Below are 70,748 nucleotides of genomic sequence, written 5' to 3'. Positions count from 1 at the left end.
ATTTCTCAGTGATGGCCCATTTCAAGGCCAAAAACTCCAGCTTGTGGGTGGGATAGCGAGTTTCACTATCAGACAATCCTCGGCTGGCAAAGGCTACAGGTTTACATTTGCCTTCCACTTCCTGGTACAGGACTGCTCCCAGACCCTCCAAACTGGCATCAGTATGCAGGATAAATGGTTTGCTTGGGTCAGCAAAAACTAGGACTGGAGCATGAGTTAGGCAAGTAATGATTTCTTGAAAAGCCCTTTCACATCTCTCATCCCACCGTGGCCCAAATGGTGCAAAGGGGCCATTGTGTCTCTGCACAGGAGGCTTTGGGGACCTCCCCTTATTCTTGGACTTAGATTTGTTCTTGCTGGACTGATGTCCCCTGGTAAGATCATTCAGAGGCTTTACAATCGTAGCATAGTTTTTCACAAATCTGCGGTAGTAGCCACTAAATCCAAGGAAGGTCTTGAGTTCTCTGTAGTTACTTGGACGTGGCCATGTAGTGAGTGCTTCTATTTTATCAGGATCAGTACTCACACCTTCTTGGGACACAATGTGACCCACATACTTCACTGAGGTTCTGCAGAACTGGCATTTGTCAATTGAAAGCTTCAGACCATAATCCTCCAACCTATCAAGCACTTTAAGAAGTCTTTCTTCATGCTCCTCTAAGGTTCTTCCAAACACAATCAGGTCATCCAAATAAACTAACACTTGCAGTAAATTCATGTCTCCCACAACTTTCTCCATGAGACGTTGAAAGGTGGCAGGTGCTCCAGAAATCCCTTGGGGCATGCGTTCGAACTGATAAAACCCTAATGGGCAGATGAAGGCTGTCTTCTCCTTATCTTCTTCTCCCAGAGGGATCTGGTAGTATCCACTTCGAAGATCCAACACAGAGAACCACTGGCTTCCCAGCAAACAGTCTAAGGCGTCTTGCACTCGAGGCATAGTGTACTGGTCGACCACCGTACGGCTGTTTAAGGTGCGGTAGTCAATACACATCCGGATTTTCCCATTCTTTTTGCGGACTACCACAATGGGTGAGGCGTATGGGCTGCGGGACTCTGTAATGATGCCATTCGCAGCCAGCTCCTGAAGATGATGTCGCACATCTTCCATCTCAGAGAGAGCAATCTTCCTAGATCTCTCCCTGAAAGGTCGAGAGTCATGTAGTCTGATATTGTGCTCTACTCCTTTTGTACATCCCACATCCCACTCATGCAGTGAGAACACCTTGGATCTTTCACAAAGTTTCTTCCTCAGGCGATCTTTCCAGTCCTCGGACACTGGTGAATCTCCAAAGTCAAACTTTGCTGGGTCTATTGCCGGAACTGGAGTTTCATACTGGGGTTTTACAATCGACTCAGGCTCAAAGAGGTCTGCTATCTTTTGTCCTTGCTTCACAAAAATATCACGACTCGTTTCATTAGCAATCAGTATAGTCACCCTTTCCTGGGCTTCAGCAGGTAGGGTTATGACTCCACTGGGGACCAGCACTCCTTCAGGGAGCTCTCCTCCCATCGGCTGCTCTATCATTGCTAACGTCCCTTTACTGCCTTTCAGACAGGTACTCATGACAAGCACTTCTTGCTCCGTCCTTGCAGGCACTACTAAGGGGGTTGTGCCCGCGTACTTCAGTGCCCCAAGCGGTAGCTCAGATGTGTCCCTTTTAGCGCTCTCAATTTTCCTATAGGCTTCAGCACAAAGCGTATGGATCATCAGGGTATTCAGGTACTGGTCCCCAGCCCGCCTTCTGCAGTAATCCGCGAGTACCTTGAAGAGACTGGAGTTGGTCCCTATCAGCACAGACACATCAGAAGTCCCTTTAGGGTCAGGGCATATTAAGGCAGCTGTGTCTACCTCTTCTCTTACCCCAGCAACCTCCTCTGGGAATTCCAGGTGCACTATGACATACCCTTGATAGGGGTATTCATCCATGCTGAGGCCACATAGGCCAAGGCCAGTCAGTGGCTGTATAGGCAGGTGCCTAAGCATCTGTTGGTAGAATGACTGAAATATAATAGTCACTTGAGATCCAGTGTCAAGCACTGCTTTACACTCCACCCCTTCGATCCTCACCATGACCTCTGCTCGAGGCCCTATCAGTCCTGCAGGGATCCCAGCTGGAAAGTCTTTTCTGGGGGAATCTTCAAATCCTGCAGACCTGGGGGGTCCCCGTCCCCAGACCCTCTGGCAGCTACCGGATCTCTCCCAACTGATCCTCAGCTTTCCATACACTAAGGAGGGGTTTTCTTCATTACGGCACTTGGCAGCACTGTGTCCATCCTGACCACATCGGTAGCAGAAGAATTGACCTTTCCCCCTTCGCCTGGGGGGGATGGTGGCTCTAAGTGCGGGCTTCTCAATCGCCACAGGTTGGGGCTTCTTATTCCTAGAAGTCTTAACTCGGTCAACGGTACTTTGCAGCTCAGCTATCCGTTCCGTCAGGACCTGCATTTGTTGGGCAAGTTCCTCTCTGGTGCTCACCATCAGTACACTGGCCATTTGCAGTGGTGTTGTGCTGGCTGGCTCCGATGTTTGGGCTTCCCAAAACTCACTGGCAGCCTGCCTTTCTTCCTCCTCTCGGACCTCTTTTATCAGCTGGGAGTAACTTGGGGGATGTTCCCGTCGTTCTCTTAGCCGGAGATGAAGTAGAATCGGGTTCTGATACTGAGTTCCTCTTACAATTTGAGCCAGTCTGGTCTGATCCATCTGCTCAGCAGTCACTGCTCCCCTCATGACAGCTCTCTGAAGCAGTCTCTCCAGTCTCTGTATGTAGGCTGAAGCCTTCTCGCCCTTTTGTTGTCGGGAATTAAGGAACTTACAGTAGCTGTCTTCAGGGCCCTCTACGCTCCCAAAGTTGTGTTCAAGGGCCTCTAGGCAGTCCTTCACACTGACCCCAGGGTCAATGAGCTTCAGGGTGCGAATCACATCTAATGCTGGGCCGCCAAGGCTCTCTATAAGGCATCTTCGCTTTTCTGCATCTGGTACGGCCCACTCTTGCAGCATTTCAGTGGTATGCTCTAACCGGGGTTCAAACTCCTCCTCCCCAGCAAATAATCTTAACTTACGACAAGAGTCTGACTCAGCATGGGGCAGCACAACCTTTTCCAATATTTGCCCCAGAGCTTTTGTCCAATCATCAGCCGAGGCTGCAGCCTCCGAGCTAGAAGCTGCTGAGCCAGGGCCCAACAAACCTGACATATTAGCCATTATACAAACAGTAATTTCCTCAAAATATAAGCACAAACAAAAAAAAATATAAATTGTTTCCCAATGTAGTGGATCACTCAACAGGTGCTTGCGAGGGGTACTGACCCAGGCGATCCCGGACGAGCCCCCAAAAATGTAACCCTTCTGCCCGTCAGAGTTGGCAGCAACAAGGGCCGGGTTCAATATCTAGGGGTTCCATTCCAATAACACAATGCAAACCGGCTCGAGCCCCCACCCAGTGACCTGGGACAAATATATACCACCCCCGCTGGGCGCCTCCAAGAGGCAATACTTCCCCTCTCGCAAGCACATAGTCTGAGTGTAGCAAAAGTCTTTTAATAACAGAGAGAAACAATGTGGCATTATGTTGGGGAAACACCACCAACCGGATTCATAACACAACCCATGAGCAAAAACAAACCCACCCCAGGCAAATTGGGGCATGCCCTTTTCCCTTTGGTTCTTGAGTCCAGCAACCCCAAAAGTCCAATGCCTCAAAAGTCTCTGTCCCTGGTCAGGGCAGCCCCAGAGTTCGAAAGTTTATCGGCGGAGCTTTACCTCCCAACCTGGGTGGAAATGGGACGGGGGTAAGAGGCACCTTACGTGATCTGAAGCTGACCGCCCCATAGCTCCATAGCGGCGCTCCGCTCCGCTCCGCCAGCCGCCCCACAAAACTCCTTCGCGCAGCTGCACTCCGCTCCACCAGCCGCCCCACGAACTCCTTCGCTCAGCTGCGCTCCGCTCCGCCAGCCGCCCCACGAACTCCTTCACTCAGCTCCATGGCCCACAAGCAGCTCCTGCCATCCACACACTGCTCCGTGTTGAACTGCTTCACCAGCCGTCCCACAAACTGCTCCACAATATATCTTCAGGCTCCCCCACTACTTAACACAACACTCAGTGATTTCAGCTCTTAGGTGAATTCAGCTTATAGTAGGGGAGCCCCAGTGCTGGTGCACTGTCAGCCCAAAGTGAGCTCAGCAGCCTATAACTAGACTTCTAATGAAATCAAAATTAGCTCTGATATTCCACAGTGGAGAGAGGAGGAAGTGCAATCAGCATGTAAGGCCCTCACCAAGGGGCCCATGCCACCAAGTATTAATACTTGTCCTCAGCCTCTCTCCATTCACACAGTTTTGGAACCCATGACCCTTGCCTAGCGAGTGCTACTTAGATGATGGTGAATCCCTCCATCGTAACAAAAGGCCACGTACAGTTCCAAGCACAGTTCCCATAATCAGGGTAATAACAATTTATTCTTCCTGCCCCAATACAGAGACACTGGGGATCCCACAGCAGCCAAAGTGACCATTTGGGCAGCTATGGTCTCATTCTAGGCGTGGTGGGTGTGCCTATGCAAATGAGATCTGCCCCTGAAGTTCTTTTCCACAACTTGCCACACCTCACCACCAGATGTCAGGGTGGAGCTCATCCTGACACTGCTTACATGTATAAAAACAAACATCTTCTGTATTTTCCACAGTATGCATCCGATGAAGTGAGCTGTAGCTCACGAAAGCTTATGCTCAAATAAATTGGTTAGTCTCTAAGGTGCCACAAGTCCTCCTTTTCTTTTTGCGAATACAGGCTAACATGGCTGTTACTCTGAAACCAATCATTGTACTGTAATTTAAATAATAAATCCTAACATATTGTAACTTGATGATCTAACAAATTAGGTCCCACCACCTTAATTGGTTTACACCCAGCAAAATTACTTATACATCACCCCAAAAAAATCAAAGAACCAGACAGAGACCATACAGATAAACAATAGAGAAAGGGGACCATAAAGACCAAACAATAAATAAATCACCATGATTACAGGCATGCAAATCATTTAAGAAATGCCTATACATTTATTGTAAAGATTCTTGATTATTCATGCAGTTAGCCAGGAATACCCTTAGTATTTGGGTACTTTTGCCAGATTTTCCCATTACTTGGGGTATGCTCATTTATTGTTGTTACTTGTCTGGGTATTCCCCCCCCCGCCCCCGATAATTATAGTAATGCACTGCTTGTGTATAAAGCTGTTGTAAAGCACCCCCTTTCCCAGGGGCATTTTCCCTTCTTCACTACCCATCTCTCTAACCTGTTGGTTTTCTCCAGTCTTAAGCGAGAAGCCATAAGGTCTTTTTCACCCATCACTAATGATCCCCACCAACAGCTCTTTCACCACTAACAGTATTGCTGTAAAACCTTTATTTTTAAGGCACAACTCTTAACTCCTTATTGCACAGTTCTACAGGTATTCTAAGCATGATTCTTAACAGAAGGTTACCAAATATTCTACGAGAGAGAGGGAGAGAGAGAGACCTTGTAAAGGAGCTTGGTCTGAAAAAGGAAAAGAAAGCTTGCTCGGGGCTGTGACTCGGTTTCCCTTCGCCACAGCAACTACTCAATAAGCAGCATGTGATTAGGGTCACGTGCTGCCTGCATTTCTCCACCAATTTGTTACCAGATTTGCCTGTTACTTTGGGGTATGCTCATTTATTATGGTTACTCTTCGGGGGAGGGGTAGTTCTGTAATTCTATCAATGTACTGCTTGTGTGACTTGTGTTTTAATATGGAGCTCTACTCCTCTCTTCTGCAAGTCCCCTCCCAATGGATCTATCCTGCAGGACCTAGGTTCCCCAGGGCTGGATGGGTTCCTCCAGCCCCAGAATAAGATGAACACACACACACACTAACAGAGCAAGTTTGAGTGGACTGGGTCAATCAGCACTCTCAAGCTGATACCCTCAAATGTCCGTGTACTCAAGGGGCTGGGTCAAGCAGCACTCTGAAGCTGGTACCCTCATCTGCCCCTGGTCTCAGTAGGTTGGGCCAAGCAGCACTTTCAGCTGCCACCCTTCTGTGCCCCAGGTTCAACACGTCCCTATCCCCACTTTCACGTCACACTTGTATGGGTAGTAATCCACTTGATGAGCAAACCCCACAGTATTTTTGGGTGTTACAGGGATCTTTAGCTTAGGTAAAAGAAGCGTTGCTGGAGAGTAAATGGGGAAGCTACAAACACAGGAGTAAAGATGAGAGAGAGAGAGGCAACCAGCTTAACCATAAACATTATTTATTGAATAATAATGATTAACCAACATAACAGTTAAATTATTAAAGGCTAATATCTGAGGTAGAAAAGGAAACAGAGAGAGAGAGGGAGGGATCTCACCCACTCCAGGAAGTTTGAACTTGGCAGGGTTCCCAGGTGATGGTGGTAGCTCAGGGTCTTGAATCAGACAGGATGAAATCCCAGTGGAACTGAGGCAGAGTTTAGTTCTGTGCATCAGAACACTTTTACTGGAATGTAAGTAGGAGATTTTATAGGGAAAATACAATAATTCAAGGGAGAACACTAGGTTTGTTTATGGGTAAAGGGATGACTCAAGGGTTTTCTTTAGGCTAGACAATAGGAGCTGACCACTCCTAGGTATGCCTGATGATCCTTAAGGGAGTTCACAGTGCGATTGGGCTGCTTCAGTATTTTGGATATCCATCAAGAATTGGTCTGATAACTGCTGAGCTGGGTGTGTGCAGGTGTAGGTTCATTAACATCTGGAGCAGAGATCTCCCAGGATGCATTGCTTGCCTGCTTTTCTGGTCCCAGAGTTCAGTGCGGATCTCTGTTCTCCATTCTGTATGCTAATGAGATGTCTCCATGTTCCATCTTTCATGCAGATGAGGCTAGGGGAGTGGCCTCTTTTCTCCATTCCGTATTCTAATGGACATGGCTCTGTTCCATCTTTCATGCAGATGAGGCTAGGGGAGTTGCCTTAATCTTGTCACCCTTGTTATGAGGGGTCTAGGTGTGTCTCATACTGCCATTCACTGCTCTATGCAAGTTTTTTCTCTGTCCTTTCATGAGTCAGATAGGCTGGATACTGTGCCCTGGTTCCCCAAAAAGACAAAGCTGACTAGTATCATCTGTGACTGCAGAGGTGTTAACAGGGCATTGAGCATGAAATGATCTTTAACAATATGTTCTGACTACTTACATTAAAGAAATCCATTCCACCTTTAGTACAGAGACCTCTGATTGACCAATAAGAATCTAGTGTTACAGGTCCTCATAGTGCAATTATATTTGCTTCTCCATTGTCAATGCAGCTTTTATTTTGGTGAGTTTTGCACACAGATGCAGGAATGTGGACTCACACATCCAAAAGTTCTGCAGCCACTGCTCCTCAGCCCAAGCCTTCATTGTTGCAGAAGATTTTTGCCCTTGGGAAGGATGTAAGATAACACAATATAATACACTTACTGAATATTTGTGAATCAACTTCTACACACAAGCAATGACTTGTGAACATGGGACACTAAGGGCTGGATTCACAGACAAGATAAATGTGGCAAAAGGCAATCCTCATTGCTGGATCAAATGCAAAGGAATTGTTGAAAACAGGAGAGGAAAATCAGTCATACTGGAAGTCACATGACACAACAAAATAAACTTGTGCTATAAAAAGAAAAAAAGGTAGAATTAAAAACTCCAAATTACAAATCAAAGTGCAAAAACCATAGCAAGTGCTATAATAGAAAGACAGATGGAATTGCTAAAACCAATAACTAATTACTTAAATTTTTTTGATGAGCATGAGCTATTAAAATAAAAAATAAACAGCACAATGACATGCATTGATCAATGATAATACAGATAGATGACAAAATATTCAGAGTAATAAGAGTAATAGAAATAACATTTTTAAAGGAGCAAAACTATAATTAAAATGGATTACAAGGAAGAGAGTGCACTTCAGGGAATCACAGCAGCCGATATGACAGATTTGTGAACTGTTATGAGACTTCACGTAGACACATAGTGATGAGACTTTTAAATACTCATAATGTGTGATGCAGCAGGTTTTTGTATTTTTTGGTGGCATCCAGAAAAGTCCAAGGGAGTTTTGCTGTGCGAGGGGGTTTGGGGTCAGTACCGGGTTTACAATGGTGTCAATGGTGCCATGGCACCAGGCTAGGGTTACCAGACAGCAAGTGTGAAAAATCGGGGCAGGGGGTGGAGGGTAATAGGAGCCTATATAAGAAAAAGACCCCCAAAATTGGGATTGTCCCTATAAAATAGGGACATCTGGTCACCCTACACCAGGCCCACCCTAGGAAGGGGTCCATTACAGACCCCTCTAACCCAGCAGTGTCCAATAGAAATTTGATGCGAGCCACACTGCTAGCCACACTTGTGGTTTTGAATTTTTCTTATTAGACACATTATAAAAAAGCCACATGCATTAGCCACAATTCAATAGCCTATTAGCCACACATGGCTAGTAGCGAAGGTATTGGACACCGCTGCTTTAACCCATCCACACAGCCAGGTCTGGCCCCTTGCCTGGGGCAGTCCAGCACACAGGCCTTGCTGTGTGAGCAGCTCTCAGCCAACAGGTTCCACTCACCTGTAGGGGGCTCATCGCTCAGCAGTTGGGGTCCACCATGCGGGCTGGGCAGGGCTGCTGGCCACGGGGCCAATGGGTGTGGCTGGGCCAGGTGGGATCTTGGGAGTCTCCTCCCAGGGATCTGCCCTGCTCCCGCTCTAAGCTGTCTCTGCTGCCTGAGACCTGTGGGGCCCGACCTGCCTCCAGTGCAGAGTCCGGGCCAGTCTTAGCCAGTCACAGGGGACAGTGCAGGGGGCTCAGCTGGGTCCTGCCAGGCATGTGGGTCCTGAGGGAGCCTGGCCTGGGCAGGATCTGCTCCTGCTCTAGCCTTGGTAATTGCACCACTCCCAAGGGAACAGAGTTTTCCTGCCCCAGGACCAGCCCTGGCTGCGCTGCCGGCTCAGCCTGGCAGACACAGTCACCTCCCATCAGGGCTGGCTATTGTGGACGGGGGTCAGGGCGTGGGAGAGTTGGTCTCGAAGGGGTTGCGGGGGGGTATTAGGCAGTGAGGGTGTGGAGAGATCTGTGTGTGTTGGGGGGCTGTGCAGTGGGGGAGATCTGTGTGTGTCGGGACGCTGGGAAGTGTGTGTGGGGGGGGTCTGTGTGGGGCACAGTGCAGTTATGACGGTGAGGCTGTGGGGGGCACTGGGCAGTGAGTGGATCTGCGGGGGGGGCTCTGGGCAGGGAGGTGCCGGGCACTGTGCAGTTGTGGGAGGGCTGTGGGGGGCACTGGGCAGTGAGAGGATCGGGGGGGGGGCTCTGGGTGGGGAGGTGCCGGGCACTGTGCAGTTGTGGGAGGGCTGTGGGGGGCACTGGGCAGTGAGTGGATCGGGGGGGGGGCTCTGGGCAGGGAGGCGCAGGGCACTGTGCAGTTGTGGGAGGGCTGTGGGGGGCACTGGGCAGTGAGTGGAATGGGGGGGGGGCTCTGGGCGGGGAGGTGCCGGGCACTGTGCAGTTGTGGGAGGGCTGTGGGGGGCACTGGGCAGTGAGAGGATCGGGGGGGGGGCTCTGGGCAGGGAGGCGCAGGGCACTGTGCAGTTGTGGGAGGGCTGTGGGGGGCACTGGGCAGTGAGAGGATCTGTGGGGGGGGGCTCTGGGCAGGGAGGCGCAGGGCACTGTGCAGTTGTGGGAGGGCTGTGGGGGGCACTGGGCAGTGAGTGGATCGGGGGGGGGCTCTCGGCAGGGAGGCGCAGGGCACTGTGCAGTTGTGGGAGGGCTGTGGGGGGCACTGGGCAGTGAGAGGATCGGGGGGGCTCTGGGCAGGGAGGCGCAGGGCACTGTGCAGTTGTGGGAGGGCTGTGGGGGGCACTGGGCAGTGAGTGGATCGGGGGGGGGCTCTGGGCGGAGAGGTGCCGGGCACTGTGCAGTTGCGGGAGGGCTGTGGGGGGCACTGGGCAGTGAGAGGATCGGGGGGGGGGGCTCTGGGCGGGGAGGTGCCGGGCACTGTGCAGTTGCGGGAGGGCTGTGGGGGGCACTGGGCAGTGAGAGGATCGGGGGGGGGCTCTGGGCGGGGAGGCGCCGGGCACTGTGCAGTTGCGGGAGGGCTGTGGGGGGCACTGGGCAGTGAGTGGATCGGGGGGGGGGCTCTGGGCGGGGAGGCGCAGGGCACTGTGCAATTGTGGGAGGGCTGTGGGGGGCACTGGGCAGTGAGTGGATCGGGGGGAGGGGGCTCTGGGCGGGGAGGTGCAGGGCACTGTGCAGTTGTGGGAGGGCTGTGGGGGGCACTGGGCAGTGAGAGGATCGGGGGGGGCTCTGGGCGGGGAGACGCCGGGCACTGTGCAGTTGTGGGAGGGCTGTGGGGGGCACTGGGCAGTGAGAGGATCGGGGGGGGGGCTCTGGGCGGGGAGGTGCCGGGCACTGTGCAGTTGTGGGAGGGCTGTGGGGGGCACTGGGCAGTGAGTGGATCGGGGGGGGGGGGCTCTGGGCGGGGAGGCGCAGGGCACTGTGCAGTTGTGGGAGGGCTGTGGGGGGCACTGGGCAGTGAGAGGATCTGTGGGGGGGCTCTGGGCGGGGAGGCGCAGGGCACTGTGCAGTTGTGGGAGGGCTGTGGGGGGCACTGGGCAGTGAGAGGATCGGGGGGGGGCTCTGGGCGGGGAGGCGCCGGGCACTGTGCAGTTGCGGGAGGGCTGTGGGGGGCACTGGGCAGTGAGTGGATCGGGGGGGGGGCTCTGGGCGGGGAGGCGCAGGGCACTGTGCAGTTGTGGGAGGGCTGTGGGGGGCACTGGGCAGTGAGTGGATCGGGGGGGGGCTCTGGGCGGGGAGGTGCAGGGCACTGTGCAGTTGTGGGAGGGCTGTGGGGGGCACTGGGCAGTGAGAGGATCGGGGGGGGCTCTGGGCGGGGAGGCGCCGGGCACTGTGCAGTTGTGGGACGGCTGTGGGGGGCACTGGGCAGTGAGAGGATCGGGGGGGGGGGCTCTGGGCGGGGAGGTGCCGGGCACTGTGCAGTTGTGGGAGGGCTGTGGGGGGCACTGGGCAGTTAGAGGATCGGGGGGGGGCTCTGGGCGGGGAGGTGCCGGGCACTGTGCAGTTGTGGGAGGGCTGTGGGGGGCACTGGGCAGTGAGAGGATCGGGGGGGGCTCTGGGCGGGGAGGCGCCGGGCACTGTGCAGTTGTGGGAGGGCTGTGGGGGGCACTGGGCAGTGAGAGGATCGGGGGGGGGGGCTCTGGGCGGGGAAGCGCCGGGCACTGTGCAGTTGTGGGAGGGCTGTGGGGGGCACTGGGCAGTGAGAGGATCTGGGGGGGGCTCTGGGCGGGGAGGTGCCGGGCACTGTGCAGTTGTGGGAGGTCTGTGGGGGGCACTGGGCAGTGAGAGGATCGGGGGGGGGGCTCTGGGCGGGGAGGCGCCGGGTACTGTGCAGTTGTGGGAGGGCTGTGGGGGGCACTGGGCAGTGAGAGGATCGGGGGGGCTCTGGGCGGGGAGGCGCCGGGTACTGTGCAGTTGTGGGAGGGCTGTGGGGGGCACTGGGCAGTGAGAGGATCGGGGGGGGGGCTCTGGGCAGGGAGGCGCCGGGCACTGTGCAGTTGTGGGAGGGCTGTGGGGGGCACTGGGCAGTGAGAGGATCGGGGGGGGGGCTCTGGGCAGGGAGGTGCCGGGCACTGTGCAGTTGCGGGAGGGCTGTGGGGGGCACTGGGCAGTGAGAGGATTGGGGGGGGGGCTCTGGGCAGGGAGGTGCCGGGCACTGTGCAGTTGTGGGAGGGCTGTGGGGGGCACTGGGCAGTGAGTGGATCGGGGGGGGGGCTCTGGGCGGGGAGGTGCCGGGCACTGTGCAGTTGTGGGAGGGCTGTGGGGGGCACTGGGCAGTGAGTGGATCGGGGGGGGCTCTGGGCGGGGAGGTGCAGGGCACTGTGCAGTTGTGGGAGGGCTGTGGGGGGCACTGGGCAGTGAGAGGATCGGGGGGGGGGGGCTCTGGGCGGGGAGGTGCCGGGCACTGTGCAGTTGTGGGAGGGCTGTGGGGGGCACTGGGCAGTTAGAGGATCGGGGGGGGGGCTCTGGGCGGGGAGGTGCCGGGCACTGTGCAGTTGTGGGAGGGCTGTGGGGGGCACTGGGCAGTGAGAGGATCGGGGGGGGCTCTGGGCGGGGAGGCGCCGGGCACTGTGCAGTTGTGGGAGGGCTGTGGGGGGCACTGGGCAGTGAGAGGATCGGGGGGGGGGGCTCTGGGCGGGGAGGTGCCGGGCACTGTGCAGTTGTGGGAGGGCTGTGGGGGGCACTGGGCAGTGAGAGGATCGGGGGGGGGGGCTCTGGGCGGGGAAGCGCCGGGCACTGTGCAGTTGTGGGAGGGCTGTGGGGGGCACTGGGCAGTGAGAGGATCTGGGGGGGGCTCTGGGCGGGGAGGTGCCGGGCACTGTGCAGTTGTGGGAGGTCTGTGGGGGGCACTGGGCAGTGAGAGGATCGGGGGGGGGCTCTGGGCGGGGAGGTGCCGGGTACTGTGCAGTTGTGGGAGGGCTGTGGGGGGCACTGGGCAGTGAGAGGATCGGGGGGGGGGGGCTCTGGGCAGGGAGGCGCCGGGCACTGTGCAGTTGTGGGAGGGCTGTGGGGGGCACTGGGCAGTGAGAGGATCGGGGGGGGGCTCTGGGCGGGGAGGTGCCGGGCACTGTGCAGTTGTGGGAGGGCTGTGGGGGGCACTGGGCAGTGAGTGGATCTGGGGGGGGGCTCTGGGCGGGGAGGTGCCGGGCACTGTGCAGTTGTGGGAGGGCTGTGGGGGGCACTGGGCAGTGAGAGGATCGGGGGGGGCTCTGGGCGGGGAGGCGCCGGGCACTGTGCAGTTGTGGGAGGGCTGTGGGGGGCACTGGGCAGTGAGAGGATCGGGGGGGGGGGGCTCTGGGCGGGGAGGTGCCGGGCACTGTGCAGTTGTGGGAGGGCTGTGGGGGGCACTGGGCAGTGAGAGGATCGGGGGGGGGGGGCTCTGGGCGGGGAAGCGCCGGGCACTGTGCAGTTGTGGGAGGGCTGTGGGGGGCACTGGGCAGTGAGAGGATCGGGGGGGGGGGCTCTGGGCGGGGAGGCGCCGGGTACTGTGCAGTTGTGGGAGGGCTGTGGGGGGCACTGGGCAGTGAGAGGATCGGGGGGGCTCTGGGCGGGGAGGCGCCGGGTACTGTGCAGTTGTGGGAGGGCTGTGGGGGGCACTGGGCAGTGAGAGGATCGGGGGGGGGCTCTGGGCAGGGAGGCGCCGGGCACTGTGCAGTTGTGGGAGGGCTGTGGGGGGCACTGGGCAGTGAGAGGATCGGGGGGGGGGCTCTGGGCGGGGAGGTGCCGGGCACTGTGCAGTTGTGGGAGGGCTGTGGGGGGCACTGGGCAGTGAGAGGATCGGGGGGGGGGCTCTGGGCGGGGAGGTGCCGGGCACTGTGCAGTTGTGGGAGGGCTGTGGGGGGCACTGGGCAGTGAGTGGATCTGGGGGGGGGGCTCTGGGCAGGGAGGTGCCGGGCACTGTGCAGTTGCGGGAGGGCTGTGGGGGGCACTGGGCAGTGAGAGGATTGGGGGGGGGCTCTGGGCAGGGAGGTGCCGGGCACTGTGCAGTTGTGGGAGGGCTGTGGGGGGCACTGGGCAGTGAGTGGATCGGGGGGGGGGCTCTGGGCGGGGAGGTGCCGGGCACTGTGCAGTTGTGGGAGGGCTGTGGGGGGCACTGGGCAGTGAGTGGATCGGGGGGGGCTCTGGGCGGGGAGGTGCAGGGCACTGTGCAGTTGTGGGAGGGCTGTGGGGGGCACTGGGCAGTGAGAGGATCGGGGGGGGGGGGGGCTCTGGGCGGGGAGGTGCCGGGCACTGTGCAGTTGTGGGAGGGCTGTGGGGGGCACTGGGCAGTTAGAGGATCGGGGGGGGGCTCTGGGCGGGGAGGTGCCGGGCACTGTGCAGTTGTGGGAGGGCTGTGGGGGGCACTGGGCAGTGAGAGGATCGGGGGGGGGCTCTGGGCGGGGAGGCGCCGGGCACTGTGCAGTTGTGGGAGGGCTGTGGGGGGCACTGGGCAGTGAGAGGATCGGGGGGGGGGGCTCTGGGCGGGGAGGTGCCGGGCACTGTGCAGTTGTGGGAGGGCTGTGGGGGGCACTGGGCAGTGAGAGGATCGGGGGGGGGGGCTCTGGGCGGGGAAGCGCCGGGCACTGTGCAGTTGTGGGAGGGCTGTGGGGGGCACTGGGCAGTGAGAGGATCTGGGGGGGGCTCTGGGCGGGGAGGTGCCGGGCACTGTGCAGTTGTGGGAGGTCTGTGGGGGGCACTGGGCAGTGAGAGGATCGGGGGGGGGCTCTGGGCGGGGAGGTGCCGGGTACTGTGCAGTTGTGGGAGGGCTGTGGGGGGCACTGGGCAGTGAGAGGATCGGGGGGGGGGGCTCTGGGCAGGGAGGCGCCGGGCACTGTGCAGTTGTGGGAGGGCTGTGGGGGGCACTGGGCAGTGAGAGGATCGGGGGGGGGCTCTGGGCGGGGAGGTGCCGGGCACTGTGCAGTTGTGGGAGGGCTGTGGGGGGCACTGGGCAGTGAGTGGATCTGGGGGGGGGCTCTGGGCAGGGAGGTGCCGGGCACTGTGCAGTTGCGGGAGTGCTGTGGGGGGCACTGGGCAGTGAGAGGATCGGGGGGGGGGGGCTCTGGGCAGGGAGGTGCCGGGCACTGTGCAGTTGTGGGAGGGCTGTGGGGGGTACTGGGCAGTGAGTGGATCGGGGCGGGGGCTCTGGGCGGGGAGGCGCAGGGCACTGTGCAGTTGTGGGAGGGCTGTGGGGGGCACTGGGCAGTGAGAGGATCGGGGGGGGGCTCTGGGCGGGGAGGTGCCGGGCACTGTGCAGTTGTGGGAGGGCTGTGGGGGGCACTGGGCAGTGAGAGGATCGGGGGGGGGGCTCTGGGCGGGGAGGTGCCGGGCACTGTGCAGTTGTGGGAGGGCTGTGGGGGGCACTGGGCAGTGAGTGGATCTGTGGGGGGGGGGCTCTGGGCGGGGAGGCGCAGGGCACTGTGCAGTTGTGGGAGGGCTGTGGGGGGCACTGGGCAGTGAGTGGATCGGGGGGGGCTCTGGGCGGGGAGGCGCAGGGCACTGTGCAGTTGTGGGAGGGCTGTGGGGGGCACTGGGCAGTGAGAGGATCGGGGTGGGGGCTCTGGGCAGGGAGGCGCCGGGCACTGTGCAGTTGCGGGAGGGCTGTGGGGGGCACTGGGCAGTGAGAGGATCGGGGGGGGGGGGCTCTGGGCGGGGAGGTGCCGGGCACTGTGCAGTTGTGGGAGGGCTGTGGGGGGCACTGGGCAGTGAGAGGATCGGGGGGGGGCTCTGGGCGGGGAGGTGCCGGGCACTGTGCAGTTGTGGGAGGGCTGTGGGGGGCACTGGGCAGTGAGTGGATCTGTGGGGGGGGCTCTGGGCGGGGAGGCGCCGGGCACTGTGCAGTTGTGGGAGGGCTGGGGGGGGGCACTGGGCAGTGAGAGGATCGGGGGGGGCGGCTCTGGGCGGGGAGGTGCAGGGCACTGTGCAGTTGTGGGAGGGCTGTGGGGGGCACTGGGCAGTGAGTGGATCGGGGGGGGGGCTCGGGGTGGGGAGGCGCAGGGCACTGTGCAGTTGTGGGAGGGCTGTGGGGGGCACTGGGCAGTGAGTGGATCTGTGGGGGGGGGGCTCTGGGCGGGGAGGCGCAGGGCACTGTGCAGTTGCGGGAGGGCTGTGGGGGGCACTGGGCAGTGAGAGGATCGGGGGGGAGGGCTCTGGGCGGGGAGGTGCCGGGCACTGTGCAATTGTGGGAGGGCTGGGGGGGGGCACTGGGCAGTGAGAGGATCGCGGGGGGGGGCTCTGGGCAGGGAGGCGCAGGGCACTGTGCAGTTGCGGGAGGGCTGGGGGGGGCACTGGGCAGTGAGAGGATCGGGGGGGGGCTCTGGGAGGGGAGGCGCAGGGCACTGTGCAGTTGCGGGAGGGCTGTGGGGGGCACTGGGCAGTGAGAGGATCGGGGTGGCTCTGGGCGGGGAGGCGCAGGGCACTGTGCAGTTGCGGGAGGGCTGTGGGGGGCACTGGGCAGTGAGAGGATCGGGGGGGGCTCTGGGCAGGGAGGCGCAGGGCACTGTGCAGTTGCGGGAGGGCTGTGGGGAGCACTGGGCAGTGAGAGGATCGGGGGGGGGGGCTCTGGGCAGGGAGGTGCCGGGCACTGTGCAGTTGCGGGAGGGCTGTGGGGGGCACTGGGCAGTGAGAGGATCGCGGGGGGGGGGCTCTGGGCAGGGAGGCGCAGGGCACTGTGCAGTTGCGGGAGGGCTGTGGGGGGCACTGGGCAGTGAGAGGATCGGGGGGGGGCTCTGGGAGGGGAGGCGCAGGGCACTGTGCAGTTGCGGGAGGGCTGTGGGGGGCACTGGGCAGTGAGAGGATCGGGGGGGCTCTGGGCGGGGAGGCGCAGGGCACTGTGCAGTTGCGGGAGGGCTGTGGGGGGCACTGGGCAGTGAGAGGATCGGGGGGGGCTCTGGGCAGGGAGGCGCAGGGCACTGTGCAGTTGCGGGAGGGCTGTGGGGAGCACTGGGCAGTGAGAGGATCGGGGGGGGGGGGCTCTGGGCAGGGAGGTGCCGGGCACTGTGCAGTTGCGGGAGGGCTGTGGGGGGCACTGGGCAGTGAGAGGATCTGGGGGGGCTCTGGGCGGGGAGGTGCCGGGCACTGTGCAGTTGTGGGAGGTCTGTGGGGGGCACTGGGCAGTGAGAGGATCGGGGGGGGGGCTCTGGGCGGGGAGGTGCCGGGTACTGTGCAGTTGTGGGAGGGCTGTGGGGGGCACTGGGCAGTGAGAGGATCGGGGGGGGGGCTCTGGGCAGGGAGGCGCCGGGCAGTGTGCAGTTGTGGGAGGGCTGTGGGGGGCACTGGGCAGTGAGAAGATCGGGGGGGGGGCTCTGGGCGGGGATGTGCCGGGCACTGTGCAGTTGTGGGAGGGCTGTGGGGGGCACTGGGCAGTGAGAGTATCGGGGGGGGGCTCTGGGCGGGGAGGTGCCGGGCACTGTGCAGTTGTGGGAGGGCTGTGGGGGGCACTGGGCAGTGAGTGGATCTGGGGGGGGGCTCTGGGCAGGGAGGTGCCGGGCACTGTGCAGTTGCGGGAGGGCTGTGGGGGGCACTGGGCAGTGAGAGGATCGGGGGGGGGGGGCTCTGGGCAGGGAGGTGCCGGGCACTGTGCAGTTGTGGGAGGGCTGTGGGGGGCACTGGGCAGTGAGAGGATCGGGGGGGGGCTCTGGGCGGGGAGGTGCCGGGCACTGTGCAGTTGTGGGAGGGCTGTGGGGGGCACTGGGCAGTGAGTGGCTCTGGGGGGGGGGGGGGCTCTGGGCGGGGAGGCGCAGGGCACTGTGCAGTTGTGGGAGGGCTGTGGGGGGCACTGGGCAGTGAGTGGATCGGGGGGGCTCTGGGCGGGGAGGCGCAGGGCACTGTGCAGTTGTGGGAGGGCTGTGGGGGCACTGGGCAGTGAGAGGATCGGGGGGGGGGCTCTGGGCAGGGAGGCGCCGGGCACTGTGCAGTTGCGGGAGGGCTGTGGGGGGCACTGGGCAGTGAGAGGATCGGGGGGGGGCTGTGGGCGGGGAGGTGCCGGGCACTGTGCAGTTGTGGGAGGGCTGTGGGGGGCACTGGGCAGTGAGGGGATCGGGGGGGGGCTCTGGGCGGGGAGGTGCCGGGGACTGTGCAGTTGTGGGAGGGCTGTGGGGGGCACTGGGCAGTGAGTGGATCTGTGGGGGGGGGCTCTGGGCGGGGAGGCGCCGGGCACTGTGCAGTTGTGGGAGGGTTGGGGGGGGGGCACTGGGCAGTGAGAGGATCGGGGGGGGGCGGCTCTGGGCGGGGAGGTGCAGGGCACTGTGCAGTTGTGGGAGGGCTGTGGGGGGCACTGGGCAGTGAGTGGATCGGGGGGGGGCTCTGGGCGGGGAGGCGCAGGGCACTGTGCAGTTGTGGGAGGGCTGTGGGGGGCACTGGGCAGTGAGTGGATCTGTGGGGGGGGGCTCTGGGCGGGGAGGCGCAGGGCACTGTGCAGTTGCGGGAGGGCTGTGGGGGGCACTGGGCAGTGAGAGGATCGGGGGGGGGGCTCTGGGCAGGGAGGTGCCGGGCACTGTGCAGTTGTGGGAGGGCTGTGGGGGGCACTGGGCAGTGAGTGGATCGGGGGGGGCTCTGGGCGGGGAGGCGCAGGGCACTGTGCAGTTGTGGGAGGGCTGTGGGGGGCACTGGGCAGTGAGAGGATCGGGGGGGGGGGGCTCTGGGCAGGGAGGCGCCGGGCACTGTGCAGTTGCGGGAGGGCTGTGGGGGGCACTGGGCAGTGAGAGGATCAGGGGGGGGGCTGTGGGCGGGGAGGTGCCGGGCACTGTGCAGTTGTGGGAGGGCTGTGGGGGGCACTGGGCAGTGAGGGGATCGGGGGGGGGCTCTGGGCGGGGAGGTGCCGGGGACTGTGCAGTTGTGGGAGGGCTGTGGGGGGCACTGGGCAGTGAGTGGATCTGTGGGGGGGGCTCTGGGCGGGGAGGCGCCGGGCACTGTGCAGTTGTGGGAGGGTTGGGGGGGGGGCACTGGGCAGTGAGAGGATCGGGGGGGGGGCGGCTCTGGGCGGGGAGGTGCAGGGCACTGTGCAGTTGTGGGAGGGCTGTGGGGGGCACTGGGCAGTGAGTGGATCGGGGGGGGCTCTGGGCGGGGAGGCGCAGGGCACTGTGCAGTTGTGGGAGGGCTGTGGGGGGCACTGGGCAGTGAGAGGATCTGTGGGGGGCTCTGGGCGGGGAGGCGCAGGGCACTGTGCAGTTGCGGGAGGGCTGTGGGGGGCACTGGGCAGTGAGAGGATCGGGGGGGGGGCTCTGGGCGGGGAGGTGCCGGGCACTGTGCAGTTGCGGGAGGGCTGTGGGGGGCACTGGACAGTGATTGGATCGGGGGGGGGGCTCTGGGCGGGGAGGCGCCGGGCACTGTGCAGTTGTGGGAGGGCTGTGGGGGGCACTGGGCAGTGAGAGGATCTGTGGGGGGCTCTGGGCGGGGAGGCGCAGGGCACTGTGCAGTTGCGGGAGGGCTGTGGGGGGCACTGGGCAGTGAGAGGATCGGGGGGGGGGCTCTGGGCGGGGAGGTGCCGGGCACTGTGCAGTTGCGGGAGGGCTGTGGGGGGCACTGGACAGTGATTGGATCGGGGGGGGGGGCTCTGGGCGGGGAGGTGCAGGGCACTGTGCAGTTGCGGGAGGGCTGTGGGGGGCACTGGGCAGTGAGAGGATCGGGGGGGGTCCGGGTGGGTGAGGTATGCTGGACATAGTGGTCTGGGGAAGGGCACTGCGCATAGGGGTTTGTGGGGGTCTCGGGGCGGTGGGGCACTGTGCGTAGGGCTGAAAGGGGTGCTGCCAGGGGGGTGCATGGCGCGGCGTGGGCCCGCCCCGAGGGGAAGAAGCGCACCTGACCCTTTTGCACCCAACAGCTAACGCCCCCCACGCCCGCGGGCACAAACCCGCGACCTGAGCGGGCCCCGGCCAGGATCCAGTTCTCCCTGCGGCCCCTTCACCCGAGACACCTGCAAAGCCAACCGGGCGCGGGGTCTGTGTCGCAGGGAAACGCGTCCCCAGCAGGAAGTGCCTTGCGTTCACTGCCGCGCGAAGGCTGCTGCCTGCAGGCCGCTCTCGCCCTTGTGTCCCTCGCAAAAGCCTGCAGCTGCCGGGGCTCCAGCGCCCTGGCCGTGCAAGGGAGGGGTTGATACCGAGGAAGCAACATACCCGCTGTTTCCCAACACGACAGTCTAGTTCAGAGACCCCCCCGCCCCACCCTGCCCAGGACACCCTGACCGAGAAGATAGACCTTCCCTTCCCAAAAGAGCTGGGGGCCCCCCCACATTTCAGGGGGCCACAGCCTAGAGCAAAGGTAAGCGGGTTTTTGCCATCACCTTCCCGGTGGAATGAGGCGTCTTGGGTAAACCTGTCTGCAGAGCGGGGGAGGTTTATGCGAACCTCTGGGACTGAATTCTCTGCAGTCGCTGGTTACACTGCCCCATGGTTAGGGTGTTAATTTAGAATGTGGGAGAGGGATGTTCAGTTCTGTGCTCTGCCTCAGGCTGGGTGAGATGTTGGGGGGAAAACCACTTTGGCCCAGAGCCACGAAGGTTCTTTAGGTTCTTGTTTTCCACTGATTTCAATGGATGCTGAAATGTCTTTGTGGACCTGGGCTGGAGGGTACAGTTTTTCAAAGGTGCCTAAGTCCTATTTTTAAAAATGTTGCAGGGCCCCCACTCTGCTCTTGGAAAGAAGTTCCTAAATCCAGAGTGTAGGGAGGCACTTCCCAGTGCTTGGGATTCTCAGCTGCAAACCCTTTCTTGGCCTTCGGTGCCTATGCCATTTTAGCAAGGAAGAGGAAGCATTAAGCCCAGCATTTAGCCCAGTGGTCAGAGCGCTCACCTGGGATATAGAGGAGCCCTCATTCAAGTCCCTTCTCTATCTAATGTATCCTTATTGGAAGCATTACAATTAAAGGAATAAATAAATATAGCGTTTATGCCTTTTCCTCATTTTTAGAGAAAAATATGGTTTCTGTACATTTAGTGCAATTCTAAATCAAGTCTAGGTGTTCAGAGTCTTAATGACAGAAGAATAAAGTGCTAACCTGCATTCTTAGAGAAAATGAATTTTAATGCAATGAGTCCATTTCTAAATAGTCATTTAATAATTTACAAAATCTTAGGGCAGGTCTACACTTAAAACACTGCATTGGCACAGCTGCAGCACTTTAATGTAAAGACTTGCTCTACACTGATGGGAGAGAGCTCTCCTATCCACATAGTTAATCCACTTTTGGGAGAGGCAGTAGCTATGTCAATGAGAGACACTCTCAACTCTCATCAGCTGTGCACGTTAGCCCTGATGTTTCTGAATTTTCTTTCTGTCTTTCTTTCTGTCTTTCTCTGAAATTCTTGAAGATTATCCCTCTCAGATGTTGCCTTATTTTCTCACTAATAATACTCAAAATATAAAAATCTCAGATTATGGAGGGTTTTCTACCCTTTTAATCTGCAGCAATTTCCCCTTTGTTTTGGAGAGAAAGTGTTGCCCTGAGTTACTATCCCAGATGTGGGAAGAGGGGCTGAAGAAGGGGAATAAGCTCCCTGCTAATCAACTTTCCCCCTCATGTCTTAATTCCCCCTCCCTTTATGTACATTAAAATTGACTGATTTCCCCAAATGTAGTAAACATCACAGCTGGAAGCTTCCCCCTATTCAGTCTCTGATGCTCAGGGGACCTAAATATCACCTGAAGTTTCAGGAGAAGGACCATGGTCCACAGCTCCGTTCCTCAGGCACATAAGAATGGTCAGACCAAAGGTCCATCTAGCCCAGTATCCTGTCTTCCAACAGTGGCCAATGCCACTGAACAAAACAGTGAACAGAAGAGGCAATCATCAAGTGATCCAGTCCCTGTCGCCCATTCCCAGCTTCTGGCAAACAGAGGCGAGGGACAGCATCCCTGCCCATCTTAGAATATCAGGGTTGGAAGCGACCTCAGGAGGTCATCTAGTCCAACCCCCTGCTCAAAGCAGGACCAATCCCCAATTTTTGCCCCAGATCCCTCAATGGCCCCCTCAAGGATTGAACTCACAACCCTGGGTTTAGCAGGCCAATGCTCAAACCACTGAGCTATCCTTCCTCCACCAATAGCGATTGATGGACCTATCCTCCATGAATTTATCTAGTTCTTTTTTGAACCCTGTTATAGTCTTGGCCTTCACAACATCCTCTGGCAAGGAGTTCCACAGGTTGACTCTGTGTTGTGTGAAAAATACTGCCTTTTGTTTGTTTTAAACCTGCTGCCTATTAATTTCATTTGGTGATCCCTACTTTTTATGTTATGAGAGGGAGTAAATAACACTTCCTTATTTACTTTCGCCACCCCAGTCATGATTTTATAGACCTCTATCATATCCCCTCTTAGTTGTCTCTTTTCCAAGATGAAAAATCCCAGTCTTATTAATCTCTCCTCATATGGTAGCCAGTCCATACCCCTAATCATTTTTGTTTCCTATTGCTGAACATTTTAAAATTCCAATATATCGTTTTTGAGATGGGGCGACCACATCTGCATGCAGTATTCAAGATGTGGGCGTACCATGGATTTATATTTATATATCTCTCATTATCTGTCACTTTCTTACTAATTCCCAACATTCTGTTCACTTTTTTGACTCTTACTGCATATTGAATGGATGTTTTCAGAGAACTATTCACAATGACTCCAAGATCTCTTTCTTCAGCGGTAACAGCTAATTTAGACCCCATCATTGTGTATGTATAGTTGGGATCATGTTTTCCAATTTGGATTACCTTGCATTTATCAACAATGATATAACAGTGGAGCCATGGACAGGTGGGGTAGAGCACATCTGGTCTGGAGATGGCACTTTCTCAGGAGCCCCTCCCCGGCTGCAGGACAAATCTGAGTGGGTTGGTGTTACTGCCTGGTGCACGAAGTTGCAACACCATTCAGATGTGTTGTGTGTGCTAAAAGTTGTGGTTTCCGCAACAAAGTCGCAGCCTGTGATTTTTTTACCATCTTAACTATTATTTATTTAATTTCCCTTCGGATTCTGAATACTGATCTAAATTCCCCTTTAGTCACCCTTTTTTCCCCTAGTTATTGAATGCCCTCACTTTTGTCTCTAGTTATTGACTATTAATATCAAATCTCCTCAGATTTTGCTGTTTTCCTTGTGATTGTCAGTCTGATTAAAAAAATCTCATACCTTGTACCCTTTCCCACTAATTTTCAAAAGTTTACATAATATCCTCTCAGATTCCCCCACCTCCAACCCATACATAAACCTTTTGAACTGCAGGAATTTGTCTGTATTTTGGAAAGAAACTGTTACTGACGAAGACATACTGATAAGTGTGTTTTTAGGATTTTACTGCTTTAAAACAGGCTCAGGTTTAAAATCATGGAACATGCTTTGTGAGAAATATTCCACAAATTCACCGGATCTCGCTTGTTCTCTTTCCCCTGAGCAGGATTTCCAAGCCTGATGTGGTTTCCTGGTTTGAATGGGGTGAAAACCCATGGGTCAAAAAGGGACCCTGGCAGCTTTGGTCAGCGCTGCTGACCACTGTTAAAAATCCGGTTGGAGGCTCAGCAGGGCTGGCAGGCTCCCTGCCCAGCTCCGCACTGCTCCCGGGAAGCAGCTGGCATGTCCAGCTCCCAGGTGGAGGGGCAGCCAGGGTGGCTCCATGCGTTGCCCTCACCCCTCGCCCGCACACACAGCTCCCATTGGCCAGGTTAGGGCAGGGTTATGTAGCATGACTCACGAGTGCTCAGCTGGAGGCAGCTGTTGAGGGGGCGTGGCGCACACCTCTCCCGCTGCAGCCCTAGTCTCCTGCTCGCGCTCCTGTGGCTGGACTCAAGCTGCGGTGCGTGCCCCCACGCTCTATCTCCCCGTCGCTGGCACCCAGGCGTTCAAGGTATCCCTGTATCTGAGCACTGCAAGGGGCTCTGGGAGGGGAGGAGGACGAGACTGCCCCTCCCAGGACCCTGTGGCCTGCAGGGACTCCTGTGCCGCCTCCCTGGTAGGGGCCCGCATCCTGTTGGTGCTGCGTGCCTCAGCCTCCTCCCAGCTCACCAGTGGGGCCCTTCTGGCCTCGGGCACCTGGCTCCTGCCAGTCCTGGGCCTGGTGCAATGGTCTGGCCCTGCCTGGGTCTGGGGCCTATAATGATTCTACGGGGTGCCCCTTGCCACCCCCACTGTGTTTGTTAACCCCGCTCACTCGCCCTCCGTGGCTGTGGCAGGCCAGGGAGCAAGCTAGAGGCTGGGGATGAGAATTAAGTAAGTGTCAAACCTATTCGTTAAAGCTGTAAAATTTCCAAAATGAACTACAGTATTCAAGCAATTAATGAAGATCCTGTAGTTGCTGGAATGAAAATCAAGTTCACTAGTTCCCAGATGTTCTCTCCTTAACTATTAAGGGCTTTATTTGCTCTAGCCACCACAGTATCTAATATTCTTAACTGAGATTTGCCTTTAGTGTTCAGACCATATAATTAAAAAAACATATTCAAACTTTAAATCCAATCAAGGCTTTGGAAATCTCCCACCATTACTGAAATTGCCACATGTATTTACAAGTGATATTACAAAGTAAAAATCACAGCCAGATTATAAAAGTACACTAATTTAGCATTCATGTGCTTAGATACTACTTTGATGGGTGACACAGACAAAGATACGTAGCTACAGAGTGGAGAAGTCCAGCTCAAAGAACAGAATTATTCAGGCTGAATTATTCAGGATTTGGGTTTCTACATCTAAACTTGAGACAGCAAATGTAAGTAAAATTAATGTTCAAAAAGCTGTTTTTAGTACAGAAAGAGACTTTAATGTACAATCATGCATGATTAAGAAAATATACATGATCTTTAATAGCAACCTGGCTGAAGTACATATTGTGACAGAACTAGGATTTATATGAACTTGCAATATATCAAGCATTTCTAATTTATTTGTGTTCTGCTGATTTGAAAAACCATTGCAATCTACTTCAGAAGTTGTTGTTGCATCCATACTAGAGAGCCAGTTTTTCACACAAAAAGAAAGTGACTGTACTATTTGTATAGGTTCTTCATATTATGAAAAATATTGTCTTACAAGTTCACAAATTTTTTTTTTTTGGTAAGTCATTAGTAATTGATATTTATGAGCTGCTTCTCCTCTCATTTCCACTGGTATAAATACAGAGTTGCTCCATCAAAATCAATGGAGCAGATCCTCAATTGGTGCAAATCAGTGGAGCTCTGGTTTTTGGTGTTTTTGTTTTGTTTTTTGTTTTGAGGTATGCTAGTTTACAGTAGCTGAGGATCTGGCCGAGCAGCATTATAACAATGTAATACCATTGTGACAGGAGAATCAAGCCCTTGAATATGGTCAGCATTGACAGTTAAAAACTCTTCCCCCTTTTTTTTAAGCTATCAAGTACTATGAGGTTGCATATAATTGCAAGGCCTGCTTAGCACAGGTATTCTTGGAGAATATCGTAGGAGGTATATAAAAGGATCAAGACTTCATTAAGATTAGATGCCTAAAGATGAAGTTGGACATTTTGAAAATCCCACCAGGTCAAGGGTATGAATCCAGCTGAGGTTGCAGGCCAGTAAGTAGTCCCATTCGGTTCCATAAGAATATTCAGGTGAACAAGGGTTTGCAGCATTAGGCCCTACGTTCAGTCCCACATTCTTGTTAAACTGGCACTCCCAGCAAAGAGAGAGAAGTGTGAATCAAGAGCAACAAGATATCTCATGGCTGGGAGGCTCCACTCCACAGTTGAGGCACATTGGTTAGGGCCACATGGAGAAGCTTGCACTGCTGTTGCTCCCCGGTCTGTTTGTTAGATCTACCTTTTGTCTAATATGTAGACTATAAGATCTTTGGGGCAGGGACTGTATGTTATAGATGTGTACATTGCTGAGCACAATTGTCTGGTGTAAGTGCTACTGTAATACAAATAAATAATGTTTACAACATTACTTCAGTGTGTTGAGCACTTAAGGTGGAACCATATAGCACTTTTTATAAAAGGTATAACCTAGAAGATATATCATTGGATTTAATCTAATTCTCTGCCCTCTATACAGCTAGGTTTTTTGCACTGGAATGGGTATACAGTGAGATTTGTGACTGATCACCATGTAATAAAAATGTAATTACTCCAATATTTCAGATCAGAGAATAGTATCCTTTTATTTTTTCCAATATAAATTACTTTGTGGTAAAAAGCAGTGAGTAGCAGCTTTGTATCAACTGAGTTGTGGAACAGATGACGTACATCAGTGGTTAATCTTGCTTCTTGATTAGTCTGAGCCCTAAAGCGCCTAAGCTGTGTTTTGCACTAAGGTAGATGTTTAATAGTAATGATAATTAGCTAGCAGAATGCAGTTTGATGTTGCTGAAATCTACCCAGGGCCATTTATAACCAAATTTACAGGTACTATTGTTTTCCTTTATCTGTTTGTACATAAGACCTTTAAAACATGGCTTTTTGTACAAAAAATGGACAGTTTTGTTAATTACTTTGATATTATGTGCATTTTCTCCATAGAATCATAGAATATCAGGGTTGGAAGGGACTTCAGGAGGTCATCTAGTCCAACCCCCTGCTCAAAGCAGGACCAATCCCCAACTAAATCATCCTAGCCAGGGCTTTCTCAAGCCTGACCTTAAAAACTTCTAAGGAAGGAGATTCCACCACCTCCCTAGGTAACACATTCCAGTGCTTCACCATCCTCCTAGTGAAAAAGTTTTTCCTAATATCCAACCTAAACCTCCCCCACTGCAACTTGAGACCATTACTCCTCATTCTGTCATCTGTTACCACTGAGAACAGTCTAGATCCATCCTCTTTGGAACCCCCTTTCAGGTAGTTGAAAGCAGCTATCAAATCCTCCCTCACTCTTCTCTTCTGCAGACTAAACAATCCCAGTTCCCTCAGCCTCTCCTCATAAGTCATGTGTTCCAGTCCCCTAATCATTTTTGTTGCCCTCCGCTGGACGTTTTCCAGTTTTTCCACATCCTTCTTGTAGTGTGGGGCCCAAAATTGGACACAGTACTCCAGATGAGGCCTCACCAATGTCGAATAGAGGGGAACGATCACGTCCCTCGATCTGCTGGCAATGCCCCTACTTATACATCCCAAAATGCCATTGGCCTTCTTGGCAACAAGGGCACCCTGTTGCCTCATATCCAGCTTCTCATCCAGTGTAACCCCTAGGTCCTTTTCCGCAGAACTGCTGCCTAGCCATTCGGTCCCTAGTCTGTAGCGGTGCATGGGATTCTTCCGTCCTAAGTGCAGGACTCTGCACTTGTCCTTGTTGAACCTCATCAGATTTCTTTTGGCCCAATCCTCTAATTTGTCTAGGGCCCTCTGTATCCTATCCCTACCCTCCAGCGTATCTACCTCTCCTCCCAGTTTAGTGTCATCTGCAAACTTGCTGAGGGTGCAACCCACATCATCCTCCAGATCATTAATGAAGATATTGAACAAAACCAGCCCGAGGACCGACCCTTGGGGCACTCCACTTGATAACCGGCTGCCAACTAGACATGGATCCATTGATCACTACCCATTGAGCCCGACAATCTAGCCAGCTTCCTATCCACCTTAGAGTGCATTCATCCAGCCCATACTTCTTTAACTTGGTGGCAAGAATACTGTGGGAGACCGTGTCAAAAGCTTTGCTAAAGTCAAAGAACAACACGTCCACCGCTTTCTCCTCATCCACAGAGCCAGTTATCTCGTCATAGAAGGCAATTAGATTAGTCAGGCATGACTTGCCCTTGGTGAATCCATGCTGACTATTCCTGATCACTTTCCTCTCCTCGAAGTGCTTCAGATTTGATTCCTTGAGGACCTGCTCCATGATTTTTCCAGGGACTGAGGTGAGGCTGACTGGCCTGTATTTCCCAGGATCCTCCTCCTTCCCTTTTTTAAAGATGGGCACTACATTAGCCTTTTTCCAGTCGTCCGGGACCTCACCCTATCATCATGAGTTTTCAAAGATAATGGCCAATGGCTCTGCAATCACATCCGCCAACTCCTTTAGCACCCTTGGATGCAGCGCATCCGGCCCCATGGACTTGTGCTCATCCAGCTTTTCTAAATAGTCCCGAACCACTTCTTTCTCCACAGAGGGCTGGTCACCTCCTCCCCATGCTGTGCTGCCCAGTGCAGTAGTCTGGGAGCTGACCTTGTTCGTGAAGACAGAGACAAAAAACATTGAGTACATTAGCTTTTTCCACATCCTCTGTCATTGGGTTGCCTCCCTCATTCAGTAAGGGGCCCACACTTTCCTTGACTTTCTTCTTGTTGCTAACATACCTGAAGAAACCCTTCTTGTTACTCGTAACATCTCTTGCTAGCTGCAACTCTAGGTGTGATTTGGCCTTCCTGATTTCACTCCTGCATGCCCGAGCAATATTTTTATGCTTCCCTGGTCATTTGTCCAATCTTCCACTTGTAAGCTTCTTTTTTGAATTTAAGATCAGCAAGGATTTCACTGTTAAGCCAAGCTGGTCGCCTGCCATATTTACTATTCTTTCTATACATCGGGATGGTTTGTCCCTGAAACCTCAATAAGGATTCTTTACAATACAGCCAGCTCTCCTGGACTCCTTTCCCCCTCATGTTATTCTCCCAGGGATCCTGCCCATCAGTTCCCTGAGGTTGTCAAAGTCTGCTTTTCTGAAGTCTAGGGTCCATATTCTGCTGCTCTCCTTTCTTCCCTGTGTCAGGATCCTGAACTCGACCACCTCATGGTCACTGCCTCCCAGGTTCCCATCCACTTTTGCTTCCCCTACTAATTCTTCCCGGTTTGTGAGCAGCAGGTCAAGAAGAGCTCTGCCCCTAGTTGGTTCCTCCAGCACTTGCACCAGGAAATTGTCCCCTACATTTTCCAAAAACTTCCTGGATTGCCTGTGCACGGCTGTATTGCTCTCCCAGCAGATATCAGGGTGATTGAAGTCTCCCATGAGAACCAGGGCCTGCGATCTAGTAACTTCCATTAGTTGCCAAAAGAAAGCCTCGTCCACCTCATCCCCCTGGTCCGGTGGTCTATAGCAGACTCCCACCATGACATCACCCTTGTTGCTCACACTTCTAAACTTAATCCAGAGACACTCAGGTTTTTCTGCAGTTTCATACCAGAGCTCTGAGCAGTCATACTGCTCTCTTACATACAATGCAACTCCCCCACGTTTTCTGCCCTGCCAGTCCTTCCTGAGCGGTTTATATCCATCCATAACAGTACTCCAGTCATGTCCCACCAAGTCTCTGTTATTCCAATCACATCATAATTCCTTGACTGTGCCAGGACTTCCAGTTCTCCCTGCTTGTTTCCCAGGCTTCTTGCATTTGTGTATAGGCACTTGAGATAACTCACTGATCGTCCCTCTTTCTCAGTATGAGGCAGGAGCCCTCCCCTCTCATGCTCTCCTGCTCTTGCTTCTTCCCGGTATCCCACTTCCCCACTTACCTCAGGGCTTTGGTCTCCTTCCCCTGGTGAACCTAGTTTAAAGGCCTCCTCACTAGGTTAGCCAGCCTGCTTGCGAAGATGCTCTTCCCTCTCTTCATTAGGTGGAGCCCGTCTCTGCCTAGCACTCCTCCTTCTTGGAACACCGTCCCATGGTCAAAGAATCCAAAGCCTTCTCTCCGACACCACCTGCGTAGCCATTCGTTGACTTCCACGATTCGACGGTCTCTACCTGGGCCTTTTCCTTCCATGGGGAGGATGGACGAGAACACCACTTGTGCCTCAAACTCCTTTATCCTTCTTCCCAGAGCCACGTAGTCTACAGTGATCCGCTCAAGGTCATTCTTGGCAGTATCATTGGTGCCCACGTGGAGAAGCAGGAAGGGGTAGCGATCCGAGGTCTTGATGAGTCTTGGCAGTCTCTCTGTCACATTGTGAATCCTAGCTCCTGGCAAGCAGCAGACTTCTCAGTTTTCCGCGGTCGGGGCGGCAGATAGATGACTCAGTCCCCCTGAGGAGAGAGTCCCCGACCACCATCCTCCGCCTTCTTCTCTTGGGAGTGGTGGTCATGGAACCCCCATCCCTAGGACAGTACATCTCATGCCTTCCAATCGGTGGAGTCTCCTTCTGTTCCCTTCTCTCAGATGTATCATCTAGTCCACTCTCCACATTAGTACCTGTGGAGAGAACATGAAAACGGTTGCTTACCTGTGTCTGCGTTGCTGATACATGGACGCTCCCCTTTCTTCTTCTGGAGGTCACATGCTGCCAAATTGCTTCCCCATCCTCCTGTCCCTGCTGCGCAGCCTGCTCTGAATCTTCAGAACATTGTGCCCGTAGAAGCATATCCTGACGTCTGTCCAGGAAATCTTCAGTTTCTCTTATGCAACGCAGGGTCAATCCTTGTTTCTCCAGACCCGGAACCTTCTCTTCCAATATGGAGACCAGCTTGCACTTTGTACAGACAAAGTCGCTTCTGTCCTGTGGAAGAAAGACAGACAAACATGGGACATCCAGTGCAGGTCACAACAGCTGAACAGTCCCCATCCATACTACCTTCCTTCTATGAGCTTCCTCAGGAGTTGTCGTTACTACTCAGAGAAGCCGGCAAGATGTAAGCCGCAGTGGGCTCTCCCAAGGCGAACTCCTCTGTTAGCCTCTCTGCTGTTCGCTGCTCAGCTGGTTCGCAGCTGACTGGCTTTTTATAACAGTCAGGTCCACTCAAGGTTCACCTGGAACATAGCACTCCAAATTCACACCTTTCAAACAACCAATCAAGCACAAGGTCAGACTGTCAAACTGTCCCCACAACAGACATTCAGATACTCACCAACACAGCCTCCCTAATGCAGCCCTTAGTGTACCTTCTCTCAGGCAGATCCCAGGCAAACTCCCTCTGTTAGCCTCTCTGCTGTTCGCTGCTCCAGTTACATTGTTTCCTCTTTTGTACGACATTTAGCAATAAACACTCTTCTGGTAGAGTAATAAATAAAATAAATTAAGGGCTGCCCTCATGCCAGATTGTGCAAGTAAACCACCGTTTTTGGTATGGTTACAAGTCTCAAGGTCACTTGGCACCCATAAAAATAGCACTGCCCATCACCAATAGGGTGGTATTTTGAGATGATGTGACAATGTAAACATCAGGACATGATGAGGACCATTGAAAATTCTCATCTTACAACTATACGGCAGTTTGATATTTTTTAAACTATGCCCTGCTCTCTTCTGGATGGGTTTTTTATTGTCTTAAAGATTAAAACAAAATTCTGAATATATTATCTTAATACAGTTGACTTAATATATCAACATGTTACTTCCTTGTTTTGTTAATCTGGAGAGTCGCTGGTATCAAATGTAAATTATATTTTTATCTTATAGCTGTCACATCATTTTGCCATGGCTTAATAAAACTGCACTAACCGTGAAAATTGTAAGCATGTGGTTTTGTCTTTGATGTGCTAGCTGCATCAGTTCCTGCTGTTCCCGGGGGGGTGCTAATTGAACTGCTGCAAATATAGAGAGTTCCTTGCAGAATTAGATGTTACACAAGCTGGTCAAAACATCTATGTTAACTTTAGCTCCACTGAAAACAGAAAAATATAATATAATACAATATAATATGCCCAATTTTACGGGGACCTGTGCAGTCAGAAGTATTGACCGGAGACTAAAAGTCCGGTTACCATAATTTTCTCTAGTTTTCTAGCGTTCTGTAACTAATAAAACCTGAAATTAGCATAATATGTCTGTCAAAAATATATTTGATTGAATCTTTGAATAACTTTTTCAGTGCACAGCCACAGGCAGTGGGGAGCAACTGGCCTTTAAAGAGTTAAGAGCCTAGCCAGCAGGCATCAACAGTCATCTACCTAGTTAGTGTTGTCACATCCACAGTGGACACTGTTTTATCTATCGGCTAAACTGTGCTGCAGTCAGACCAGGGCGAGGTGAAATGGCAGAACCTGAAAAGCAAAAGATTCAAAGGTTGTCCAGTACAATCGATAAATTCTTTTTAAAGGCTGATACCTCCGAAGAACAACACATATGCATGGCTGAATTGCTTTTAACATACCATGGAGTTAAACACCACCACAGCTACCATTCTCAAGACTGTGGAAATAAACTGTACCCTTCCATTTTCACTGATTCCAAGATCGCCTCCAAAATTCACTGTGGAAGGAGAAAAGCGGAGGCTTTGATTGAGACTGTATTAGCCCCCCATTCATTGAAACTGGCTGTGCAAGACATTGGATCAACATCGTTCTCAATAGTGACAGGTGCTTCTAATAAAGGGAACACAAAATTATTCCCAGTTGCTGTCCGCTACTTTAATAAGGATAAGGGAAGCTGCACATGTATCATAGACTTTTTTGAGGATGCAGATGAGACATCAGAGGCAATTGCAAACAACTTACAAAGTTGTCTTCAAAATGCCAGTCTGATACATAATAAAATAGTGGCATATGGAGCAGACAACGTAGCTGTCAATTTTGGAAAACACAAGTCTGTTTTGGTGCACCTAAAACGAATGTTGGATTTACCAAACCTTGTACCAGGGTACTGCAGTGCTCACATAGTGCACAATACAGTGAAACATGGCTTGAAAATGCTCTCTTATGATGTAGAGAACTTGGTCATCAAGGTTTTCAGTGAATTCTCGTCCTGTGCAAAGAATATTAGTGAACTTAAAGAGTTCCTTGACTTCATGGAGAGAGAATATTCAGAAATCTTATGCCATGTACCTACACATTTTTTGACCCTTTTCACTGCCGTCGACAGGTTACTGAAGAATTGGCCTGCACTCAAGTCTTACTTTGTGAGCAAAGGAGAGGAAACAGTGAGCTGCGCAATATGGGCCTTTCTTTCTGAGCAGGAGGTCGCAGTATCCGATGATGACATTATTACGCTTCCCGAGCTGTACATCTACTTCGTGCACAACATTATGAGCCATTTTAACAACACCATAAAGGTTCTTGAAAGTGATTACATTCAGGTAACTGAACTGTATGCTATATTCAGCAAGCTGAGAAGAGAGATTCAGATTCGACAAGAGCAAGGCTTCTATGGATACAAGGTGACACAGTTCTTGAAGAAACTGCCGCCTAACGAGCAGAATAAATTTGTTGGAGATGCCCAACGGGTTTACACACGCATGCTACAGTACCTGGAAAAGTGGTTTGATTTCAGCGAAAACTCTTTCTATATGTTGTGTGCGCCACTCAATCTGGACGGACCTCTTGAACTAGACAAACTGTGTGCTTTGACTACAAACTTGGACATTCAAGTGGACGGAGATGAACTATTTACAGAAATGTGTACATTGAATGATGTGCTACCAACCCTAAAGAGTTTGACAAATGATCCTGAATTGACATTGTGTCAGGAGCAACAAGAGCGCCATCATCGAATCAATGTCTCTGAGGTATGGGTAGAATTCTTTAAGCACTGGGAGGCCCCAAACTTACTTAAAATTGTGCAGCATGTGCTTGCTATACCACCCAGCAACGCATTTGTGGAACGCGTTTTCAGTGTTATGAAGAACTTGTGGACTGATGAAAGGAATCGGCTCCAAGTGGACCTGGTGAAAGCTGAGCTATTCATGCACTTCAACTACAAAATGACATGTGCCGAGTTTGCTGGATTTTTGAAGACAGAAGCGGCTAAAGAGCTTGTGGTGGCAGCAAGAAAAGAACAGAAGTATAAATGTGAGTAGTTTTAATGGCCACTCTCATTAAAACTGTTTTTGTTTAATTTTGTTTGCATCTTCTTTACACTTCAGAAGGAGTTAAGAGTTTTTTAATTTTACAGTAGCGTTTAAAATCTCTCCCTGGTGAGGTGAAGGGTATTTGAATCACACGTTCCATCTCCCACATTCAAACTGTGGCGGCTCCTGTCTTCTCCTGGTGCCTGCTTGCGCCTTGCAGTGAAAATGAGCAAGTGTGGGGGAGAGCGAGCGACAGAGGGAGGGGGGATGGAGTAAGCAGGGGTGGGGCCTTAGGGAAAGGGTAGGGCATGAGGGCGGGGCCTCAGGGCAGGGGGTGGGGCAAGGGTGTTGGGTTTTCCGCAATTAGAAAGTTGGCAACCCTACTTCTAAAGTCCCCCAGGGTCTGCTTCATCTTAGCCAGGTCAGAGTTGTTCCTAGAACTCTAGACACTTGGCAGTAGCTCCCTCTCCCCTGACCTCCCTGCCTCTGATTGTTCAGATGGGATATGGTGTCCAGATTTGTCCCCTTCTCTCTCTCCCTTGGGAAAGGGTTTGGGGAGGATTCTGTTCGTGATTTTTCAGTTTCTCCAATGCTATTTGGGTTTGTTTCTCTCCTTTCCCCCTCCAGTGCAGGGAATGACTCATGTTTGGACTCTCTCTCTCTGTGTCCCAGCAGATGAGGGGATGATTGAGAATGTGGAAGAGAATCCTCAGCAGGAAGATCCTGAGCAAGTTGAAACTCATGTTACATTATTAGAAAGATCTGAAGCGATTGTGTCCTGGAGTCCAGAGCATGGAAAAGCTAGTGAGTATCAGCACCAGCCAGAGAGACAGCAGGGAACTCAGTCAGGGAAGAACGTGGGTAAATCCATTCAATGTGAAGGTGGTTTGAAAAATCTTAGTAAAAACATGATGCACCAGGGACTCTCCAAAGGGGAGGGAAAAAACACATGCACCGAGTGTGGGAAAAGCTTCAGTCGGAGTTTACACCTTATTATACATCGCAGAACCCACACAGGACAAAGACCTCTTAAATGTCTTCAGTGTGGGAAAAGCTTTATTGACAACCCAACCCTGAAAGTGCATCAGAGAATCCACATGGGAGAAAAACCCTATAAGTGCCCTGACTGTGGGAAAAGCTTCAGTGAGAGACCACACCTTATTGGCCACCAGAAAATCCACACAGAAGCAAAAACTTTCATATGCTCTCAATGTGGGGAAACCCTCTGTAACTGGTCAACCTTTCTTAGACATGAGAGAATCCACACCGGAGAGAGATCTAAACCTTATAACTGCCTCGAGTGTGGGGAGAACTTCCGTGATAGGTCGGGTCTTAGTAGGCATCAGAGAATTCACACAGGAGAGAAACCCTATAACTGCCTGGACTGTGGAGAAAGCTTCAGTCGGCGCTCAAACCTTACCAGGCACCAAAAAGTTCACACTGGGGAGAGACCCTATAAGTGCCTCAAGTGTGGGAAAAGCTTCAGTCGGAGATCAACCCGCAGTAGACATCTGAGAACCCATTGGGGAGAAAGTGAATAAATGCCCTGACGGGGGCTGGCTGAAGTGAATTATACTGAAGCAGTTGCACCACTACAGCTAAAGTTGAGACTAGCTTCCTTTTTAACTGCCAGTTTTTCTGTGTGCTCTAAAATCCACATGTGGACTTGGATTGTCTTGAAAATTGCTGTGCCTCATCTGGGCTGGGGGCAGAGCTAGCGATGGGAGGTTGTAGTCTTTTGGTCTAGGGATTCCTCAGATACAGCTCCCCCAATAAGGAGCTGCTTTTACTATTCAGATAGTTCTGAAACCCTATGCAAATTTAACTCCCACGAAAAGCAGGAAATATAACATTAGAGAACATGCTACCCCCACAACATAACCTTAACTCTGCCCTCTTTGAGTGAAGTCCCAACGTACCGATAACACACATTAGCCCTCTACCTTTACAGATGCTACAGAACACTTAAGGAATCGAGCACCGATGAGCAGTGTAGGACAAAGTCTGCCACCTTCTCTTGATAGGAAAGACTCTGGTGTAGGTCAGGCCTAGTGAGCAGCTGCCACTTACACTCAGAAACCAAGCCTACTCCACACAAACCACCCCAGAATTGCAAAGTGTTCCCATGCCTTCACCCCTGCACTGAGGATTCCTTGAGACATGGCTTTCACTGACCCCGCAGTAAGCCCTGGAGATCCCATGACATATGCCACCAGATTGCTGACAGTCTCCATGGCTATACTCCCTTGTGCATTTCTACTGACACAGCCTACAGAATTCAGCACTGCAGTGAACCATAACTGATCCTTTTAAAGTACACCTGCACCTCTTCTCATATCACAGTGACAGCTCTGCCAGCCTGCTCCAGCTAATCTCTTCACTATTCAACACAGCTATGCCTCACACACACAGTGAAGGGAGAGGAGTGCATGCAGATGAATTCTAGGATTCAAATCTGTGGAATACAACACAAGCAATGGTACATTTTCTTAGTCCTTCATATCTAATTATTATGGCAACACAGTTACTGAACCATTCTCACTGGCTATTGCCAGCTCTAAGGGGGCAGAGTTAAGGTTGCATTGTGGGAATGACATTTACCTTAATTTCTTAGTTTTTAGAGGTGTAAGTTTAGCTACTCTCCACATTGTGGAAGGGCACAAGGCAGTGCTGGGCAACCTTAGCTCTGCATTAACTAAAGTTTTGGACAGTTAATATATTTGCTGATTCCACAAATGACATCACCGTTTGACTTTTCAGTGTCTGGTGTTAGGAGACAGTAGCCATCTCCCATCTGCTCAGCCCTCCTCTGGCTCTGCCTGGTTTAGCAAAGAAGCCCTGATCAGCCCCTCCGCTCTGCTGCCATCCATCTCTGTCTCAGCTGGAATCTTCTATCTCATCTTACCTGGTTCCCCAGCCAGTGTCCTGTGGACTGGGTATCTGAGGAACCTTTCATACCCTTTATTCATAAAGACGCCCAGGGACCTGAGGTGATCCAGTATGAAGGGACCAGGAGAGATGGGTGATGGGCAGGAAAGAGCCTGTGTTTGAGCACAGGGGGATGGGAACCAAGGGATTGAGTGTGTGAATCAGTGAGTGATGGTGAGAGCGCTGAGACGGAAGAACTTGCTGCACTAGCTGAGCACAGCTTGTCATTACAAAGAGGAGCTGTAGCCATAGCCAACACCCAGAGAAGAAGCTAAGACAGTATTTGCCCAGCCACAGATGGCTCACAATTACAGTCTGAAGGATCTGGCAGCCCTGTAGCTGCCAACGACTTGGAGAGAGATGGGCATTCAGCTCAGGGAGTTCAGTCATAGCCCTAAAGCGCTCTCTCAGGGTTGCAACATTTGGTTAAGACCCCATCAGAGTGCAGTGAACTCAAGGGGAAATTAACGAATTGCCGGTGGTTCTGCCTAATGAAGAAATTTCAAGAGCAATTAGAGAGCAGTTCCAAAGTAATCCTCTGCATTTGGGGGCAGCAGCATGGTGTCCTGGTGGGTCTGCGTGTGTGTGTGTGTGTGTGAAAAACAGGATCTGGATTATATAAATTGAGGGGGAGATAATTTTGACATTTAAATAAAACAGTTATTGTCCCATTTCTTTTCAGTCCCTCATTATAGGAAACGATCACCAGCGACAGTTAATTTCTTTTCATTGGAATCAGCCCGATTAACCTTCTAAGGATGCGTATAAATGATGTGCACATGACTGGTGATGCCTTTCTCCAAATAGAGGGTAGGGCTTAGTGAGGCTTAGTGAGGCTTTTGTGTGATAACAAGCTGGTCACAGGGAATTCAGTGAATGGAGTTATTCTTTGATGCACAGGGCCTGTTTTGGGTGACATTTTGCCCCCTCTACTCTGGGTAGTCCCTCTCCCAGAACCATCTTCCGGCCATTTCTTTTATTTCTCTTTATGCTTCATTCTGGTGAAGAAAACCTGCAGATACAGACACATCTGGAATCTGCTTCTTCAGTTCCAAACCCATCTGTGAGAGGAGCCGGGATTGCTCATTCCAGCCATGCAGCCCTTGGGATTCACACCCAGATTTCTCACCTCCTACCTACCTCCTCTCTGCCCTTCTTCCCACATCCTGCCAGAGCTTCCCCTGCTGTCTCAGACCCCTCCCATCCAATGCTTTCCAGCCCCCTAGGGATAAAATGATTCACCGCAATCCCCACCTTGGTCTCCTATTGCCGTGGCTGCTGCTACCACGTATCCTCTGAATTCCCACCTTTGCCTTGCTGTCCCCCAGGTCTGACCCCAAAATACCACAGCTGGGACCTTCCTCTTTGAAAATCCCCTGCTTCTGTCTTCTAAGATTAAGTTCCAGGGCCTGGTCCCGCTGTGACAGGTTGCCCCACTTAGAATGCCACCTGAGGTGCTGAGATACCACAAAGCCTGCCTGTTATGTCAGCCTGGGCAGCTTTTTTACTTGTCTTGCTGAACCAGGCTATTGAGCCTCCTCCAGAACACATGCAGGCAGGGCCACACCCAACTGCAGAACGAACAGACGCTGAGATCAGTTCTGGGAAGGCTCAGCTTAAGGGACTTGCCCCAGCACTCAGGTGTCCACCTCCCTTGGAGTGCAGACCCAAAGGTATATTATGAAATCCGCCTCCTCCCTCAATGTGGAAGAAAGTATGCATAGCCCTTACCCCCCACGCTCTCCCAATTGTGAATTGTACAAAGGGGGTTATATTATAAACAAAACAAAAAATAAGTTTATTAACTATAAAAAGTGAGTTTTAAATGAATATAAGAGATAACAGACAGAACAAAGCCGATTACTGAGCAAATAAAACAAAATACAGAAGCTAAGCTCAATATACTTAAGAAACAGGTTACAAAATGTAGTTTCTTACCCTAAACGTTATTTTAGGCAGGTTACAAAATTTCCGTGGTTTAGCATTCCAGTTATATTTCTTTTCAGATTGGACCCCTGTCTCAGTCTGGACCACCTCCTTGCCTTCCCTTCCTGTCTTTAACAGGTGTCTTTAACAGTCTTTCTTCTTGGGCAGATAGGCCATGGAGAGGAGTCCCGTTTGCTTTTCTCCCCACCCTTAAATAAGATTTACACAAGGTGGGAATCCTTTGTTTCCCAAACTTGACCCTCCTTCTCTTTTAGTGGAAAGTTACAAGCAGTACGTTTAGTATAAGGTGACAAGACCACCCGACCTAGTAGTGTCACAGTTATGTCCCAAGACACCTCCCAGGAGGGAGAGAGATTAGTATCTTCATGGTCTTAATGTTCCTTCCAAATGACCAATCAAATCCATTAATGGGCAGCAGGTTTAAAACAAATAAAAGGAAGTTCTTCTTCACACAGTGCATAGTCAACCTGTGGAACTCCTTGCCTGAGGAGGTTGTGAAGGCTAGGACTATAACAGCGTTTAAAAGAGAACTGGATAAATTCATGGAGATTAAGTCCATTAATGGCTATTAGCCAGGGTAAGGAATGGTGTTCCTAGCCTCTGTTTGTCAGAGGGTGGAGATGGATGGCAGGAGAGAGATCACTTGATCATTTCCTGTTAGGTTCACTCCCTCTGGGGCACCTGGCATTGGTCACTGTCAGTAGACAGGATACTGGGCTGGACGGAACTTTGATCTGACCCCCTATGGCCATTCTTCTGTTCTTATGATGGCCTGTCTGGTGGGGGTTTTCCCAATACACACCCAGTTGTAATTGTTACATAGTCCATATTCCTAACTTTAGATACAGAAATGATACATGCATACAAATTGGATAATCACATTCAGTAAACCATAACCTTTCCAATGATACCTTACAAGATCCATCTTGCATAAAGTATATCTCAGTTATGTCATATCCATATTATAAAGAATATGGAGTGTAATGTCACGCCCGCTCACTTCTACCAGCACCTGGGTTCAGGCTAGAGCCCTGAGGAGACTAGAACAGGAATTAAACTGGAGACAGAAGAGGTTGGTCCCTCCAGGGCTACATGTTACATCCGGAGAGCAATAGAGCCAGTAAGGAACTAGCTTGTTTCACAGCTTGCTAACCAGAAGGGGCCCTAGGCCAGAGCATCGGGGCCCAGGTGCTTTCCCATGTTCCCATGGCTAAGAGAGGGCACTCGGCCCCCTGGGATGCAGGACCCTGGTGCAGGCACCCAGCCCATTGCCCCCTCCAGCCATGAGGTCATGGCCTGTAAACCTAATTTCTAAGTGTTACACTCACCCAATCGGGAAACAGGAACTACATCTTGTGACATGGGTCAGTCAGAAACAGCTCACATAGCTCAGATGGTTTTCAAGTCTTATTTGGCAAATCACTTTGAATAATGAATAAATCCAAGAGAATTGTGCTCCGTCTCTGGGTAACACACAGGGAAAGGAGCTGAATTCCTGCCACTCCTTATTCCCTGCACGTTCTGTGCTTTGTGATTCTTGGGGCCCTTTTCTCACCCCTCTCTGGGGTTCTGGCTCTTCCTGCCTATTATTCCCCTTTTGCTCTGCTTGGGAATCACTACTAGTCCTGCGGTTCCTACCACGTGCAGAGAGCACTGTACAGACCAACGAGGAGACTGCGCTGGGAGCTTGCAGACCCCTTTGTGCTGCTAGTGGGATTATTGTGATTATTCATTAGTCTCTGTCAGTGCCGGGCACATCACAGAAGACCCATGGGCATGGCTTCTGCCTGGGGAGCTCACACTCTGCACATGTTTAAATGTTCCCGGGCATAGAGGGGGGGGCTGAGCGTTCCCTGGAGAAGAAGGTTTGAGGAGGGGCGGGAAGGTGGATGGGGGCCGGGGGAGCAGGGTCCAGGCAGAGGTGAGAAGGTGTGTGTTTGTGTGGCCAGGGTCGAGCGCATATGAGGGGCAAGGGATAAAAAGCTTCCTGGGCTCCTTTCCTTGAGCAGGTCCCATTCACCCAGCCTGGGCCCACTGCTCACACAGCCCTGGGGCTGGGCTCTCACTTCCCTTCCCCTGGCCCAGCTACCAAATCCACTTTCCCAGCTCTCCCCACCCCTCCCTCCGTCGCGCTGGGACCAGCTCCCCTTACGAGGCTGCCCCCTGAGGCCGTTTCACTCCCCTCCATGGGCAGAGAGTCTGCCAGGGTAGGAAATGCCAGGATGTTCCCCTCACTCACTGGCCCCATCACATTCTCTGGGCTCCTGGGCTTGCCTTTTCTGTGGGATTCTGATAATGCAGTTAATGGCCCGGAGGGGACCTGGGAATCCTGCAATCCTCACCCCACTTCTGTTCCCCCCTCCACCTAATGCTGAGTAGGACCCAGTCAGGGGTAGATAAAGGTCTCTGTCACACTGGTCACTGTGTGTAACAGGGGTGTGAATTCAGTTCAATGGGCCTAGGGTGACCAAACAGCAAGTATGAAAAGTCGGGATGGGGTGGGGGGTAGGGTAATAGGTGCCTATATAAGATAAAGCCCCAAATATCGGGACTGTCCCTATAAAATCAGGACATAGTTACCCTAAATGGGCCTGAAGCACATGCTGATGGGCTGTAGTGAATTGGGGGAGGGGGAGCTAGTTGCCAGATTCCTCCCAGAGAAACATTGTCCAATCAGGGGCAGCAACTTCAGCCCTTACATTAACCAACACCTCCCCCCTCCCACCCCGATTCCCTGGGTATGGACACATCCTCCCATCTCAGCAGTGCTCTGGGCTGTGGCTGAATCAGATCAGGGCCTTCCCTGGAGCCATAGGTCCCCCCTGCTCACAGCTCTCTCTGTTCAGCCCCAGCTGGGTGGGAGCATTTCTCTGACTGTCATCCCCACTCATTTTAGAAAGAATTGGATCTGAAATGTTTGTAATGCAAAACCTACGTTCCTCACTTTCCACCCGCTTTAAACAACATAGGGTAATAGGTGCAGGGAAAAACTGAAGTGGGAACTCTGTGCAGTGAGGGGGCCTGAGATGGTAGGGCAGGAGAAATAACTGGGGCAGAGGGGCCCCATCTGCCAGCAAAAGCCATGTCACCCCCAGCATCCACCATGTCTCCTGATACAGAGAAATCAAACCTGTGGTGGAAGGAATGGAGGAGTTGCTAACATCTTGGCCCTGGCATTTCTATGTTACATCATCCCATTGTAACTCCCTTATCTCTGTCCCATTCTCTCTTTCTCTCTGCTAGTTGGCTGCCCCCTTTGCTGGCCACTGCTCCTTCCCCAGTGTTACAAACACTCATGATTTTGTCACGAGTCTCATGATAATGTTTTCCTTAAAGCCCAAGCTCCTGGAGTCAAGTGGAGATGTGATGATTTCAGCTTTCATTCTTAAAGAAAAAGTAAGTTTCTAGCCCTCATGGCTGTGGAAAAAGCTTCAAAATGTGACCCCCAGTTCACCCTAAAGGCTTAAAAAGCAGAAGGCAAATAAAACAAACCCCAACGCTGTTATTCTTACATAATCTCATGATTTTAAAGGCAGTCTCATGGTTTTTGGTGAGCCTGACTCATGACTGTTGAACATTTGGGGTTGGCAGTGCTGTTTCCCCATCATGGACAGGATCTGTTTTCCCCACTCTCCCCCTTCTATGGGTCTGCCTACACCATCAAACCACCCGCTATGGAATCTGGTCTCTGGACAGAACAACCCTGGCCCGGCTAACACCTGAATGGGGTTTGCAGTAGAATATGGTTCTGATCCACGTTCCCCTTCCCTCAAGTAGTGCAGGGTTCTGCAGACACCCCCTGGGGCGGTGCAGCTCCTGAGACCTGGGTCAGTCCTGTCTACACTGCAGTGCCCAGCCATGCTCTAAGGGTTTTGAGAACCATGATTCATTTAATGACATCCCCAGAACAAGACTGAGAATGCAGGCGGGGCCCAGACCTCTCTCCCTTCCCTGGTTCCAGACTTCTCTGCTCCTGGATCCCTCCCTTCTGCCCACTCTGCCCCTCCCCAGGATTGCCCCATCCCACTTCTTGGATCTCTTCCCCTCTGTAATTTCTTCCCCTCTGTAATGTCTGTAAGCAAGGACTGGCCTGTCTTGGGAGATCTTGGGAGACAGGCCAGTCCTTGCTTACAGACAGCTCCCCAACCTGAAGCAAATACTCACCAGCAACCACACACCACACAACAAAAACACTAACCCAGGAACCTATCCTTGCAACAAAGCCCATTGCCAACTCTGACCACATATCTATTCGGGGAACACCATCATAGGACCTAATCACATCAGCCACACTATCAGAGGCTCGTTCACCTGCACATCTACCAATGTGATATATGCCATTATGTGCCAGCAATACCCCTCTGCCATGTACATTGGCCAAACTGGACAGTCTCTACGTAAAAGAATAAATGGACACAAATCAGAAATCAAGAATTATAACATTGAAAAACCAGTCAGAGAACACTTCAATCTCCCTGTTCACTCGATTACAGACCTAAAAGTCACAATACTACAACAAAAAAACTTCAGTAACAGACTCCAACGAGAAACTGCTGAATTGGAATTAATTTGCAAACTGGACACCATTAAATTAGGCTTGAATAAAGACTGGGAGTGGATGTGTCATTACACAAATTAAAACTATTTCCCCATGCTTATTTTTCCCCCTACTATTACTCATACCTTCTTGTCAACTGTTGTAAATGGGCCATCCTGATTATCGCTACGAAAGATTTTTTTTCTCCTGCTGATAATAGCTCACCTTAACTGATCACTCTTATTATAGTGGGTATGGCAACACCCATTTTTTCATGTTCTCTGTTTGTGTGTGTATATATATATATATATATATATCTTCCTACTGTATTTTCCACTGCATGCATCCAATGAAGTGGGTTTTAGCCCACGAAAGCTTATGCTCAAATAAATTTGTTAGTCTCTAATGTGCCACAAGTACTCCTTGTTCTTTTTTCTGTGCAGATAGGGATATAAAAGGCAGAGGAGGAGAGTAGGTGACAAGGTGGAGAGAGGATCCTGGATCCCTGGTTTGGAGGGAAACAATTGCTCTGAGACATTTGCCTTTCCTTCTCGGAAATTATGTAAGCTCCCACCCGCCCCAAAAAACCCAACAACACCTTCGCTCTTTTTCTCTCTAATGATCTAATATCAATATAAAATCCATTCAAAATTTCTGTATTCCCCATCTAATTACGGAATTAGATTTAAAATCTCCTTTGATTTTGCCCCTTCCCTGTAGATTTCAGTTATTAGTATAAAATTGCCTCAGATTTTCCCAATTTCCACCTAATTCTGAAATACTGCGATAAAATCTTCACAGATTTGGGGGATTATTCACCCTTTTGAATGGCAGCAACTTCTCCTGGTTTTGGAGGGAAACAGTTTCCCTGAGTTCTTACACCAGTTACAGAATTAAACCACTCAATAATCTACTTTCCCTCACATTAAGGAATCAAATTGTTCCTCTTTGCATCGATGAAACTGATATTTTTCTGATTAAAGTGACTTGCTTTGTGGTTCATAATAAAGTTTGGTCCTTCCCCATTAGGAATAATGATGTTTGTATTGCTGCTAATGGGGCAGTTGGCCATCTTATTGCCCCAGACAAGGCAGGATGAGGAAGAATGAGGGGTTCCCCTCCCTCCAGGGCTGCTCCATGCTTCCTGGGTCCCTAGTGCAGCAATTCCCAAAGTAATGGAAGGACTAGCTGGGGGTCCGGGAAGTTGTATCAATTAACTACAGGTTGAGGAGTCTTTTTGCAGAATCCCCGGAGTGGGTGTGATTGTTTTCATATTCCTGAAGGGGAGGTGGGGAATTGAGTTTTTAAATGTTTACAAAATGCCACCCTATGTAGCACTCAGGGTAGCCCAGGAGGAGAAGGGAAGAATAAGGTCTCTGAAGGAGACTGCCCAGACCCAGGTTATCCCATCCCAGCTGCTGCTGCCCACTCCTGGCCACAGCCCAACCCAGCTCCCCACAACCACCAGCTGCCATTCACCTGCCCCGCCCATTCTGCTGCCCCCTCCCCAACAGCTATGGACCCTTCCAGCTCCATTCCCCTTCTGTGCTGTGTTAAAGCCACATCAGCCAGGGCTCCCTGCTGCCCATGTTGATGAAGTGAGCTGTAGCTCACGAAAGCTCATGCTCAAATAAATTGGTTAGTCTCTAAGGTGCCACAAGTACTCCTTTTCTTTTTCCTAAGATTAGGGTGACCAGATGTCCCATTTTTAGGGACTTTTTCTTATACAGGTGCCTATTACCCCGCACCCCCGTCCTGTTTTTTCACAATTGCTATCTGGTAACCCTACCTAAGATGGTGGCAACGAAATTAGATTTCTTTTGGCAGCTCAGTGAATCATTTCAGATAGAGACGAGCTGCTGTAACTGGGCATTGAGCCACACTGCAGCTTTAACACCATAGCCCTGGGGAAAGGGTGCTGAGATGGACTCTCCAGGGAAGAGCACAAGCCCCTCTGCTACCCACACCCTATTTTGATAAGCACGGCAGATGGCTCATCCCACCTATGGTAACTTTTTTTTATCCCCTCTGCCCCTGTCTGGTGCTGCATTCCCCCCTTTCTGAACCCCGATTCCGTCTATCTGCCCCTCCCCTTCCCCTCCTTCCACCAGTTTGACCCATCTCTGGATACATTTTGAGCCCTGTAAAAACAAAATCTGCCCATCCCTCCCCACCAATTTGCCCCCTCTCTCCCCTCATTTAAAACTGTGTATAGCAGATTCTGATTGCGAGTAAGGGCAGAGGCTTCAGCAGATGTTACTGAGCATGTTCAGATCCATCCAACCTGCTCAGTAACAACAAAGCAGCCAATTTCCCTTTTTGCCCCCAGAGAAGGGCTCCATGAGGAGCAAAATGCGGATGAGCATCCTGGCAGGGCAAGTAGGGTAATTTCAGAAGGGGCTTATACTGGAGTTTGGAGAGACAAGGTGGGTAAGGTAATATCTTTTATTGGAGCAACTTCTTTTGGTGTGAGAAACAAGCTCTGGAGCCACACAGAGCTCTGTTCCAGGTCTCTGCTGGAGAGAGAGACAAACTTGAGTCTATTTCACACCCCCAATTCCCTCCCCCACCCCTTTCTCTGCAGACAGACATTCTGAGCTCAGGTTACAGCCGGTCCCAGGGAGGGCTGCAGGCTGCCTGAGTTGATATTCAGGGACATAGGAAGGGGTTGCTGAGAGCGGTTGTTGTATCCGGTGCTGGCAGGGGTGAGGCAGGAAGTAGGGAGAATTAAAGGCTCTTTGGCACTTCCGCACTGCAATACATAATAATTATTGTCACAGAGGCTCAGAGATTGTGCCGCTCCTGCATTTGGGTGGTCAGTGTGAGAAGACGCTGCTGCTGTCTCCATTGTGAGCTGGAAGCCTGGATTGAGCAGCTGCTGCTCCCCCAGTGGGGTCTGTGTGGGGGGAACCTTCCTTAAAGCCCCCTCTATGCCCAGGCAGGAGGGACTTTCTCCAGTGGCTGGAGCCAGCCCCTGGGGCAGCCCCGGGCTCTACCCACACTGGCTCCTGCACCGGAGACTCCAGGTCAGTAGCGCTCAACTTTTCCAGACTACTGTACCCTTTTCAGGAGTCTGATTTGTCTTGCATAGCCCCCAAGTTCACCTCACTTAAAAGCTACTCACTTACAAAATCATACAAAAGTGTCACAGCACATTGATACTGAACAATTGCTGACTTTCTCATTGTTACCATAGAATTATAAAATAAATCAATTGGAATATAAATACTGTACTTACATTTCAGTGTATGGTATATAGAGCAGTATGAACAAGTCATGTGTATGACATTTTACTTTGTACTGACTTATTTTGATACTCATACTTACGAAGAGCTTTACCTGCATGGAGGGAGCCGGGGGGGGGATGGTATTGTTATTCAGAGTTGGAGGAAATATTTTGTTTTGAAAAAGCCTTCTTTTTAAAAAAAAAAAAATAAATCTCTGTTAAACAGCTCCTAGGACTTCAAAATAGCTTTTAAAAAAGGCTTTGTTTGTTTTTTTCCCCCGGGAAGAAAAGGCCTGTGAAATTCAATCTAAAATGGTGTGGATTGGTTTTTCTTGTCACTGGAAGTGTTTAAAGCAGAAATTGAGTCTTTCTAAAAAATTTACTTTAGCTCCCCAAGAATGTATGGGCTTGATGCAGGAATTACTGGGGAACAAAAAACTCTGTGAGCTCCTCCAGTTCTGCCTTATCTCACCCAGGATTGTCACAGGCAGGTGTTGTAGACATATGGCAGATGTTGCTCATGAATTCCCCACCACCCTGGCTGACACCTGGGAGTAGCTCCCTCCCTTTGACTGTTCGGATGGGCTGTGGGGGCAGGACTGGTCCCCCACCTCTCTGCTAGGGAAAGATTTTGGGAAGGATACAACTGATTTTTCAATCTTCCCAACAGGTATTTTAATTTGTTTCTCCCTTTCGTCTTCCACTTTCTGAGATTCCCTTTCCTCCAGTGCAGGGAATGACTCATGTCTGGATTGTCTCTCTGTCACATCAGGTGATGGGATGGTGAGTGAGAACAAGGAGGTGAATCCTCAGCAGGGAGGTCTGAGCAAATGGAAACACAGAGAACACTATTGGGAAGATCTGAAGGGGAAGTTTCCTGGACTCCTGAGCAGGGAGAAGCCTGTGAAAATCAGCACAGGCCAGAGGGGCAGCAGGAAAACTCCCCTGGGGAGAGATTGGATAAACCCACTCACCAAGGGGGAGGTTTGAAGGACCTTCCTGAAGACATGATCCAGCCAGGAATCTGCACTAAAGGGAAACTGTATGTATGTGCTGAGTGCAGGAGAAGCTTTGATCGGAGATCACATCTCATTGTGCATCAGAAAATCCACACAGGAGAGAGATCCTATAGCTGTCCTGATTGCGGGAAAATCTTCAGTAACATCTCATCCCTAATTGTTCATCGGAGAGTCCACACAGGAGAGAGACCCTATAACTGCTCAGAGTGTGGGAAATCCTTCACTCGGAGCTCCACCCTTGTTGTGCATCAGAGAGTGCACACAGAAGAGAAACCCTATAAATGCCCCGACTGCGGGAAAAGCTTCAAGCGGAGCTCAACCCTTATTTCACACCAGAAAATCCATACAGGAGAGAGACCTTATAACTGCCTTGAATGTGGGAAAGGCTTCAGTGAACGCTCAAACCTAAACAAACATCAGAGAATCCACACAGGAGAGAAACCCTATAATTGCCTTGAGTGCGGGAAAAGTTTCACTCGGCACTCACATCTCATTAGACATCAGAGAATGCATACTGGAAAGATACCCTATAGGTGCCCTGACTGTGGAAAAAACTTTAGTGACAGCTCAGCTGTTATTAGACATCAGAGGATTCATACCGGAGAGAGACCCTATAAATGCCTTGAGTGTGGGAAAAGCTTCAAGCAGAGCTCTGACCTTATGAATCATCAGAGAATCCACACGGGAGAAAAACCCTATTACTGCCCTGAGTGTGGGAAGGGGTTCAGTCGGAAGGCTCATGTTATTTCACACCAAAAAATGCACAGGCCAGCGAGATCTTTTAACTGCCTTGAGTGTGGGAAAAACTTCACTAGGAGCTCTGACCTCATTAGACATCAGAAAACCCACACTGGAAAGACACCATATAAATGTTCTCTCTGTCGAAAAAGCTTCAAGCAAAGGTCAGAACTTATTTCACATCAGAGAGCGCACACAACACAGAGAAACTATAAATGTTCTGTCTGTGGAAAAAGCTACAAGGCGAAGGTCTCTCTAATGTCCCACCAGAAACTCCACACAGGCTAGCAAGTGGCAGGAGCTCTCACTATGGGACAATGGGTCTGTGCTCTCCTGAAGCAAAGTGTAAATGTGCTTCATTGATAGACAGTCTGTGCAGGGGCAGCAAGTGGATGAAGGGTTTGGGTTTCAGTGGGGGATAGTTGGCAGGGGCAGAAAAGAACAGAACGCTGGGTACTGAGGAGCTGGGCGATTTCAGGGTCTGGGGTGAGCAGGTGATGGGATTGGTAGAGAGACATTTCTGTGGGTTACACACATATTTTCCAATTTAGAGGAGAGGTAAAAATGACCTATTGCAGTTCTTGTCTGAGTTGTCTTTGTAGCTCCTAGGGCATCTCCGCGTAGGGATAGGGGAATATTATTCAGGGAAGCAGCAAGGGGCCCTCTGGGGCTGTAGTTGCAAGGAAGAAAGAGCTGCTGATTTGAACTAACAGGATGTCAGAGCACTGCTCAGTGTACTGGACATCTCTGAAGTCATGGACGGTCGGGGCGGCTGGAGATTGGGGAATTAATGGTGGAGATTCCCCAGAGAGGTGGGAACTCTGAGGAATGCCCTTTTGGGAGTGTGGTCTAGTGGTTAGAGGGGAGGGTGGGGGAAATGAGAGTTAAGATTCCTGGGTGTGAGCTAGTGCCGGTCACTTCCCCTCCTGTCTCTGTGTCCATTTCTCCCATCCCTACAATGGAGATAATAGTTGTCCAACTCCCTGGAGAGTTGTGATGGGCCACTAATTATTGTGTATGAAATGGTTCAGGAGAATGCAAGTATAGGAAAGGCCGAGTTTCACTGTTATTACTGTGTACTGTATTCACAGGATTATAGAATCACAGAAATGCAGGGTTGGAAGGAACCTTGAGAGGTCATCTAGTCCAGTGTCCTGCACCGAGGCAGGACCAAGTAAACCTATACCATCCCTGACAGGTGTTTGTCCAACTTGTTCTTAAAAACCTCCAATGATGGGGATTCCACAGCTTCCCTTGAAAGTCTATTCCAGAGCTTAACTATCCTAATAGCAGTGGTCCCCAAATTTTTCAGAGTAGTGACCTCCCTTACCCCTGTTCATGCCCCCCTGCTCCCCCTGGGAGCCAGGTTCAGGAGTGGGACTGCGGCTCCCGGGAGGAGGGAGGAAGCCACGACTGGGACATGGTCAGGGGCTGAGGCTGGGGGTGGTGCAGGGGCATGGGGCCACAGCTGGGGGCAGCACCAGAGCAGAGCTGGGAGTGAAGCAGGGCTGGGTGGCATTCCCTCCCACCCCCAAAGGGGGCTGGTCTGGACTCCCCCGCACCCCCCCAAATGTTCCTCCGCACCCCACAGTTTCAGGACCTCTGCCTTATTGGAAAGCAGTTGATTTTTTTTCCTTCCTAAGTGTAATATTTTGCCTTTGTCTTTACTGACTTTATTTCAGACCAATTCTCCAATTTGTCAAGGTCATTTTGAAATCTAATCCTGTCCTCGAAAGTGCTAGAAATCCCTCCCATCTAGGTGTCATTTACAAATTTTATAAGCATATTCTCCACTCTGTTATCCCAGTCATTAATGAAAATATTGAATGGTACCAGATCCTGGACTGACCTGAGGGACCCCACTAGATATGTTCCTCATATTTGAGTATGAACCATTGATAACTATTCTCTGAGTATGGCCTTTCAAAGAGTTTTGCACCCATCGTATAGTAGTCTAGATGAAATTACATTTTCCTAGTTTGCTTATGAGAATGTCATGTGGGACTGTGTCATAAGCCTTACTAAAATCAAGATTACTCCTGGGGGAATTCTGCACCAAAAAAAAAAAAAAATTCTGCACACAATATTTTAAAATTCTGCATATTTTATTTGTCAAAATAATGCGTTTTTTTAATGCAAAAAGATCCACAATAACAGACAGTCACTCATGACTGAGAACAACATTGCAGGATATGCAAAATAATTTGTCCCCATCCACATGCAATTTTGTAGGGAATTCTCGAGCACGAGAAGCTGGTGTAGCAGTTTTGATGCATGATGTGAAGGCTGTTCATGTCGTGCAAAAGAATGAATATCCGTTTGTCATTTGGTAACTTCATCTGGACCTGGCTGGGTACTTTGGGAAGTGCTTGGTTCTGATTGTTCTGACATTTTATTAACTGCTTGATAAATGTTTTATATGCCCTCAAAGTCTTCTTTTTTTTAAATGGGTAAGTAAAATAAATCCTGAGCTATAATCTAACCCCATTGTGTCACTTTGGCACAGGAAAAAAGTGAGAAAGCACATAGATCTTCCTAGTTGAGGATTTCCTTACTGTCCTTTATAATAAGGCTCCTTTACATCACTCTGGCAATGTAAAGGAGCTTTAAAATGTTTATAGGTTTTATGCTCCTGGGGTAATTGACTGAGAATGGGAACAGTTAACTGACAATAGAAACATTAACCACATTACTATACAGGCAGGCTGCTACATTTCTGCCTCAGAAAATGAGATCAACTATCAAAATCACCATTAACAATGTTGTTTTTCCCCATCAAGAACAGTGTTTTGTTTCAAACGTTGAAACAGTTTTGCACAGAAAGAACACTCTTCTTCTTCCACACCTTATCCCCTCTCAAATAAAAACTGACTGAATTTTGTTTCAATCCAATCCCTGTGATCTTCTATAAAGTGAGCCTCCAGGCAATTTAAGGGATAGCACTGGCTGATTGCATTTCCAAACCTGGCAAAACAGCTGCTTGCTTCATTGCAGTGAAGGAACATAGGCAGGCAGGCTGCTACATTTCTGCCTCGGGGGACAGAGCCTGCCTCCTGCCTAACAAAAAGCCCTACCCCTCCACGCCGGGCACTCTGCAGGAGAAAGGAAGAGGGACAGAGGGCTTGGCTACACTTGCAGATGTAGAGCGCTTTGGGTTAAACCAGCCTTCGTACAGCGCAGTAGGGAAAGTGCTCCAGTCTGTCCACACTGACAGCTGAAAGCGCACTGGCGGGGCCACATCTGCAGCACTTGCAGCTGCATTGGGAGCTGTGCATTATGGGCAGCTATCCCAGCGTTCAAGTGGCTGCAGTGTGTTTTTCAAATGGGGAGGGGGTAGGGTGGAGTGTGTTGTGTGTATGTGGGGGGAGAGAGAGTGGGTTTTTGGGGTGCTGAGAGTGCATCAGCATGCTGTCTTGTAAGCACAGACCCCTCCCCCACCTCTCTCTCTCTCTCTCTCACTCAGCAAACATTAGCTGTTTGTTTTTTTCTCGGAGATGATAAGCAGCCGGCACTCCAAAACGGAGCTTTGAAAGGGCCACTTCTGCATTCCTGCCGGAGTTCACAACAAAGACGAGAAGCCACTTCAGTTAATGGGACCTTTCCGGAGGGCAATCAGAGTGCTGTAAGGTAACTCCTCATTCACACTGACGCTGTAGCGTCTCACCCAATATGCAGCAAACCTTATCCCTCTCAGGGAGGTGGCATACCAGCGGTGCTCTAGCCAGGGAGTCAGAGCACTCTACATGCCGTGCCAGTGTGGATGGGGAGTGAGTTAGAGCACTCTGGGCGGCTTTATTGTGCTGTAACTCGCAAATGTAGCCAAGGCCAGAGTCTCTCCCGCTTGTTTGCTCACGTGCGCCCAGCCCTGCCCCTTGACAGTAACGAATGTCCCCCCCCGCAGGCGTGCATGCCCAGCCTCCCTCCCCCGCAGTGATTTGCATCTCTGACAGCTACTCTAGGCATGCTGGGACAGATGCTCTGCCTGCGCTGCCAGGGAAGAGGTGTGTCCCCCCTGCATATTTCTTCTGCATTTTTCTGAGCGGGGAGCACAGAAAACAGTGAACCATAAGAATTCTGCACCTACACAGGTGCGCAGAATTCCATCAGGACAGAGGCACGCAAACTACGGCCCGTGGGCCACTTCCGGCCCACAGGGCCCTCCTGCCCGCCCCCTGAGCTCCTGGCCCGGGAAGTTAGCCCCCGGCCTCTCCCCTGCTGTTCCCCCTCCCATGCAGCCTCAGCTCACTGTGCTGCCGGCGCAATGCTCTGGGCGGTGGGGCTGCAAGCTCCTGGGGAAGTGCAGCTGCAGAGCCTGGCCTGACCCGGTGCTCTGTGCTGTGCAGTGTGTGGCTGGCTCCAGCTGGGCGGCATAGCTGCCTGTCCTGGTGCAGCTGCGCTGCTAGCCACCGGTGCTCCAGGCGGCGCGGTAAGGGGGCAGGGAGCAGGGGGGTTGGATAGAGGGCAGAGGAGTTCAGGGAGGGTGGTCAGGGGGTGGGGGTGTGGATAGGGGTCAGGCAGTCAGAAGGCAGGGAACACGGGGGTTGAATGGGGGTGGGGAGTCTGGGGGTGGTCAGGGAGAAGGGGTGGTTGGATGGGGGTGGGCCAGGCCTGGCTGTTTGGGGAGGCACAGCCTCCCCTAACTGGCCCACCATATAATTTCAGAAAACCAATGCGGTCCTCAGGCCAAAAAAGTTTGCCCGCCCCTGCGTCAGGAGTACAAGATGTATCACATCTACTGCTTTCTCCCTAGCTACTAGACCGGTAACTCTGTCAAAGAGGAAATTAGATTGGTTTGGTATCATTTAAGAACAGTCATACTGGGTCAGACCAATGGTCCATCTAGCCCAGTATCCTGTCTTCTGACAGCGTCCAGTGCCAGATGCTTCAGAGGGAATGGACAGAACAGGTAATCATCCAGTGATCCATCCCCTGTTGCTTATTCCCAGCTTCTGGCAACAGAGGCTAGGGACACTTCAGAGCATGGTTTTGCACCCCTGGACATCCTGGCTAATAGCTATTGATGGACCTATCCATCATTAACTTATCTAGTTGTTTTTTTAACCCTGTTATAGTCTTGGCCTTTACAACATCCTCTGGCAAAGAGTTCCACAGGTTGACAGTGCGTTGTGTGAAGAAATAGGTCTTTTGTTTGTTTTAAACCTGCTGCCTATTAATTTCATTTGGTGACCCCCTAGTTCTTGTGTTGGGAGAAGGAGTAAACACTTCCTTATTTACGTTCTCCACACCAGTTGTGATTTTATAGACCTCTGTCCTATCCCCCCCTTAGTTGTCTCTTTTCCAAGCTGAAAAGTCCAGCCTTATTAATTTTTCCTCACACAGAAGCCGTTCCATACCCTAATCATTTTTGTTGCTCTTTTTTGTACCTTTTCCAATACCAATATATCTTTTTTGAGATGGAGTGACCAGATTTGCACACAGTATTCAAGATGTGGGCGTACCATGGATTTATATAGAGGCAATATGATATTTTCTGTCTTATTATCTATCCCTTTCCTTATGATTTCCAACATTGTTTGCTTTTTTGACTGCCACTGCACATTGAAAGAAGAAAAAGGAGTACTTGTGGCACCTTAGAGACTAACAAATTTATTTGAGCATAAGCTTTTGTGAGCTACAGCTCACTTCACTGGATACATGCAGTGGAAAATACAGTGTGCAGATTTTATATACACAGAGAACATGAAACAGTGGGTGTTACCATACACACTGTAACAAGAGTGATCAGGTAAGGTGAGCTATTACCAGCGGGGGGCGGGGGGAAGATAAGATAACCTTTTGTAGTGATAATCAAGGTGGGCCATTTCCAGCAGTTGACAAGAACGTGTGAGGAACAGTGGGGGTGGGGGGAAATAAACATGGGGAAATAGTTTTACTTTGTGTAATGACACATCCACTCCCAGTCTTTATTCAAACCTAAGTTAATTGTATCAAGTTTGCAGATTAATTCCAATTCAGCAGTCTCTCGTTGGAGTCTATTCAAAACTTCAAAAACAGACTCCAATGGTTGGGATTATGTATTCCAATGTGCATTATTTTGCATTTATCAACATTGAATTTCATCTGCCATTTTGTTCCCCCGTCACCCAGTTTTGTGAGATCCCTTTGTTACTCTTCGCAGTCTGCTGTGGACTTAATTATCTTGAGTAGTTTTTTTATCATCTGTAAATTTTACCACCTCACTGTTTACCCCTTTTTCCAGATCATTTATGAATGGGTGGAACGGTGCTGGTCCCAGTACAGACCCCTGGGGGTCACCACTACCTAACTTCTCTCCATTCTGAAAACTGACCATTTATTCCTACTCTTTGTTTCCTATTTTTTAACCAGTTACTGATCCACAAGAGGATCTTCCCTCTTATCCCGTGGCAGCTTTCTTTGCTTAAGAGCCGTTGGTGAGGGACCTTGTCAAAGCCTTTTTGAAATTTGACAAATCCATGTCGGCTATTTCTTACCCTATTATTCAGTAGGTGCTTACAAATTGATTGTTTAATAATTTGTTCCAGTATCTTTCCAGTTAATGAAGTTAGTGTAACTGGTTTATAGTTCCCCCAGTCATCTGTTTCCCTTTTTAATGATAGCTACAATGTTTGCCTTACTCCGGTGTTCTGGGACCTCACCCACCCACCACAAGTTCTCAGAGATACTCACTAATGATTCAGAGACTGCTTCAGCTAGTTCCTTAAAGCACCTTAGAGTAAATTTCATCAGAACAGCCCCATTTGAATACTATTATCTAACTATTCTTTAACTTGTTCTTTCCCTATTTTGGCTTGCACTCCTCCCTTGCTGTTAATATTAATTATGTTAACTATGTGGTCACAAAAGTGAATACTAAAGCAAAAAAATGGCATTACACACCTCAGCCTTTCTGATGTAATCCATGATTATTAGTATTTGATGTTCTCTGGTGCCTTCCCAGCTCTTTCTGTCAGGGGGAGTGTATTACTGAATGGAAGGGAAGGACGGTAGCTGGAATCCCTTATCCTTGTTTTCAGGCAGGGACTCATCGGAGATTGTGACACACTGGGATTATTCCTGAAATAATTGCCCTGGGAGGGATTTTCTTGTTTCTGGACAGCGGGGTGGGGCAGGGACTCATGTTTCATGAAATTCAGGTTTTGGGGGAGTCTTTTATGTCTCATTGAAATTTTTACATGAATCTGTTTTGTTTTATACAAATAAATTCCTAATCATTTTTGTGTGTGTGCAAAGTCTGTCTCCCAGAGCTCTGTCAGGGGTATGATGATCCTTAGAGTCCCAGGAGGGGACTGAAAGCTCAGAGAGGGTGGATCAGAGTTCCGGTGGGGTGGATCTGAGAGACCCAATGGGCAGAGAGGAGGCCCAGGGACAGATGAGAGCCCCAAGGGCTGTGTGGACTCAGAGACTGTGGTGAGTGTGAGAGACAGAAAATGTGGCTGTGTGAAGGGGGCAAAAACAGAGTGAAAGTAACAAAAGGAGGAAAATAGAAGAAAAGGGGAATGATTGGAAATGAACAAGGGTTAGAAGGGAGAGGAAGAAATAGCAACACACGGAGCTTTTAGATCTCAGGTCTCCCCTGCTGCTCCTGGTCCTCACCTTCAGCGTTACCATTAGGGTTGCCAATTTTCTAATTGCTGAAAACTGAACACCCTTGCCCTGCCCAGCTCCTTCCCCTGAGGCCTCCCCCTCTCCCCCCACCCTCTGTCGCTCACTCTTCACTCTCCTTCCCCCCTCATTCCCCGTCTCCCAGGACTCACCTGCTGCCTGCAGAGTCAGGCTGGGAGGAGCTGATGTGGAGCCTGCCCAAGTGGGGCACAGCAGAGCGGGGGGGTTGGTCCCCAAAGCAAGGAGCTGGGACATGTGGGGGAGAGTCCCTGGAGTAAGGGGCCACGGGTGGGGAGGGGCGAGTCCCAGGAGCCAGGGCCGGGGCAATCAGGGCACGGGGGGTAGAAGGGAGGTGGTGAATAGGATTCTCCCCCGGGCAGTGGCACTTACTTCTTACAGCCCCGTCTGGAAGCCAGCCACGGCTCTCTGTCAGGCATCAGCAGCTGAGCAGCTCCTCCATGGGGCTCTAGCCTCAGCTGCTGCTTGTCCTACCCCCCAGTAGTAGAGGCCAGTTACTGCAGCCAAACCGGAGTTTTAGTGTCTGGTCAGATGTGCTGATGGGATGCAGCAGATTCCCTTTGAAAACCGGACACCTGGCAATCCTACTCTCAACTGATTTCCAAATAGGTTGAGGGCTGGTCTCTATGGGGAAGCTTTACATAGATTCATTGATTACATGGCCAGGAGGGACAATTGTGATTACCTAGTCCCACCTCCTCTATAACAAGCCATAGAACTTCCTCGGATTAATTCCTGCTTGAACTAGAGCATATGGTTTCAAAAACAGCCAGTCTTGATTGAAAAATTAGTAAATTTCCTCCCTGGCTAATAACCCTCACTGTTAAACAATTGCACCTTGTTTCTTGTCTGCATTTGGCTTCACCTTCCAGCCATTAGATCTTGTTACACCTTTTTCTGGCAACATGAAGAGCCCCCCTGTATCACATTTCTTTTCTCCATGTTTATACATCCAAGGATCGCATCAGCCCTTTTGGCCACAGCATCGCCCTGGGAGCTCAGGTTCAGCTGATTGTCCACCATGTCCCACAAGTCTTTTTTCAGAGAGTTCCTGCTTCCCACGAGACAACACCCCATCCTGCAAGTGTGGCCTACGTTCTTTGGTTCTAGATTCATAACTCTGCATTTGGCCATATTAAAACATAAATTGTTTGCTTGCACCCAGCTCACCAAGCCACCCAGATGCTCTCTGTCAGCAACCTGTCCTCTTTGATATTTACTGCCCCCCTTCTTTGCAATTTGCAAACTTTATGGGTGATACTTTTTGGTTTTCTTCCAGCTCGCTGGTGAAAACGTGAAGTAGGGTACGGCGAAGTACTGATCCCTGCAGGATGCCACCAGAAACACACCGGCTCAGTGATGGTTCCTCACTATACAATTCTGATACCTCTCAGCTAGCCAGTTTTCAATCCATTTGTTTTGTGCCATACTGTTTTTTTTTTTAATCATTTACCATCTGTCCCCCAGCTCCTGCTGAAGGTATGCCTGTCCGTCTGGGTGCCCTTTGCAAGGCGGCTGGTGAGGGAGTGTCCACCTCCCTTCTCCTAGCGGCGCTGCGGTCTGAGTGGGAATCTGGGGAGATGCTCTGGGGACCAGAGATCCCATCGCTCGAGAGAGTCCCCCATCAAAGAGACCCCCTGAGCTGAGACACAGCCCTGGCGGGCAGCAGGGGATGCTGCTCTGTAGGACACGTTTCCAGGGTTGGGAAGAAGATTCTGGCTGGATCCCTCCTGGGCCAGGCTTTCAGCCCTAGGGCAGGGCGCAGGAGGGGAGCGGGATTCATCAGCTCCTGCCACCAGAGGGCTCTGGGTGGTGCGAGGGCTGGAGACAGGCGGGCTGCGCTGGCCCTTTAACTCGGGCTGCCAAGGGATCCAGGATATTTGCAATTTGAGCTTCCTGGGTCAGGCAGCGCAGGCGACGCTGCTGCCGCCTCCATAGCGAGCCGGGAGCCCGGGCTGAGCTGCTGCGCCCCAGCGGGGTGTGTGCGGGGAGAGCCCTTCCCCAGCGCCCCTCGGGGCCCAGCCCGGGGACTTTCTGCGGTGGGTGGAACCAGCCCCTGGGCAGCCCCGGCCTCTGCCGACACCAGCCCCTGAGCCGGAGCCTGCAGGTGAGGGGGGAGACCCGGGGGAAGGGCCGGGGCCAGGGGGGAAAGTGACTCTGCACCGACGGCCCCTCCTCGCCCCAGCTCTGCTCCCGGGGGGCGGGGGTGTGCGAGTCCCGGAGCTGCTGCTGCCCCCCCCCCCCCCGCCCCCCGGCTCTGCCCCCCTGGGCGCCTGCAGCCAGCCGGAGCCAGCTTAAAGGTTACAGTGACAAAGTTTCAGAGTAACAGCCGTGTTAGTCTGTATTCGCAAAAAGAAAAGGAGGACTTGTGGCACCTTAAAGACTAACCAATTTATTTGAGCATACAAATTACAGCTCACTTCATCGGATGCAACAAAGTTGTGTGGTTTCTTCCACACCCCGGACTAGCCTAGCCATGCGGATAAAACCCCCAGGGTAGACAGAGCTGTGCCGACAAAGGGTTTCTGTTGGCAGGGCTATCGAGAGAAGTGGGGTTCCTGCACCGGAAGAAACACTCCTGCTGCCTCTACACTAAAGGGCTATGTAGGCATCAGCTCTGCAGAGTAGACATGGCCGCAACAAAACAGCAACCAGATCTCCTGTCCGGAGGGGGGAAGGGGAGTGAAAGGGGGGGAGAAAAAGTGTGGGAAAGGAGAAGCAAGTGGGGAGAGAAGTTACAGGCTCCTAAACCTGCCCAGGTCTGTTGACTTTAGATTCACTTCTCATTGCACAAGATAAGGAACAGAGGCCGGAAAAGTCAGTTCTTACCTCTGCCTGGGCCCTGCTACAGCCCTGGGTGACCATCTCAGGGGGAACCCCAATGCAGCTGTTTTGATTTTGTTCTTTTCTAGTATTTGGTTCTGGGAGGGTTTAATTATGTGTTGATGGGTTTAGAAAAATGCCCCAGCGTTTTTGCAGTGTGGCAGAATGCAGAACATCTGTTTGCAGGGAAGGGGAGGGGGGTGAACCAGTGTGTCAGATTGTCTAAACCCCCCTTCTGAATCTTTCCCTCTGCCCTTTTCACCCTGATAGGCTGGAAAGTAACATCCAGGTTTCACTCCAGATTTTCCCACTGTCCCTGGGGATAGTGAAGGGAAATGGCTGCAGTGTAACAGGCACAGATAAGCAATTATCGGGTCCCTACCAGTGTCCCTGATTTCCCTCTTACCCCTGAGAACTCTGTGTGCCCCTCCATTACACTTAATAAAACCACCAGCTTTTCCTTCTTGGGCAGTTAGTGATTAGGTACTGTTCTAGTTCCTGGATAGATGAGGGCCCGTCCTCTATTGAGCTAACAAACTAGTCCATTTCCTCCAAACATCCAGACATATTAACCCTTTTTTCTCCCCCCTCTCTCCCCAGTAAATGAGCAGTTTACTGGCAGTCCCAGTGATCGCAGGCTGTGATTTCCTTTTTGTTTCACTTCCACTGGGTCTCCGGAGTCATTGCCTATTTCACTCTATCTCTGGGTTCCGATCCCATCTGCATAACCAATTGTTGTGTCTTTTGCTCTTTACACAACAAAGAGAAACTTGTAGAAAGCCCAGGCACTGTTGAGTTCCAAATAACCATACTTATTTAACTCGTTCAGCTATCCAAAGCCTAACTACATTCACTGCTGTTCTGACAGGTTTTTAGAGCTTTCTAAAACTAGAACATGGTGAGGGCTAACAACTATTTATAGGGACACTACATTCTCTTTAAGGTGGAGCTGGAAGATATGGGAAAGGCCCAGCAAGAAGAGTTAGAAATTACCCACTATGAGGAAACAGCCACATGTTCAGGGGTTTATCAAAGACCTACTACCAACCCGCAGAACTCCGAAGCCAAGCGTCACTCCAGAAAGTCAGGAGACAGGCAGAGATTCATAAGTTCTGAGGCTATAATGGACCATTGTGATCATCTACTCAGACCTTCTGTATAATGCAGGCTATAGGACTTCCCTGTATTAATTCCTGATTGAAATAGAGTGGATCTTTTAGAAAAGCATCTGATCTTGATTTTAAAATTTCCAGTATTGGAGAATCCGCAACCCTTTTTTCCCGTAAGTTTTCTGTAAGTTTTCCCCAGTGTTTAATTATGCTCTCTGGTAGAAAGTTTGCACCTAATTTCTAGTCTGAATTTCTATTGCTTCAGCTTCCAGACACTGTATCTTGTTGTACTTTTGTCTGCTCGATTGAAGAGCCCATTATCAAACTTCTGTTCCCCATATGAGTACTTGTAGATGGGGATCACATCACCACTTAATCATTTGTTTGATAAGATAAATGGATTGAGCTCCTTGTGTCAATCACTATAAGGCAGGTTTTCCAATCCTTTAATCATTCTTGTGGTTCTTTGAGCCCTTTCCAATTTTTCAGCCTCATTCTTGAACTGTGGATACCAGAACGGGACATGGTAGTCAAGTAGCACCAGTAACACCAGTAACACACAGAGAGGTAATATAACCTATCTATTCCTACTCAGGTTTCCCCTGCTTATACATTAAAAGGACTAATGTGATCCTTCAGGTACAGCACAAAGAAAAGGAGTGCTTGTGGCAACTTAGAGACTAACCAATTTTTTTGAGCAGGTTCAGCGTCACACTGGGAACTCACGTTCAGTTGATTATCTACCTTGAGCCTCAGATCTTTATCCTGGGAAGCAGAGACCCTGCAAGAGTATCCCATTTTGCAAATACTGCCTGCTTTGTTCCTAGATGTGGGAGTTTATATGTGGCTGTGGAGAAACACATCTTGTTGGCCGACATCCAGTTTACCAAGTGATCCAAACCTCTGTAAAATGACCAGTCCTCTTTATTATTTACCACTCGTCCAATCTTTGTGTCATCTGCAAACTTTAGCAATAATGAGTTTGTTTTCTTCCCGGTCATTGATAAAAATGTTAAATAGCATAGGGCCATAGAGAACTAGCCCCTGTGGGATTCCACTAGAAACACACCCGTTCTCTGGTGATTCTCTGTTTACAATTATATTTTGAGACTTATCAATTAGCCAGTTTATTTTTTTGAACTATTTATTTATTAATTTCTAACAAGTTCACAAATCCTTGCCTGGCACATATCAGACAGAAAGCACTTGTTACGAGAGTTAACTTTTGTTTAAAGAGACATTATACACAGTTAGCCGGTTTTTAATCTATTTAATGTGCCATGTTGATTTTGTATCATTCTAGTTTCTTAATCAAAATGTCATGTGGTATCAAGTTGAATGACTTGCAGAAGTCAAGTATACAACATTAACATAGAATCATAGAAGGTTAGGGTTGGAAGGGACCTCAGGAGGTCATCTAGTCCAACCCCCTGCTCAAAGCAGGACCAATCCCCAGTTTTTGCCCCAGACCCCTAAATGGTCCCCTCAAGGATTGAACTCACAACCCTGGGTTTAGCAGGCCAATGCTCAAACCACTGAGCTATCCCTCCCCCCAAAGGTTACCTTGATCAATGAAACTCGTAATCATCAAAAAATATCCTAAGTTTGACAAGATCTATTTTCCATAAATCCATGTTGATGGACATTAATTATATTACCCTCCTCTAATTCTGTAGAAATCAATTCCCACATCAGCTATTCCATTATTTTTCCTAGGACTGATGTCAGGCTGACAGGTCTATAATTACCCAGGTCACCCCATTTACCCTTTTAAAATATTGGCTCAACATTAGTTTCCTTCCAGCCCTTTGGAACTTCTCTACTGCTCCAAGCTTTTTATTTTTTTTTAAATCAAATCAGATGCGCTGATTTTAAAACGTCTACCTTTAATAGCTGCTGTTTAGCATTCTCTTTTAAGTTATTGTTAGAGTGGACAGTATTTTATCATCAGATGATATAATATATCATCAGTTTTTTCCCAAATATGGATCAAAAATATTTATTGAATACTTCTGCCTTTTCTGTATTAGTATTGACAGCTATTTCCATATAGCAATGGACTAATAACATTGATAGGATTGCTTTTCTTCCTTGTAAGCTTTAAAAACTCCTTATTGTCCTTAACTATTCTGATCATAGAGTTCTCCCTATGTACTTTTGCTTCCCTTATTAGTTATATATATATTATATATATTATATTATATGTATAAATGTATATTATATATACATTTTCCATTTACAGCTTCCCACCTCTCACAGCTACTGCCCCACATGCCCCTGCACTGTCTATTCTCCTGCATCTGCTCAGCCTCCTGCTGGCTGAATCCCCCACAACCTCTCTTTGTCCCCCACACATCCTCCTGGACCCCCTCAGAGTCCCTCTAGCTCCCCATATTTCCACTTTTCCTCTTGAGTTTCCTGTCCAGTCTCCTAACAGAGCCCCAGCCATATTCCTTGAGAAGACCCTGACATCATTCACACTGGAAACAAGGGTAGTTGGTGGCCATCTTTATTAGGGGCAGCCTCACCTCCACATGACAAATCTGTATGGAAACAGTGGCCATCTTGAAGGCCATTTGACTTGAGCTTCTCCCACCCCACCCCCCAATAATGGGAAATAGCATCCATGTCTCACAAGGGAAAATGTGCAAGTTTTGGATTGAAATCCCAACTAAATATCATGAGACTCGTGATAAAAATCACCAGAGTTGGCAGGTCTGGGCATCGCACTTTCACAGCAGAAATTGTGTTTATTTTTAATGAAAGCTCTGGGAAATTTCCCAACTCCCCAGGGAGGTTCCTTGCTCTCTGTGGGGAGGGGTAATTTCCAGCCCTGCCTGTGACTGGTCAGGGCTCTGATCTCAGCAGGGCTAGAAGTGGGGATAAGAGGTTGAAGACCTGTGCTACGCCTGTGTCATAACATCCCTCGGTATGTGGAGGACCCTCAATCTCCTACAAGGGGGAACCTCAAGTCTCCAAGGAACCATCTGACCTCCTCAAAGGGTCTCCAGGAATGGTTTCCAATCCCTTTGGTTTATACAAGTGATGGAATACACTCCTGTGTTCATACCCTACACCCTACTGAAATAATTTTTGTACAAAGTATGATTTTTGAGGTGTCTTTTGAAAATTCATAATTTGGTGGTTACTGTTGTCTTGATAAAATATGTGGCAACATTGTATGTAAAATTAAGATTTTCTTGTAGGATGTTGTTAACGCATGTTCCAAACCATAGCAGAAGTTGGCACACCAGTCTGTCCTAAACAAAGGAATGTGTGCTTTGCTTCATTAGCATTTAAGCAGTAACTAGAGTCATCAAGCCAGAAGGGAGTGCAAACAGGTGAGAAAAAAGCAGCAAAGAAAATCCTTCCACACAGACGCTTTGTCTCCTGGTTCTCAGCTGGAAATGCTTCTCAAAGGGGGAATAAGACTGTGAAAAGGAGGGGCAGACACCCCAAGAAACCTTCCCCCCCCCCATTCATCTCACTCTTTGCACCTGAGCAGACAAAGAACATAGCCGTTGTATTATGGGGGACGGGTCCTGACCCAAAGGTTGGTCAGTAACACTGCTGGAAGCATGTGTTGAGAAACTTTGCTTCAGATCTAACATAAATTGTTGTTAGATGTGAGAAAGTGTCTTCTCTTTATTTTTCTTGTAGTCATTTCTCACTTTTATGCCTCATTACTTGTATTCACTTAAAACCTTTCTCTTTGTAGTTAATAAACTTGTTTTACTGTTTTATCCAATCTAGTGTGTTTAAGTTGGAGTGTCTGGGTACTTTATTTAATGTAATAAGCAGTCATATTCCTTAAAGGAATAAAGGACTTATTTTATTTGTATTGTCCAGGAGAGGGCTGGGTAGTACAGGACATATATTTCTGGGGGGAAATCTAAGACTGGGGGTGCATGGGTGTCACACTGAAGTATAACCAAGGCTGGTGAGAGTCCAAGTGTAACCAAGAGTGCCTGGCAGTTTGCAGTTACACACTCTCTCTCTCTCTCATGGTGTGATTTGCATGCTGGTAGGCTGTTTGTGTGTGGCCCTAGTGGGTGCTACTGCAGCAAGGCATTGTAAGGCATCCAAGGTTACAGGGCAGGGGTGACACAGCTACTGATTAGTCTGGATTGTACCCAGGTATGTCACACCCACCCAGCTAGTACATCTGGAAACAACTGTGTCTTAGAATAAGTGTAAAATCTTGGTCTCACGTGTTTTCTTTGTCTGGAGCAGGATTTTCCATTCCCAAACTTGTTGTGATCTCCCAGGGAAGAGACATGGCTCCAAGATCTCCAGGACTCTGAGGAAAGGGAGATCCAGAGAAACAGCCACACAGGTGAGGAATTGGTTAAACAGACGGAGAAGCCATCTGCCATTGATGTGTTATATTTTGACTGTAGTAAGACTTTTTATACGGTCTCGCATGACCTTCTCGTAAAGGAACTAGGGAAATACAACCTTGATGGAGCTACGATAAGATGGGTGCGCAACTGGTTGGAAAGCTGTTCAGAGAGTAGCTATCAGTGGTTCATCGTCAAGCTGCAAGGGCATATTGAGGGGGTCCCACAGGGATCAGTTCTGGATCTGGTTCCGTTCAGCAACGTCATCAATGATTTAGATAATGGCATGTAGAGGACACTTATAAAGTTTGCGGACAATACCAAGCTGGGAGGGGTTGCAAGTGCTTTGGAGGGTACGATTAAAATTTAAAATGATCTGGACAAACTGGAGAAACGGTCTGAAGTAAATAGGATGCAGTTCAGTAAGGACAAATGCAGAGTACTCCATTTAGGAAGGAACAGTCAGTCGCACACATACAAAATGGGAAATGACTGTCAAGGAAGGACCACTGTGGAAAGGGATCTGGGGGTCATAGTGGATCACAAGCTAAATGAGTCAACAGTGTAACTGCTGCAAAAATAAATAAAGCAAACATCATTCTGTGATGTATTAGCAGGAATGTTGTAAGCAAGACACAAGAATTCTTCTGGTCTACTCTGTGCTAATTAGGCCTCAGCTGGAGTATTGTGCCCAGCTCTGTGCACCACATTCAGAAAAGATGTGGACAAATTGGAGAATGACCAGAGAAAAGCAACAAAAATTATTAAAGGTCAAGAAAGCATGACCTATAAGGGAAGATTTAAAAAAAAAAGGGGGGGGGGGTTGTTTAGTCTGGAGACGAGAAGACTGAGAGGGGACATAACAGTTTTCAAGTACATGAAAGGTTGTTACAAGGAGGAGGGAGAAAAATTGTTCTCTCTAACCTCTGAGGATAGGACAAGAAGCAATGGGCTTAAATTGCAGCAAGGGTCGTTTAGGTTCAACATTAGGAAAAAATTCTTAACTTTCAGGGTAGTTAACCACTGGAATAAATTTCCTAGGGAGGTTGTGGACTCTCCATCGTTGTCTAACCTACTCTTAAAAATCTCCTAACACTTGTCAGGGATGGTCTAGATCAGAGGTTATCAAACTGTGGTCCACGAGCTCCATTCAGGTGGTCCACGGATAGTTCCCTCTAAGGTGCGCACCTGGACGGCCTCACACAGGAGAACAAAGGGTCACCCACCTAATTAGTGGAGCTGTGCAGGTGTGTCTCCACTAATTAAGTGCCTGGACCCTGGAGAAGATGTGCATGTAAGGTGAGGTGGCGGCCTTGGGGGGAATAGGGGGTAGGTGGGAGGGGGCAGTGGGTTGAGAAGAGGAGATGGGGGGAATTTGGGATATGCAGGGCTTCGGCGGCCTGAGAAAGAGGCGACTTTCCCCAGCTCCAGGGCTGTGGCTGCCAGGGAGAGATGGCCCTCCTTGTATGTAAACAGCTGCCATTCTCACAGAGGCCCTGTGAGCATCTCCAGGTCTCTGTCCCCCGGTCAGGATTGTCCCCAGCAGGTGGTGTATACACATGGCAGATGTCGCTCGTGACTTCTCACCCACCCTCACTGACCCCCGGGAGTAGCTGCCTGCCTTTGAATGTTTGGATGGGATGTGGAAGCAGAATTGGTGTCTCTCTCTCCCCCCTCCACCCCCCTTCTAGGGAAATGTTTTTGGAAGGATTTAGATCCTGATTTTACAATTATCCCAATATTTTAATTATCCCAGATATTTTAATTTGTTTCCCCCCTTTCCTGTTCCACTTTCTGAGATTCCCATTTGTAACAGGGGCTCGGGTGGTCGGGAACCTAGTGATTAGATTGCCAGGCTCTCAGTCCCCTACTGGGCTGAGTACTTTGTTTTTAAGGCCAGGGGAGTGGTAAGGGGCACCCAGGCCCTCCCTCTCCACAGGGTCCCAGCCCATGGCCCTGTGTATATCAACCCCTGAACAGGTGGGTTTGGTGTCCCTCCCGGCAGGGAGTCAGAACCCACTGCCTGGGCTACTTCCTACAAGTCCATTCAGTTTGGGGCATGGCCCCTTTAGTACAACCTGCCGGTGGCTTGCTGCCCATAGGGTTACCTCTTGGGTCTAGGGAAATGCCTTGCTGCGATTTCAGGTTCCTTCAGGCAAGGTGAGGATGAGCCCACAATGTCTCTGGGGTCCACTTAGTCTGTTACCTCTGGTGCTGGGGGTTCATTCACAGTCTCCCCTTGGTTGGGGAGTCAGTGCTGGCTTCCAGGTGGCTGCCCTGGCTGGCAGGCCACTGCTCTATCCCTTCAGCTCTGAGCAGAGCTAGGGTCCCTTCTTTTATCCTCCCTCCAGTCCTGGCATTGTTTGCAGGTATAGTGAGGTAGGACTAGCTTAACCCAAACACTTCTTTAACCCTTGCTGAGCCAGCGGGTAGTTTCTCTGCTTCATTGCACTCTTTTCCAAGTGCAGGGACTGACTCCTGTCTGGATTCTCTTTCTGTCACATCAGGTGATGGGATGGTGAGTGAGAACAAGGAGGATCATCCTCAGCGGGGAGGTCCTGAGCAAATGGAAGCACAGAGAACACTATTGGGAAGATCTGAAGGGGACATTTCCTGGATTCCTGAGCAGGGAGAAGCCTGCGAAAATCAGCACAGACCAGAGGCGCAGCAGGGAGCCTCCTCATGGGAGAGAGAACAGGGTAAATCCACTGACCAAGGGGTTGGTTTGAAGGACCTTCCTGAAGACCTGATCCAGCCAGGAATCTGCAGTAAAGGGAAACCATACAAATGTGCTGAGTGCGGAAAAATCTTCAGTAATGACTCATCCCTGATTGTTCATCGGAGAGTCCACACAGGAGAGAGACCCTATAACTGCTCAGAGTGTGGGAAATCCTTCACTCGGAGCTCCACCCTTGTTGTGCATCAGAGAGTGCACACAGAAGAGAAACCCTATAAATGCCCCGACTGCGGGAAAAGCTTCAAGCGGAGCTCAACCCTTATTTCACACCAGAAAATCCACACAGGAGAGAGACCTTATAACTGCCTTGAATGTGGGAAAGGCTTCAGTGAACGCTCAAACCTAAACAAACATCAGAGAATCCATACAGGAGAGAAACCCTATAATTGCCTTGAGTGCGGGAAAAGTTTCACTTGGAGTTCACACCTCATTAAACATCAGAGAATGCACACTGGAAAGATGCCCTATCATTGCCCTGACTGTGGGAAAGGCTTCAGTGACAGCTCAGCTGTTATGAGGCATCAGAGGATCCATACCGGAGAGAGACCCTATAAATGCCTTGAGTGTGGGAAAAGCTTCAAGCAGAGCTCAAACCTTATGAATCATCAGATAATACACACAGGAGAAAAACCCTATTACTGCCCTGAGTGTGGGAAGGGGTTCAGTCGGAAGGCTCACGTCATTTCACACCAGAAAATACACAGGCCAGAGAGATCCTTTAACTGCCTTGAGTGTGGGGAAAACTTCACTAGCAGCTCTGACCTCATTAAACATCAGAAAACCCACACTAGAAAGACACCATATAAATGTTCTGTCTGTCAGAAAAGCTTCATGCAGAGGTCAGAACTTATTTCACATCAGAGAGCTCACACAGCAAAGAGAAACTATAAATGTTCTGTCTGTGGGAAAAGCTACAAGGGGAAGGTCTTTCTAGCGTCCCATCAGAAACTCCACATAGGCTAGCAGGTGGCAGGAACTCTGTGTGGGCAATGGGTCTGTGCCCTCCTGAAGCAAAGAGTGAATGTCCTTCATTGGTGGAGGGTCTGTGTAGGGGCAGAAGTGGATGAAGGGTTCTGATTTCACTGGGGGATAGTTGGCAGCGGCAGAGGAGGAGGAGGAAACACTGGGGAGCTGGGTGATTGCAGGGTCTGAGGGGAGCAGGCAATGGGATTAGTGGAGAGACATTTCTGTGGGTTCTACACGCACTTTCCAGTTTAGAAGAGAGGTACAAAATGCCCCATTGCAGTTTTTGTCCAAGTTGTCTCTGCAGCTCCTAGGGCATCTCAGGGTAGGGACACGGAAATGTTATTCAGGGAAGCAGCAAGGGGCCCTCAGGGGCTGTAGTTACAAGGCAGTAACAACTGTCGATCTGAACTAACAGGCTGTCAGAGCACTGCTCAGTGTATTGGACATCTATACAGTCATGGACGGTCGGGGCTGCTGGAGCCTGGGGATTTCATGGTGGAGATTCCCCAGAGAGGTGGGAACTCTAGGAGATGCCCTTTTAGGAATGTGGTCTAATGGTTGGGAGGTGGGGTGGGGGAAATGAGTTAGGACTCCTGGGTGTGAGCTAGTGCTGGTCACTTCCCCTCCTCTCTCTCTGTCCATTTCTCCCATCTCCACAGTGGAGATAATAGTTCTCCAACTCCCTGGAGAGTTGTGAGGGGCCAGTAATTACTGTGTGTTCATAGAATCCCAGAAATGCAGGGTTGGATCATAGGTACTGAAACTGGGAGTGCTGCCAAACCCCCTGGCTTGAAATGGTTTCTATTATATACAAGGTTTACAGCAGTGGTTCTCAAAGTTTTGTACTGGTGACCCCTTTCACATAGCAAGCCTCTGAGTGCGACAAACCCCCCCCCCACCAATTAAAAACATGTTTTAATATATTTAACACCATTATAAATGCTGGAGGCAAAGCGGGGTTTGGGGTGGAGGCTGACAGCTCAAGACCCCCCATGTAATAACCTCATGACCCCCTGAGGGGTGCTGACCCCCAGTTTGAGAACCCCTGGTTTACAGTTTAGTTTAATGGCTCACAGCACCTCCTCTATAAAAATTGTTCCAGGACCCCTGGGTTGGAAGGAACCCTGAGAGGTCATCAAGTCCAATTTCCTGCACTGAGGCAGGACCAAGTAAACCTAGACCATCTTTGTCAGGTGTTTGTCTAATCTGTTCTTAAAAACCCCCAATGAGGGGGATTCCACAGCCTCCCCTGGAAGTCTCTTCCAGAGTTTATCTACCCTAATAGTTAGAAAGCAAATGATTTTTTCCTTCCTAAGTGTACCATTTTGCACTTGTCTTTACTAACTTGATTAGAGACCCATTCTCCAATTTGTCAAGGTCATTTTGAATTCTAATCCTGTCCTTGAAAGGGCTTGAAATCCCTCCCATCTTGGTGTTATCAGCAAGTGTTATAAGCATATTCTCCACTCTATTATCCTAGTGATTAATGACAATATTGAATAGTACCAGATTCGTGACTGACCCCTGAGGAGCCTCATTAGATATGTCCCTGTAGTTTAACAATGAGCCATTGGTAACTATTCTTTGAGTATGGCCTTTCAAACAGTTTTGCACCCACCATATAGTAATTTCATCTAGACCACATTTCCCTAGTTTTTCTGAGATTGTCATAGGGGACTGTGCCAAAAGCCTTACTAAAATCAAGATATATCTACTGCTTTCCCAGAGCCACTACACCAGTAACCCTGTCAAAGAAGGAACTTAGATTGGTTTGGCATGCTTTGCTCTTGACAAATCCATGTTGACTATTTCTTATAATCCTGTTATCCTGTAGGTGCTTACAAACTGATTGTTTAATAATTTGTTCCAGTATCTTTCCAGGTGTTGAAGTTAGGGTGACCAGTCTATAGTTCTCCAGGTCCTCTTTGTTTCCCTTTTTAAAGATAGTTACAATGTTTGCCCTACTCCAGTGCTCTGGGACCTCACCCCTCCTCTGAGTTCTCCTAGATAATCCCTAATGATTCAGAGACTGGTTCAGCTAGTTACTTAAGTACTCGAGTCTAGAGTCAATTTCTATCCGGCCATGCCAATTTCAATATGTCTAACCTCTCTATTCTTTAACCTGTTCTTTCCCTGTTCTGGCTTGAATTTCTTCCCCTTTGCTGTTTGTGTTAATTGTGTTAAGTATCTGGTCAGACTAATGCCTACTTTGCATCAGTATTCACTAAACTCCTCAGCCTTTTTGTCATCCATTATTATAACGATTTGATGCTCTTCTGTCCCTTCCCAGCTCTCTCTGGCGGGGGCAGTGTGTTACTGAAGGGAAAGGAAGGTCTGTATGTGGAATCGCTTATCTCTCTTTTCAGGAAGGGGCTCAGCTGAGATTTTGACCCACTGGGATTATTCCTGAAATAATTGCCCTGGGAGGGATTTTCTCCTTGTTTCTGGACCATGGGGTGAGGCAGGTGAAGTCTGGACCATGGGGTGAAGTCTTGTGTTTCTGGAAATTCATGTTTTGGGTGAGTTTTTTTATGTCTCCTTGAAATTTTTACCTGATTTTTTCTTTTTATACAAATAAATTCCTAATATTTTTGTTTGTTGGTTTGGTGTGAAGTCTTTGTCTCCCAGAGCTCTGCCAGGGGCATGATGATACTTTAGAGTCCCAAGAAGGAACTGAAAGCTCAGAGAGGGTGGATCAGAGCCATCTATCCGCCAGCCCCTGCTGAAGGTGCCCTGTCAATCTGGGTGCCCTTTGCAGGGTGTCTGGTGAGTAAGTGTTTGCTTCCCTTCTCCTAGCAGTCTGGGGGGGAAGCAGGAGTCTGGGGCGATGCTCCGGGGACCAGAGAGCCATCGCTCTGGATGAGCTGAGAGACAGCCGTGGCGGGCAGCGGGGGCTGCTGCTCTGTGGGACACATTTCCAGGGTTGGGAAAAGATCCTGGGTGGATGCCTCCTGGGCCACGTTTTCATCCCCAGAGCAGAGCGCAGGAGGGGGGCAGGATTCATCAGCTCCTGCCACCAGGGGGCCCTGGGTGGTGCGGGGGCTGGGGACGGGCGGGCTGCGCTGGCCCTTTAACTCTGTCCATGGAGCCAGGGGGCATTTGCAATTTGAGTTTCCTGAATCAGGCAGCTCAGAGGGTGGCGCTGCTCCTGCTGCCTCCATGGTTCCAGGTGATTTGGGAGCCCGGGCGGAGCCGCCGCCGCCGCTGCCCAGCGGGGTCTGTGCGGGAAGAGCCCTTCCCCAGCGCCCCCCTGTGCCCAGCCGGGGGGACTTTCTGCGGTGGGTGGAACCAGCCCCTGGGGCAGCCCCGGGCTCTGCCGACACCAGCCCCTGAGCCGGAGCCTGCAGGTGAGGGGGGAGACCCGGGGAAAGGGCCGGGGCCGGGCAGGAAAGTGAATCCGCACCAACGGCCCCTCCTCGCCCCAGCTCCGCTCCCGGGGGGGCGGGGGTCTGCGAGTCCCGGAGCTGCTGCCCTCCCTGACCCCCCGGCTCTGCCCCCCCCCCGGCTCTGCCCCCCTGAGCGCCTGCAGGAGCCGGGAGAGCGACCGCCCCGGGACCGAGTCTCTCCC

The 70,748-nt window shown here is 50.8% G+C and overlaps 1 protein-coding gene across 13 annotated transcripts; it reads left to right on the top strand.

Moving 5' to 3' along the window:
* Window positions 1-19,502: 19,502 nt before the first annotated feature.
* LOC140904635 (uncharacterized) lies at window positions 19,503-69,773 on the top strand. 13 transcript variants are annotated; one of them, XM_073327039.1, is made up of 6 exons: window positions 19,503-19,849; window positions 24,156-24,287; window positions 31,274-33,188; window positions 33,815-33,991; window positions 63,371-63,473; window positions 69,547-69,773. In XM_073327039.1, exons 3-5 carry the CDS (start codon window positions 31,436-31,438, stop codon window positions 63,439-63,441), a joined length of 2,001 nt encoding a protein of 666 aa, XP_073183140.1. In that variant the 5' UTR covers window positions 19,503-19,849; window positions 24,156-24,287; window positions 31,274-31,435; the 3' UTR covers window positions 63,442-63,473; window positions 69,547-69,773. The 13 variants fall into 13 exon arrangements, with proteins under 13 accessions (XP_073183140.1, XP_073183141.1, XP_073183142.1 ...); XM_073327040.1 differs by lacking the exons at window positions 63,371-63,473; window positions 69,547-69,773 and adding an exon at window positions 35,948-36,784; XM_073327047.1 differs by lacking the exons at window positions 31,274-33,188; window positions 33,815-33,991 and adding an exon at window positions 59,627-59,704 and having other exon boundaries at window positions 19,508-19,849; window positions 65,985-69,773.
* The last annotated feature ends 975 nt before the right edge of the window (window positions 69,774-70,748 follow it).

This window comes from Lepidochelys kempii, unplaced genomic scaffold, assembly GCF_965140265.1.
Source record: "Lepidochelys kempii isolate rLepKem1 unplaced genomic scaffold, rLepKem1.hap2 scaffold_54, whole genome shotgun sequence".
NCBI lineage: Eukaryota > Metazoa > Chordata > Testudines > Cheloniidae > Lepidochelys > Lepidochelys kempii.
This window is presented reverse-complemented; position numbering and strand designations above follow the sequence as displayed.

What these genes read in the sequence shown, in the direction of transcription:
- LOC140904635 (XM_073327037.1), top strand. Translation starts at nt 31,436, where the DNA reads ATGGCAGAACCTGAAAAGCAAAAGATTCAAAGGTTGTCCAGTACAATC. An exon ending in AAAAGAACAGAAGTATAAAT is followed by an intron (nt 33,189 to 33,859) that starts GTGAGTAGTTTT and finishes TCTGTGTCCCAG; the next exon opens with CAGATGAGGGGATGATTGAG.